Raw genomic sequence first — 72,089 nt, forward strand, 5'->3', positions numbered from 1 at the left:
GCTGCCAGAACAGGAGCAGAGTTCCCAGGGCCCGGGGCTACATCAGGGATGTCCAGGACCCACAATGAGCTCTGCCCATCTCCTCTCCCCTCTGTTCTGCAGGTCTGCGAACCAGCTACAAAGCAGCTGTCACAGTAACTTGGCTAATTAACTTAGAGCCCACTGAGTGCTTGACTGACCTGAAGCTCACTCCAGCAAGCAGGCCCACCTGGAAAGTGACAATGTTCGTGGCTGTTAGTTAACAATTAAATAAAATGGACGAAGACATAAGGGATAATAGGAAAACTCTGTCACTACAAAAAAAGTGTCTAAAGTACCTCTGGGAGATTTTTCCAATGTTGCAGGTTGAATTGTATAAGCCAAGGAGAAGAGCCTGGGACAGGTACTTCCCTCACAGCCCTTGGAAGGTTCCCGTCCTGCCAACACCTTGATTTTGGATTTCTAGCCTCCAGCCTGTGAGACAACACATTTGTTCAAGCCACCCAGGTTCTAGTGCTTTGTTTTGGTAGCCCCAGTGAACTAATACATTTGGACACCTATGAGAGGCAGAAAAACCCCAGAATTAAACAAACCTGGATAGGGGCCCTAACTTTATATTACCCACTGTGTGTCCTTGGGCAAAGCACTTAATCTCTCTGTGCCCTGATTCCTCATCTGTAAAATAGGGACAATATCCTCCTCTGAGGAGTGTTCTCAGGATTAAATGTGATAACATACAGCTTTGGTTTCTTCAGATCCAGGATGCGTATGGCCCTGCCGCAGCCAGGCATAGTCACCAATGTGAGTTCTGACCACCTACCAACAAACACTGATGATAATGAGTCATTTTGTAAAATAACTACAAAGTGATATCAGCCTGACATTACCAGAGCCTCCACGGGATTCTGTGAACATTATAATGAATACTTTCCTTCTCAGTTCTGCCCTTGACTTTCTCACACACGTGCTTGTTCTGTATCTCACTGAAGACTTCAGGTTTATGCTCAGAAGTCCCTCTTGTTTCTCCTGCCAGACTCAGGCCAGGCAAGGAAAATTCATTCAACAACCCCAGGCCTGCCTCTTACCAATTCACTTGCATGCTCCCTCCTGGAGACAGTCATATAGACACTGAGAAAATATTGCACCTTTGCGGTTTTTTGGTGCCTGGTTTAAAAAAAAAATGCTTGTTACTTAAACTCTCCCACCTCTGCCCCAAAATAATCATCATCACAATGAAATCAAATGGAAATCCACTCCCAATAATAAAAATAAGGTCATACAAAGACCTAATTGTCCAGAATTATTTAAAAATTGGCTGTTTTAGTTAACTGTCCGTTCTATTTGAAAGTTACCCTATCGAAGCTGAAGACTGACTTTCAAAGAATCAAAATGTAATTCAAATATGCTAAACTCCACATGCACTGGGATGGTTTGATCTTTACTGGTTCAGAAGCCTTGCAGAATTTGGCTGTATTTCAGGGACATTATCAGGGCTTCAGTTACTGCTAAACAATCCCGATAACAAGAACCGAAGGTAATTTTGGCCTTCAGGTGGTATAAATTCTGAACAAACAGGCTCTTATAGACCCACATAAATACAAACAGGCACATACACCCAAGGAAAACAGCTCTCCTGGGACCCGAAACCAGATCCTTCCCCTGTTAGAGGCCTCAGGGGTTTCTTACAAGGACACTCCAGCTCGTACCACAAAGGTGCCCCATTTTCTTTATTTGGGCCACATTGCCACACATTGTGTGGGGCTAACCTCAGATCAACCAATTATTTGTTACGCTTACTCTGTCCAGTTTCATACAAAGAAAAGCGTCATTAGAAACTACCCCTGCCCTCAGAGAGTCTCAGTTTGGTTGGAGAAATACCTACACAACCAGACTCTAAACTGTGTGCACTGAGTGTGAAGTGCTGAACACTGGAGTCACCATGCCTCTGAGTCAGGCCCTGTGCTGTGTGTTTTCCACAGATTATCTATTTCATCTTCTTAGCAGCTCCAGGAAGTCCACACAGTATCCCCATTTTACAAATGAAGATCCAGAGTCTGAGAGAGAATGAGTACCTTGTCCAAGGTCACAGAGCTAGGTAAATGTAGGCTTGCGTATGCAACCCAAGTTACTGTGGTTCCACAGCCCACACTGGCACTTCAGCCTCCAGCCCTGCCTCTTCGCCCTTCTGCTTGCCCAAGTCCAGCGAGACCAGACTAAGCAGAGGTGCCCAAACTTTGGTGTATCTGTGCCACACTGGAAGAGCCGTCTTGGCCCACATATTAAATACATTGCAACATGTGATCACAAAAAGTCTCAAAATGTTTTAAGTAAATTTACAATTTTGTGTTGGGCTGCATTCACAGCCATGCTGGGCTGCATGCAGCCCGTGGGCCGCAGGTGGGACACCCCTGGAAGGATCAGAATTAAATCCCTTTTATTCATTCTTCCCTTCTCTTTTCATCTCCATGTACTCACTCACATCGCCTACTACTCTTTCCCAAGATAAGACAGAACAAACAAACACAGAACTGAGACTAGGGGCTTCTTAGGAGTCCCTTTCTTCCCAGGCAAAATATACTTAAGTGCAAATCAAAAAAGGTGTTTTCTATCTTTGCTTCATGGAAGAATACTACTACTTTTTTAGTGATATGTGACCTTGTCTTTATGAAAAAGATTTGTCATATAGGCCTACTTCTCCTCTGACTGACCTACCCTTTCCTTTCTCACTGCTCTGCTGGCAGCAAGTCATGAAAGAAACAAAAACCATAAAGTTAAGGTCCTACTGAGTTATCGAAAACCCCAGGTGACATTTTCACAGGTTGAGAAAGTAAAACGTTAATCTCTCAGGCACTTGGGGTAAAGAGGAACAGAAAAATTATTAGAAACACTGCGGCATGCGTGTACTGCAGCACCGCCCAGCCAGGTGGAAGAGGTAGCCGCTCTTTTCCTAAGCCAACGAGAAACTGACACAGCGAGACAGCTGACTTCAGCTCTCTGTGAGTCTGCTAGCATTCCTACTTGGCTAAGAAACAGAATGTCCAGTACACTTTTTAATTGCCTTGATAATAATTGCTCAGAAAGTCAAAGAAGCAAAGAGGGGAACTTGTTATCCCAAAATATCAGTAGAGAACAACTGCAAGTTTTATGACAGGCCAAGGAGAACTGGTTTGGCCCAGGTATGGACCCTGGCTTTGAAAAAGCATATTTTGAAAAGCACAGAAAAATGCCAGAAATTATCTCACAGATAATACCCCACAGACTTTAAAAGAAAGCCATCAGGGAACACAACTTAGGTTGCTACCTGAATCTGTGTCTCCCGGGCCACAGCTTCTTTTTGCCCAAATAAATGACTTTAAAAAAAAAGACATCGTTCTATAAATGAAAGTGAAAGTAGAGGGGCAGTTCAAAACTGAAATTCTGGCCATATAATAAAATATGGTGATACAATAAAAAACAGGAGCGTAACTGCAAATGGAAACCAGCAACGAGTGCTACAGAACAACAACACAAAGAGGTCCTTCAGAAGCAAATACAAGACTGGCCTGGACATGAAACATCGTGTCAGGAAGAGCAAAGTCCATAACATGCTGACATTTGTGAAAAAGACTTTATGGAATTTGGGGGGGCAGGTCAGTAAAAGAAAAAGAAATGGAAAGAGTTAGGCCATCCTTGGAGCTGGCAATGCAATGTTAAAAAAGTGAGAAAGTCAGTTGAACTCACACTGTTTTGCTTCCACAGTCCACACCAAGGAGAACTATCTTCAACCTAAAAAGGAGGGAACAAACACAGCTGAGAGGAAAATGAAGCCTAAGAGAGGTGAAAAAAGAAAAAGAAGGCCTAGGTTGGAAAAGAGTTCTCAATTCTAAACGAAGATGAATAATATCTCCAGGACTTAAAAGAAACTGGAGATGTAATTACAAACCATGTTACACAGTCCTTGAGGTGAGCAGACATCCCAATTTTCAAACAGGGGTCAAAGACCTACTACTACTTCAGACCAGCACAATTAAAGTTAATTTTACTAGAGCAGATCACTAAATAAATGGCTGGTGATCAAGAAGTCCTAAACTTTTTAGGTTTAAGTACTAATAATGTAGATACAGATATTGCAAACTATTAAGACTATGAATTTAGGAACAGAGCTTAGTACTGAGATTAAATGAAATTTACAACAAAGTTAATCTGACATATTTAATGTTATGCATAATTTTATCATGCTGCATGGTAATCAAGCATAAATGGAGCCCTTCATGCAAATGAAAACAATTAATATTCTTTTAAAGCAGCACTTCAAAAGTCAGAATGTGGGAAATGTAAGCCAGCCAAGGGCTTCTCCACTCCTACCACTCCACCCAGACGGTCCTCAGGGAAGGGGCTGCCCTGCCTTAAACCAAGCCAGTCCAGACTCCAGCCAACAGCCAGTACTAGGACTCAATAATAGAGCCAAGTTACCATGTTTACTGGGATATTCCGTGAAAGGAACCCAGGAGAATCTGGTTCTAAGAGTCTTAGAACTGCATTTAGAACTTTCACTGCACTGAAGTGATCAACAAAAGGAAAGTCTCACCCTGACTGCTGTGGTTCAGTTGGTGGGGCATCACATCACAAAGCAAAAGGTCGCTGGTTCCATTCCTGGTCAGGGCACATGCCAGGGTTGCGGGTTTAGTCCCGTGCAGCAAGCAACCAATCAATGTTTCTCACATGCTGACATTGCTCTCCCTTCCTCCCTTCCCTTCCCTAAAAATAAATAAATAAAATCTTAAAAAAAAAGAAAAAAGGAAAGTCTTTTCTGGGCATCTTCTGAACACCCAGAAACTATGGGATTGGGTTAGTTGAAATAAATGGCAGGGGCTAAGGGAAGGAGACATGGTAGCGTGAGTAAGCTGTGAACTCAACTGTATTTTGGGTGTTTGTGTTGAATTTCCAGTATTCAGGGAGTGGGGGCGGAATGCTTACAGGGTGAGCCTGAGTGGAGAACTGAATTTGAGGAAATGGAGAGAGGGAGGCCAGCAGCAAGAGGACTCTCGCTGGCCAAGGAGTGGGGGAATGACAAGAGCTGAAAGAAAGATGAAAAAAGAGAAAGCTTCAAAACAAACTGACTTTTTAGTTTCTCAGAATGAGCCCTGAGATTGAAATGCTATGCTGTCTGCAATGGGCTTCAACATTCCCGTGTGTGTTTGCAGCAGCAAGGAGGGGAGGAGGAAGGTGCAGAGGAAACAGAATCGCCTGCAAAACTGATGACCATGTGTGGTAAGTGCCTAGGGGTTCACCATACTAATTTCTCTACTTCAACGTTTCCATTTTTTTTAGGTTTTTTTTTTTAAGCTACTACAGGTTTCCCATTGGACTCAGAATTAAAAATAGGGGGAAAAGGAAAACCTTTAGTAGCTTCAAAAAAAATCCTTTAAAAATTGTAAACAGGAAGGATTGGTGGAAGATAGTGGTGGAGTAGGACAAAGGATTCCACTTCCCTGCACGAACAGGAGACAAACCTGGCTGATCTGCAGAGAAGCACAGCAAATAGCCAACAGGGACCCAGCATATAGGAAAATAGGACTCCAGAAATTGGAGCGGACACTGAATGACCAGGCGGTGAGGAGAGGGCTGCAGGTCAATAAGGTCGGAGGGAACAGCACAGAGGCCAGGCAGTTTGAAAAATGCCAGGAGAGATGTTTGCTTAAAGTGTCAGAGAGAGGAACGGGCACAAGGAAGCACATGAGAGGGCTTTGATCACCTGTGGAGTCTGTCGTCACCGGCTTGGGAGAATTGAGAGTCACCCTTGTGCTCCACCATAGCACTAGGAAAAGTTCTCGCCCAAGCCGGTGGGACCAGAGAAGCCTGGCTGGGAGCAGGTGCCCGCACCCCATCCCAGAACCGTGAATCCTGGGGAAAGTCTGCTCACAGTGGGGCACTGGGGAGAGGCACTGGTCCAGACCTTGGGAGAGCACTTGTGAGACCGGCTGAGTTCACCGAGAAGGGAGAAAGGCCACACCAATCGCCCCTCAGACTGCTGCAGCTAGTGTGACCAGGAAAAACGGTTTGACCAGCTGGAAACCAACAAGAGGTTTTTTTGTTTGTTTTGTTTTGTTTTGTTTTGTTTTGTTTTGTTTAAAATAACCTTTTGTTTTTTAACTTTATTGTTGTTTTATCTTTCGATATTTTTACCCTCTCTCTTCTTCTTTCTTGTTTTATTCCTTCTTCCTTTCTTTCCAAACCTATGGCTTTTTCCTCCCTTCTGCTGCCTTTTTTTTTCCTTTCTTTTTGCCCCCTTCCCCCACCAAGTGAGACAAAAGACTTGGAAAGGCAAAAAGACCAGAATTGGACTCAAAGAGGGGGCAGCCCAACAGTAGAGACAGAGAGACAAAATTCACTTTGCTATAGCAGAGAAACTATAAGTTACTGCATAGTTGTATTATTTCTTCATTATTCTTACATCTTTTATTTTAATAGTATCTTTGTATTCCTCCTCTTTCTATATACTCTTTTTTACCTTGGCTGGATATTGTATCACTTGACAGGTTTCCCCTGTCCCCTCGATCATAGTGCATTGCTAACTTACTGTCCTTTACTTCCCCTTGCGTAGTTAGCACACTATTGAAGCTCCACTACTCCCTCATCTTGTATATCATAGATTCTGTCATAGGACTGTTGCTCTAACATTATTGTAAATAATAGCTGTTACCTACTATTATAAATATTACACTATACTGCCACCCCCAGATCTTAGCCCACTTTATTGCTGCCTGAACTCTAATACTGTAGTAGTTAACTCTATTCTCTCTCACACTACACCTATTTACCATCTTTTACTCTCACCTTGCCTCAGAATCTGACCTCCCTCAACCTCACTCCTTTCTAGATTCAAATCACAAACCTTCCCTCCCCAACAAGAGCCTTATCTTCTTTCCATCCTTTCTAAAGAGTGGCTAGCTGGGTTGAAGATTACGGTTATTGCTGTACAGAGCCAGGGGATCTCCTATCTCTTTTCTAACTGGCTGCTACTGTAAATAGCATAGAACACTCTCCTGCAGTCATAAACCAGTTTGCCTTCCCCTCCAACTGATCACACACACACACACACACACACACACACAAAGAGTAGGTGGAAGTGGTGAACACCAGGATACCCACTGGAAGAGGAAACCCAACAACAAAGGAACCACCAACAGATAACAACAGAAGAAGGTTAAGGAAGGAGCAGAAATCACACAAAACTCCACTCAAGACCTATCTGGAAATACAACTATACAGTGGAGAAACTACCCAGGGTAAACAACTGAACAAGAGCAAAAGAGAATCCTCAAAACCCTGTACATGCAGAAGAACTAGCTTCAACACAACTCGCCCTCACCAGCACAACAAATTAAAATGGGTAGTGGACAGAGGGACCATCAGTTCACCAGCTGTTGGGAAGGACCAACAAAAGAAAGACCCAAGAACAACAAAAACCCAAAGACAAACTCAGAGCCAATGTAAAGGACAGCCTAAGACCAGTGAGCTGGGGAGATCAAGGAGACTACATCACTGAATCTCACAGATATTATACCACAGAAGTTCACACCATTAATCCAGGAAGCCAGAACAAATCAATTTAAGAAGCTGAAATTAACAAGAAGAGTCTCACAAACAATGTGAAGACAAAGAAACAACCCACCAATGAAAGGAAAGGAGGAAGCCTCAAAAAGAATGTTCGATGAAAGAGAGGCAAGTCAGCTATCAGATATCGAATTCAAAGCACTGGTTATCGGGAAGTTCAAAGAGCTCACAATGAGCTACCAGAAACTACAGGGGAGCTACAATGAACTTGCTGCAAACTATATCAACATGAAAAAGGAAAGAGAAACTACCAGCAAGGGCCAAGAAGAAATGAGGAATACAATTTCAGAGCTGAAGAACACATTGGAAGAAATCAAAAGCAGGATCAATGAAGCAGAAGATCGGATCAGCGAGTTGAAGGACAAAGTAGAAAAAAAACTCCCAGAAAGAGCAAGAAAAGAAAAAGAGGCTCAGAAAGAATGAAGAGGGATTAAGAGAAATGCAAGACAATATAAAACATAATAATATCTGAATAATAGGGATACCAGAAGGAGAAGAAGAAGAGCATGGAATAAAAAATCTATTTGAAAAAGTAATGATGGAAAACTTCCCTAATTTGATGAGAGAAAAAGTCACACAAATCCAGGAATCACAGACAGTCCCAATCAAGAGGAACCCAAACAGCCCCACTTCAAGACACATCATCATTAAAATGGCAAAATTCCAAGACAGAGAGAATCTTAAAGGCAGAAAGGGAGAAAAAGGAAGCAACATACAAGGGAGCCCCAATAAGGTTAGCTACTGACTTCTCAATGGAAACGTTCCAAGCAAGAAGAGAATGGCAAGAAATATTCCAAGTAATGAGAAACAGAGGCCTACAACCAAGGCTACTGTACCCAGCGAGGCTCTCAATCAAGATAGAAGGCCAAATAAAGAGCTTCCAAGACAAAAGAAGTCTAAAAGAATACACCTCCACCAAACCAGCTCTGCAAGAAATACTAAACAGTCTACTTTAAGGAAAGGAAGGAAAAGAGAGAGACAATGAGAAACACAGGTATAAAAATGACAATGAATAAGTACTTATCAATAATAACCTTAGACATGAATGGATTAAATGCTTCAATCAAAAGACATAGAATAGCTGAATGGATAAGAAAGCATGACCCACACATATGCTTCCTACAAGAGACTCATCTCAGGACAAAAGACCTACACAGAGTAAAAGTGAGGGGCTTGAAACAAATTTTCCAAGCAAACGGCTAGGAAAAAAAAAAGCCAGGGTAGCAATACTCATATTAGACAAAATAGTCTTTTAAAAAAGGGCCATAAAAAGAGACCCAAAAAATTACTTCATAATACTCAAGGGAAGAATCCACCAAAAAGACATAAACATTGTAAATATATATGCAGTCAACGCAGGAGCACCCAAATATATAATGAAAATCTTAGAGGACTTCAAGAAAGACATTGACAGCAATACAATTATAGTAGGACTATACAATTATAGAGGACTTTAACACCCCACTGACAAAAATGCACAGATCTTCCAAACAAAATATCAACAAAGATATTGCGGCATTAAACAACACCCTAGATGAAATGGACTTGACTGATCTATATAGAGCCCTTCATCCCAAAGAAGCTAAATACACATTCTTTTCAAATGCACATGGAACATTTTCAAAGATAGACCACATGATAGGACACAAAACAAGCCTCAACAAATTCAAGAAAATTGAAATCATCCCGAGCATTTTCTCTCATCACAAGGGACTGAAACTGGAAACTGACCCCAAGAGAAAAGACCCAAAACATTCAAAATCATGGAGATTGAATAGCATGCTATTAAACAACAAATGGGTCAAGAAATTAGGGAAGAAATCAAAAACTTTCTGGAAACAAATGAAAATGAACTCACAACAACCCAAAACTTATGGCACACAGGGAAGTCCTGAGAGGGAAGTTCAGAGCAATACAGGCTCACCTAAAGAGGATAGAAACATTTCAAACAAATAACCTAACCCGACGCCTGCAAGAACTCAAGGAACAACAATAAAGACAGCTCAGAGCAAGTAGAAGGAAGGTAATAACCAAGATCAGAATAGAACTAAATGACCTAGAGACTAGTTTTTTGAAAAGATAAACAAAATCGACAAGCCTTGAAGTAGGCTCATCAAGAAAAAAAGAGAGAACCCAAATAAAGACAATGAGAAATAAAAGAGGAGAGAACTGACCCCACAGAAATACAAAGGATTGTAAGAAATTACTATGAAGAATTGTATGCCAAGACATTTGAAAACTTAGGTAAAATAGACAAATTTCTAGAAAAAATATAATCTTCCAAAACTCAATGAAGAAGAAGCAGAAAGCCTGAATAGACCAATAACAGCAAATGAAATTGAAGCAGTAATCAAAAATTTCCTGAAGCACAAAAGCCCTGGACCAGGTGGTTTCACAGGAGAATTCTACAAAGCATTTAAGGAAGAGCTAACCCCCATTCTTCACAGGCTATTCCAAAAAATCCAAAATGATGGAAGACTCCTAAACTCTTTTTATGAAGCCAGCACCATTCTAATCCCAAAACCGGATAAAGACACAACAAAGAAAGAAAAATTCAGGCCAATACCGCTGATGATGGGTGGGCTGGGATGGAAGTAAAAGACAGAAAACTGTACTTGAACAATAATTTTTTTAAAAAGTAACTAAAAAAAGTATGTGTCAGTAAACAGTTTAACATTAATCACTAGAATATAAATATTAGAATATATTTTAGAGGCTATTATTTAAGTTTTATAAATTTTCAGTAAATAGCTTCACTTGTAAGACAGAAATACTTGATATTGCTTTTCAATTTATATAAATTTTTATGGTGAGTATCCCATATGTAATACTCACATAATGATAATAAATATTAACATCTATAAATAGTAAAAATGTAAGTAGAAATTAGTAAAAATAACCTTTCTCTTAAAAAATTGTAAATATATAAAAGTAGAGAATAGTATAGTAAACCCATAGCTAGGGGTTTCCAACCTTTTGGCATCTCCGGGTCACACTGGAAGAAGAGTTGTCTTGAACCACCCATTAAATACACAAACACTAATGAAAACTGATGAACAAATAAAAGGTTTTAAGTAAATTTAAGGTTTTGTGTCAGGCCACACTCACAGCCGTCCTGGGCCCCATGCGGCCAGCAGACCCCAGGTTGGACACCTCTGCTAGATAGATACTCATCACTCATCTTCATCTATATAATGGACCTATACAATCTTGCCCCCTCCTCTCCTGTTACCTCTCTAGCCTCTTTTCTCCTACTCTCTGCTATTCCTTGAGTTCACCAGACACACTCCTCCCACCTTAGGGCTGCGCAAGGGCTGGAGTCTCAGCTCAGAGCTGCCAGTACCCAGATATCCACACAGCTTAGTCACCTCCTCATGGTGCGCTCTGACCATCCTATTTAGAATGGCAGCTCACTCCTCTTTCCCCCATTTCTAGAACTCCAGTAGAGTTCATATTTACCATTCTACATTTATTTTTTTCCCATAGCACTTAAAATCTTCAAGCATAGTACCTAATTTACTTATTTTATTAGTCTTTGTCACTAGAATTTAGATCACAGTAGGGAAAGGGAATTTTTGTCTGGGTGGAGGGGATTGGTTGTTCAGTGACCAGCGGCATGCCTGGCACCCAGTGAATGTAAGTGGAATGAATATAGGAAGTTGTAAAACTACTTAGAAGGCTGCCCTGGCTGGTGTGGCTAAGTTGGTTGGAGCGTCATCCCATAACCAAAAGGTTGTGGGTTCGATTCCCAGTCAGGACATGTACTTAGGTTGTGGGTTGATCCCTGGTCTGGGCCCTGTGATCCCAGGTCCAAACGCTACAATATCCAGTCTGGGTGCTAATCTCTGGTCTGGTTGTCTACCAGAGGCAACCTAGTGATGCTTTTCTCTAGCAACAATGTTTCTCTCTCACCCTTCCCCTCTCTATAGAAGCAATGAAAGAAAATGTCCTGGGGCCAGGATTAAAAAAAAAACAAAAAAACAGAAAAGCTACTTATGAGGCTGAGATAAGGGAGGCAGTAGGTGTCTCTGACCTTGAGAATAGTGTCTTCTGCAATAGTTGGAGGAGCTAAGGCCCACCTACTCCCACCCCACTCTACAAGAAATCTCTTGTATAGTGCTGTAGCTCACAGAATAAATGCTATTCACAATCTGGATGACTTTCTTGGGCTGACCAAGGCCAGAATAGAAGCCCAGGGTAAAGTGGACAAGCTCCTGGCTTCCATTTCCACAGACCAGGCACAGATGCCTGGAGATGCTCCCAGGCCTGAGGAAAGGGTGCCATCTGGAGGATCTCCATTGTAAAGAGAAACCCCTGTGCCAAATGACCATGAATAAGTCAGCAACAATTCCGGGTTCACACAGTAATACTGGGGGCCGTTATCAAGTCACCTTACAAAGTTGTTTGCAGTCTTGCCTTTTAACCAAAACTTCCCATTTTACTAAAATCTTGGTGAACCTTTCTTGAATTTCATTTCTCAGCCATTTGTTTAATTCGATTGTTACTTGGAAAGAAGTTTCTCCCAGTTGGCTCACGGATTCACTAAATGAGTCAGCCTCTTAAAGATCCCTTGCTCCCATAATCTATATGCTCTCCCTAAAGAAATAAGGTTCTATTCCCATGTCAACTCAAGGTCCCAATAAGAGCTGCCAGACCCAACTTCCACATGTTCAATTAGATGGTTCATCCCTAACCAGAATGAGCACCCTTGTAATCATCAATTACCAACTGCCTTGGCCAGAGGAGGGAATGGATGGCGTGGAATCCCGTCTGATGCCATGGGACTCACTCTGTTCATTAGAAGAGGTGGGCCCGAGGGACAGTCTACCAAACTCGGAGGAACTCTAATGCAGTTTTCTGTGCTACTGGGGGATGGAGGGAGGAGTCAATTATAAGAAATCCCACCCCAAAACTGTGTGTACCTGTCAAGCAACAGGAATAGCTTCTATGAACAAAACAAATCTGCTATTCTGTTTAATAGTTCTATGATGCATTTATTTCAGTCTGTCCTTAGTTCCCCATTCTCTCAATTGCTGAGAAAAAAAATACTACCTGAAATTGTGTGAATTTTCAAAAAGAGATTTTATTTACCCATGAAAATGGCCCATTCCTCTTAAGAAAGACATCTTTCTTGTTCTCAAAAAACTAAAGTTGCTTTAGGCAATTCTTTTTTGAGTTCTCACAGGACATGCTGAATACAGGCAAATAGCTTAACATTAACCACAGCTGAGCTCTGTTATAAAAAGAAAACCAGTCTTCCTCTTTCTTACTTGTTTTTTCAATGATTCCTAAATAGACAAAAGAAAAACTAGGCAACCAGAATGATAAGGGGCTGAGACACAGCTAAGAATGAAAGGGTGAAGGCAGAATACTTGCAGGGGAAAAACAGTTTGTTCTCTGCGTGCCAGGGATCAGGGGTTGAGGCCTAAGGAAGCATGCCCACTATATCCAAAACTTCCTCCAGGGGGCATCTTCTTCAAAAGCACATAAAGATCACACCCTTGACCTCTTTCGCAAGAGGAGATCGTATTTCAGTAGGAAGAGAGACAATGCAGAGCTCTGTAGAGATCCAGGATAACCTTAGCATAATATGTGGAGGCGACTTTTCCCGCACGTCCCCCCGTGTGCCACAGATGAAAGTAAACATGACAGAGACATGATGTGATCTGCTTGGTGAGGCCAGGTGGCCACTTTCCCAGAGGAAAAAGGCCGTGACCAGTGGTCAGCTTCTCAGGAGAAAAGGGCCTTAAGCTCCTTCCTCCAGGGGCTTTTATTGAGTTGTAATACACAGGAATACAGGGCGGCAAGGATCAAACAGTAGATAACATTTCAAAGAAATCTGAGGGCTTAGTCTGAGTCAGAGTCTGTCAGGAAGAGAGTTTTTAGGGTTTCTTGCTCGAACCTGTAACATGTGAATGAAAGCACTCTTAGCAGAGCAGATTTCACAGGTTTATCAGGAAGTCTTTGTGATGCCAGATTTTTCCCCAGGACATGCTCTAGCAAAGCAAGGAGCTGCACCCCTCCCCATCAGGTATTCAGGCTCAAGGGGATTAGAGCCAGGAAGCACTTCTCCCAGAGGACATGGGGACTCAGGCTTTGACAAAGCCAGGGGTGGAGAGTCCATTTGCTCTTTGTTGCAGTCCCCCGAGTCCTTCCATCATGATCTCCCAAGTGGTCGTGTCTGGCCTAGGTTGCCCCTCCTCTGTGAGGAGACTTACCCGTCAAGGACTTCTGACCATGCTTTGGAGCAGGGAGGAAACTGAGGCAGCATTTGCTACCAGAGACAAGCCTTGTCTCCTGCCACTGTATTCCAGAGATCACTCACTCATCCTTATCCCCTTATCCAGGGGGTAGAGTTACAATTCCTGAAACCAGGCAGACGGTCCACAACAATAATGTATACCTCCAATGGCTGCAGAGTTTTAACACAGTTGAGCTGATGGATTACCTATGTCCACCAAGTAAAGAATTAGGCTACGGAGTCCAGACTGTGTCTCATGGCACATGTGCACCAGAGGAACATTGGCAATTTAAAACCTTTGCCACTGGATAAAGTACAGAAACAGTAGAGCTAGAGAAAGCCAAAAACAAAAAACCCCCGATGTAGCAGTTAAGAAAGAGGAGAAAGATGTCGGTTGTGGATGTTCCCCCTAGAGGAAAGCCCCACACCAGGCTCCCTAGCCCAGGACGCTAATGCCAAGTCCCCGTAACTTCCGGCTATGAGAACCAGCTTCTGGAGTCCCAGGTTCCCTTAGAGAACATGGGCACAGACTTATTTGCTCGTGGACGCACTTGTCCTGAGCTCTGGCACTGGGGCAGCAGCATGAACAGCGCCAGGGATATACGGGAGCAAGGAAGAGGACAGAATCGACTAGCTTTAGGGCGAGGGCTGCAGGCGCAGGAGTCAGAGCAGCTCACTCCAGGAACAGAAGTGCTGGCAGCTGCCACTATTCCTTCATTGGGCACTTCTCCCAAACCAACTGGCAGGTGCAGGTAGGCACCAAATCTGAGTCTCAGCCTGGCTGGTGTGGCTCAGTGGATTGAACACCAGCCTGCAAACCAAAAAAGGCCGCCAATTCAATTTTCAGTCAGGGCACATGCCTGGGTTGCAGCCAGGTCTCCTGTTGAGGATGTGTCAGAGGCAACTGATAGATGTTTCTCTCACACATCAAGGTTTCCCACTCTTTCTCCCTCCCTTTCCCACTCTCTGAAAATAAATAGAATCTTCTTTAAAAAAAAAATCTGAGTCTCCATCAACCTGGCTAACACTATTCATTCTACTCTGGTGATTCCCTGAGACCTCCCTACGTCACCCAAGTCGAGCACCTGGCCCAAACTTATTCCAGCAGTTTCCACACAAATGGCCTGTCTCTGGTCATGATGCAGAATTGCCTAAAACCTCTCAAAGGTGCACAAACCCCAGACAAGCAGTGTGTGACCTCAAGAGGCTCTGTAACTCTGGCTTAGGTGGCCACAACCTCAGCAATAGTGGCACCTGGCCTAGGATTTCACCTTAGCCTCTCCCAGGTGCCTCCAAGCCCAACAGAGGTGGCAACCATGTGCGGACCACGTAGATCTTACCAGGTGGCTCTCAGCCACACACAGGCAGCAGCTCAACCTGGCCTGCACGATGGCTGATTCCAAAAGGCCCCAGAATCAACACACCCTGTGGCCAACTTAAGACTACACAAGAACACCACCCAAACACCCCCAGAAATGAAACATGCAAATGGCAAACTCAGCAAGCACCAGAGCCCAGCTGAAGGAAGTCCTCACCCCCCAAGGGTCTACCCCTGCACAACAACTTGTCTGTTATAGTCACCACATCCCTCATAGCCACTCAGCCCGAGGGTCAATTCCTCCCACTGATATGTCAACAGCAATCAAGGCTCAATACAACAGAAAGTCACATGCAGCCTACACAGGGACACTTCTGGAGTACCCCACTCAGGTGACAAGGGAGACAAAGCCACTGGGCCCCACACAGGACACCAACTAAGTAAGGCAAGTGTAGCAAGCCCAGCAGATGTAGCAGATCTACTTATACATAGAAACAAACACAAGGAGTCAGCCAAAATGAGGGAACAAAAAAACATGTCTCCAAATGAAAGAACAGGACAAAAACTTCAGAGCTAGATGAAATGAGACAAGCAATCTAACAGATATGAGATTCAAAACACTGGTTATAAAGGTGTTGAACAAACCTAGAATAGACTTGTGAAAACAAATCAGTGAAAACCTTAACAAAGATACGGGAAACATAAAAGTGAAAATAGAAAGTATAAAAAAGTACCTGTCAGAAATGAACATAGTAGTTGAAAGGAAGACTATACTAGACAGAATCAACAGATTAGGTAAAGCAGAGGACTGAATCAGTGATTTGGAAGACAAAGTAGCAAAAAACCCCAATCAAAAAAGCAAAAAGGAAAAAGAATTTTGAAAACGAGGCTAGTATAAACAACATCTGGGTTGGGACCACACAAGCATATGAACATGTGCAGAGTAAGAAAGGGATTGAAAACCTATTTGAAGAAATAAAGATGGTAAACTTCCCTAACCTGGAAAAAGAAATAGACATACAAGCCTATGAAGCACAGAAAGTCCCCCAAAAGATGAACCCAAAGAGTCCCACACCAAGACACGTCATAATTAAAATGCCAAAGGTTAACGACTGAGAAAGGGTCTTCAAAGCAGCAAGACGAAAGCAGTTAGTTACCTACAATGAAGTTCCCATAAAACATCCAGCTGACTTCTCACGAGAAACTCTGCAGCTGGCCAGAAGGAACTGGCACAAAATACTGAAGGTGATGTACAGCAAGATTACTCCACCCAGCAAGGCCACTGGATCAGATAGATTTCATTAGTATTTTCAGAGAATTTTATCCCAAAGCAGAATATACACTCTTATCAAGTGCACACAGGACATTCCCTAGGATAGCCCACATGTTAGAACACAAAAAAAGTCCTAATAAATTCAAAAGTTTGAAATCATGTCAAATATCTCCTGTAACAACAATAATACACAGATCAAGGAAGAAATCAAAAGATACCTTGAGACAAATGAAAATGAAACCACAGCAACCCCAAAACCAATGGGACACAGCAAAAGCAGTCCTAGAGGGAAATTCACAGCAATACAGCCATACCTCAAAGAGCAAGAAAAATCTCAAATAAACAACCTAAACTTACATACACACACAAAAACTAGCAAAAGAACAACAAACTAAGCTCAAAGTGAGCAAAAGGAAGGAAATAATAAAGATCAGAGTGAAAATAAATGAAAGAGTCTAAAAAATACAAAAGATTAATGAAAGCAAGAGTTGGTCTTTGGAAAGATAAACCAAACTGGTAACAAACTGAAAATCTGGAAGAAACAAATAAATTCCAATAAACATATGCTCTTCCAAGACTGAATCAAGAAGAAAATCTAAACAGACCAATTACTACTAACAAAATCAAAGCAAGTAATCAAAAAACTCCCCAAAATAAGTTCTGGACCAGGTAGCTTTACAGGTGAACTTTACCAAACATTCAAAAAAGAATTAACACCCATCCTTCTCAAATTATTCCCAAAAATTCAAGAAGAGGGAAGACTCCAAAGCTCATTTTATGAAGCTAATGTTACCCTGATTCCAAAATCAGACAGACATTACAAAAAATGAAAATCGTATGCCAATATTTGTGATAAATGGGTGCAAAAATCTTCAAAAAATTATCAGCAAACTGAATTCAGCAATACATTAAAAAGATTACACATCATGACCAAGGCAGATCTATTCCTGGAGTCCAGGTTGGTTCAATATCTGCAAATCAAACATAAACAAAATGAAGAACAAGAATGTGTATGATCATATCAATAGTTGCAGAAAAGCATCTGACAAAATCCAGCATCCATTTATAGCAAAAATCTCAGCAAAAAGGGAATAGAGAAAACATACTTCAACATAATAAAGGCCATATATGGCCAACCCACAGATAACTTCTTACTCAACAGGGATAGGCTAAAAGTGTTTTCCTTAAAGTCAGGAACAAGACAAGGATGTCCATTTTCACCACTTTTATTCAACATAGTATTGGACATCCCAACCACAGCAATCAGACAAGAAAGAGAAACTAAAAGGCATTCAAATTGGAAAGGAAGAAGTAATACTGTGATAATTTGCATAATATATTTTGTACAGAGAACCTGAAATACCCCACCAAAGAGAATTAGAACTGAAAAATGAATTCAATAAAGCAGGATACAAAATTAATATTCAAAAATTGATTGCATTTTATATACTGGTAATATTATCACAAACAAAAACTAACAATTCCATTTACAACTGCATCAAAATAATAATAAAAAATACCTCGGAATGAATTTAACCAAGGTGGTAAAAGATATGTACTTGGGAAACTTTAAGATATTGAAAAAGGAAAATGAAGAATATACAAATAAATAAAAAGGCACTATCATGCTCACAGAAGAATTAACACCATTAAAATGCCCATATGACCCAAGGATACACTAACTGAAATAAAGAACGATTTACAGGAAAACAGCAGTAGAGTGGATGAAGCCAAGAATCAGATCAATGATTTGGAACATAAGGAAGCAAAAAATAACCATGCAGAACAGCAAGAAGATAAAAGAATCCAAAAAAAATGAGGATAGTATAAACAGCCTCTGGGACAACTTCAACTGGTCCAACGCTGGCATCATAGAGGTACCAGAAGGAGAAGAAAAAGAACAAGAAATTGGAAATCCATCTGAAAAAATAATGAAAGAAAACTTCCTTCATATGGTGAAAGAAATAGACATGCAAGTTCAGGAAGTAATCCCAATCACGATGAATGCAAAGAGGCCCAGTCCAAGGCACATCATAATTACCAGGACAAAGGTTAAAGGTAAAGAAAGAGTCCCAAAAGCAGCAGGAAAAGAAGGTAGTTACCAGATAGATGCTGGGTGGGAGGGGTGTGGGAGAATGGGTGAAGAGTTGAGGAGGTTAAGAAGTGCACATAAGTAGTTACAGAATAGACATGGGGGTGTAAAGTACAGTATAGAAAATAGAGTAGCCAAAGAACTTATATGCATGACCCATGGACATGAACAATGGTGGTGAGATTGCCTGAGGGGGTAGGGGGCACTGGGTAGAAGGGAACTAAGTGGGAAAAACCAGGACAACTGTAATAGCATAATCAATAAAATTTTTTAAAAAGGAAAAAATACAAATGACTAAAAAGTTTGTGCATAGCAAAAGAAATCACTGAACTGGAAAAGATATTTGCCAATGATACATCCAATAAGAGATTAAAATCCAAAATATATAAGGAATCCATACAATTTAACACAAAAAATAAACACACACAATCCAATTAAAAAATTGACTGTAGCTCTGAATAGACATTTCTCCAAAGAGGACATACAGATGTCCAATAGACACATGAAAAGATGCTCAACACCCTTATCACCAGGGAAATACAAATTAAAGACACAATAAGATATCTCTTTATATCTGTCAGAATGGCTATGTTCAGTAAATCAGCAAATACATGTTGACCCAGATGAGGAGAAAAGGAAACCTTTCTGCACAGGTGGTAGGACTGTAAATTGGTGCAGCCACTATGAAACAGTACACAAATTCCTCAAAAAATGTAAAAACAGAATGACCATATAACCCAGAAATTCCTCTTCTGGGTATTTATCAAAAAAAGCCCCAAACACTAATTCACTTGAAAAGACATATGTACCCACTATGTTCACTGCATTATTATTTACAATAGCCAAGATATGGAGCCACGGTAAGTATCCACCCAGAGAACAATAAAGATGTGAGATATATATATCTCAACCCTAGAGGGAATTATGCTAATGATGTAATTCAGACAGAGAAAGACAAGTGTCATACAATATGTGTGGAATCTAAAACACACAATAAATGAACAAACAAAACAGAACAAAATCATAGGTACAGAGAACTTATTGAAGATTGCCAGATGACAGGGGGGTTGGGGAGATGGGTTAAAAAAGTAAATGGATTAAGAAGAAAGTGCCAGTCATAAAACTGGTCAAGGGGGTCCAAAGTACATCACATTGAATGTAGTCAATATTGTAATAACTATATATGGTATCAGATGGGCACTAAACTTATGGGGGGAGAGCATTTTGTAAGGTATATAAATGTCTAATCACTGTGTTGTACAACTAAAACTAATAATACTATATGTCAACTGTAATTATAAAATAAAAAATATTAAAAAAGTAGAATTTAGTTCAGATAGTGAAAATGTCAAAAACTTATACTAAAAGTCCTAGGAGTCCTAGGCATTCTAAGAAGTGACCAGACAGCGTTATGGAGAAGACAAAAGTCCGTGAGCCCTTTGTGAGGATCCTCCCTGTCAATACAAGAGCGGCATCCAATGTAAGAGAGATTGGTCTCTTCTGTCAGAGCTCCCGTGTTATTAAAGACAATCACCCTTCAAAGTATTATTTATTCGAAAGAAATTTTAAAGGAATTCTTATGAATTCCTACAAGGTAAAATATGGTTCCCCTACCTCCCAAAATATATTTCCCCTTCGCTCACAAATCTCCTGGATTCCCTGATTGAAGGCAAGGGCCTACATTTACAATACAATCCCCAGAGGGCCATGGAAGCAACATGAAACAGCGCCGCCCCACCATTTATCAGGGAGGGGAGCTGGACAGTCATCACGTTACGGTGCTTCAACTTCATGTCCCATCTTATCACCGAATTCTTTAACAAAGCTTCATACAGGCCACAAGGCAAGGCGTTCCTAGATGAAACGGAATTTCCACTATATAACGGTTCACCAAAACCAATGGACAATTTCAAGAAGCCTTTAAAGAAGTAATTATGCCACAAGAGGAATCTACATGGTCTAGACACGGCTTTCTTTGGAACACAGCTATTTGATCTTGGCAAGGGCAGCTGCTCTTCTTTCTGTATTCTGGAACAAGGCACGAATTAAAGCTTTTACTTCACTGGAAGAGAATGCAGCTGCCAAAGGTCCTTTTCCATCTGCCCACCTGCAAAATAAAAGATAAAATTCTATTTCGTATTATGTCTCTGAAGTATAAGCAAGATTTAAAAATAGTTTATTTAACCCCAAATGCTTGTCCAAGGAGTAATAAAACAAATCTTGGCATCCTTCCCCTTCTTTGTGGCTCTATCACCCAATCTCTTTGACCTCTTCTGTCTTGGCTCCATCCCGGTCAACGCAGCGACAGATGGAGAGAGCAAGTTAGAAAGATAAGACCTGACTGGATACTCACTAAGCCTTGTTTGAACTCGATAATTATGACCACATCTTCATATGTGACACAGAATATTGGGATCTGTAACTACTTCAAAAAGTGAACCACAGACAACAAATTTCAACTGACAAAGAATCGGTATAAAAAATACAAAGAGAACTCCCATAAATAAATAATGAAATCACAAACAACCCATTAGACTAAAGGGCAAAAAACAGGAACTGGCTTTTACAACAGAAGAAAAACGAATGACCAATAAAGGTTCAACATCATTAGAATTTAGGGAAATGTAAATTACAATGACAATGAGCAAAAGTCACACCAATTAGCAAAAATTTAAAGTCTGATAATACCAAGTACTGGTATAAATGTGAAGCAGCCGGGATAAACTATGAAATATCTGTTTATTAATAGAGTATGATACAGCAGTGAAAGTCAACTACAGCTACATACACCATTGTGAATGAATTTCAAAAACATAATACTGAACAAAAGAAGCAAGTTATAGGCGATTCCACTTATAGCAAACCGAAAAACAGGCAAGTCTAAACTATGTATGGTTTAGAAATATGTGCAAATGTGGTAAAACTACAAAGAAAGGCAAGGAAAAGACATGAAATTCAAGATAGTAGTTATCTCTGATCGGGAGAATTTTGGAAAGTACATGAGAGTCATCAAAGGTAGTGGTAATATTTTTCTTCAGTTGGATAACAGGTATATGAATATTTATTTTACTCTTTTTCTTTACACTGTGAGTGCATGTTATATATGCTATACTTTTTGATATGCACATTTTATAATTTTAAAATATTTAAAGTACAAAACTGGAGGTAGTTTCTTTGGTAAAAATATTTTCTCTACTAGTGATTATCCTTATATTTACTGATCTCTGGGGGAAAAAATCATCCTAGACAGAAAAGAAAAAGAAGCTAAGATATATCAATATTATAATTTTTCTCGTAATAAGAAATTAATGATCTATATTAGGCTGTAAGAGACCCCTTTAACAACAAAAGAAAAATTACCTGCTGCTCTCTGGTGTCTTACCTAAAGATGTCTCTTCTATACACTAAGAACTTATAAATAACACATAAATAAAACAAATTTTGTATTAAATATAAGTTAGAAGTATTTTGTTATGATTTTTTCAAGTAGAAATCTCATTTACATTATTTAGAAAAGACCATATTTGCTGAGAAAAATTCAGATCCAACTAGTTCTAATATAATTGAGGATCTGTTAATAAACCAAACTAAAGCAGATAAACAAGCAGCTATAGGGATGGAGATGGCCCTTAAAGCCTATTCAGGGAGCTTCCTATGCAAGGTATACATACTGGTTAATAATCTACCAAGACAGTAAAGGCATCCATGGGTGTGTAACTGACTCACATCTATACTGCTTTGTATAGTATAGATGACCTCCACACACTCAGTATGACATGGTACAGGCAGCATACAATGACCAGGGCAGCAATGTTAACTGACCATGGTGAGATAAAACATCTACTATGTGTATGGTGCTTAATCTCTAAACCTACTGTAAGCCCTGAAGAAAAACTGCTGTTCACTCAAACACTGCTGTTCACTTAAACAGTGGTTTGAGGTTATATAACACAAACAAAAGTCACTTCTCTGTTAACATGCCAAAGCCAATGTTAAATGCATTCACTGTTGGTTACAATGGGCAACAATTTCCATCTAGGTGTCAGAAGGTGTACTTCTTACAAATCCAAGATCCCAAAGCAACATGTTCAAGGCCACAATCATATGAAACAAGAAGTCTTATTTCATGATTGTCTATGCACACAATGCTAGACAACTTACAAAGGCCCCAACTACTGCTATTCAATATGAAACTCTTTCCTGGGGAACATTAAGAAATAGAGAAAATATTATAGTAACTAAACATGGTATCAGATGGGTAGTAGACTTAATCAGGAAGATCACTTTGTAAATTATACAAATGTCTAATCACTATGTGTACACCCAAAACTAATATAATACTGTATGTCAACTGTAATTAAAAAATAACAATCTTAAATAATCTTCCCAGGCAAATAAGGAAGGAAGGGAAAGGGGAAGGAGAAGGAAAGAAAAGGACGGGGGAGAAAGAGGGAGGGGGGAGAGAGAGGGGGGAGGGAGAGAGCAGGAAGAGAGGGGGAGAGGGAAAGAAAGGGAGCGAGGGGAAAAGAGGGAGAGGGAGGGAGGGAGAGGGAGTGTGGGAGGGGGGAGAGGGAAAAGATGGGAGGATGGGAGGAGGGAGAGAGAGAAAGAAAGGAGCAAAGCACTGCTATTAATGACACTAATACTCTTTGTATCTGTGAAAAGATATATGCCTCTACCCACCGGTCCCCAATTTCCTGCAGACTGGCCTGTAACATCATCATCAGTTCTTTGAATGGCATCCATTTTGGCACATAGACTGGAACTTCTTCTTGATACTTCCTGTTCTTGCTTTCTTCAGACAGAGGTGCAAATACTTGGGGTCCTTCATCCATCACTGTTTTGCATAAGGAATATAGTCTATCACCATCTTCAGTAGAGATGTCCTGGTTGTGCACAAATGGAACACGAGAGAACAGAACTGCGTCAGTTTAGTAGGAAGGAAAGGGCAGATGGTCGGCGCATGTTGTCCAGGCAGGCAACTACAGCAAGATGTTTTCCAAGCAATTTAGCACACCTTATTAGACACTAGATTTCACCAACTCTCTGATAATACTCCCGAAGTTAGAATGACACAAAATATTTTCAACAGACTGCTAGAATTTAGTCTGCCTACATGAAAGAGCCCATTTCTCCAGTAAAATGCAGCAAGGTTTGCTGCAAAGCAAGGGATGTTATTACAAATAAGGGTTTAGCCAATCTATCCTTTAGAGGCACAAGACGGATCACACACACAATCCCAACCACAGGAGTGTGTTAGAAAAATGGAGCCTGCACAAGGCTGCATTTCACTTTACTAAATTATTTAATTCACTTGCAAATTAAATAAAATTATGACTTCATATTTTACAATCCATCTCAGGACCACCCAAGTTTCCAACCTCCTCATTCATAATGCTAGTTGGAGAAGTAGTATAATCATACTTTCCTACATAGGTATACAAGATAGAGATTACCAAATCTCTACAGCAAAAGAGAACTAAGACAAAACTGAAAAACAAGGACAGTATAATGAGTTAGACACAAAACATGAACTTCTCTTACTTCAGTACCGAGTAAAACTGAGACTTCAACAACACTTTCTTAGTAAAGTGACAATCTGGAGCAAGAATTGTGTATCAAGTCTGGTGAGGTATCTAACGACTCTTACCTCTAGGGCAGTGATTCTGACAATAATCTCAGAAATTGCCGTATTGAGTAAAGTCCCCATTGCCTTGCAATATATATTCACTGGCAGGATATCCTGCCACACAAGTCCAAGTCTCTTCAGCTGATGCAGTACCTGTCAGAAGAACACAGCTATTTACACAGAAGAGAATTGTTGCAACTTCTTTCCAGATTTATATTCATCATTTGTGTGTTTATGAGAGATAAATGATTATATAAAGGTGACGTAAACAATATAGAAAATGTGCTTTTGAATATTAAACCTTAGTGACAGGCATACTACATGAAAAACTGCACTAAAAAAATAAATCATGTAGGAAAGAGAAGCATTAAGATGAAAGCTAGTATTTCAATTTTCCCTAACTTGGGTTAAATATTTGCTATGATAGCCTCAATGACCTGTCACATCAGTGAGGTGATGGACAGGTAGCTTCCTATGGACTTGGTGGAGCAACGGAAGGGAGAGATGGTTAAATATGACGCTAACAAGTATCCAGATTTTCCAGTGGGGGTTGTGTGAAATCAACTGAGTTACCTGGTACAGACTCTGTGCTGTTTGAAAAACAAGAGGGGAGTATCTAAAGATAAAGTAGAAATTCCAGAGCTAACGAAAGAATCCCACCTGACGGATTGCTTTACTTGCTGCAGAATAGTTCTCTTCATCATCCATGTTCGAAAAGTTCCTAGCACTGGATAATCTTTCCAGAAGTTCTCCTTTCTGTGCCCGCATTTGGGCCAAAAAACACTGTGTTCCTATGATGAAAAATGAGAATAAAGAGTTCTAAAAGTTGTTCAATTACACACTGCAAAACTAGGGTAGAAGAGGACAGACACATGTACCATGTATCTGTTCTGCTTAAAAACACTAGTTTGCTAGGTAACATCATAAAGCTACCCCAAGGTTACTAAAAGCAATCACTTCTAACACATCACCTAACTCCTCCAAACCCACCCTCAGGATAGCAAGTCTTTCCAAATAGTTTGTCTAGGCTCAGAAACAAAAAAATTACTTATACATAAAAAGCAGCTACTTATTTTTCTGAAAGATCTATATTACCTAAGAAAAATCAGGTGAAAAGCTAAGCGAGTTATATAGAGTATGCTTTTCTTAGGCTATCATTATAGTAAACATACTGATTTACTCTACATTTCATTTCTTCTGATTTTCAATCCCAATAAAGCTAAAGGAGGTAGAAGAAAATGGGACTGTCTTAAGGTTTTGCAAAATAACAAGCACTGACATTAGTGACCTCTTACCAACAATACAAACAGAACTGTAACAATACAAATCTTATCACTTGTCATTCTATTGACATAACTCTGATTTGGTGAATTCACTGAACACCAGCTATGCAGTTTGGAACTCTAATGTACCATGAAATCATGTCACAAAAAAGTAATGCTTCCACAAAGACTGCATTCACTGCATAAAATTAAAAAACTAGAACACATGCAAATTAAATGCCCTCCTCTTTTCCAATATAGCTCAGGACCACCATCTAATTTCTAAATGCCTCAAAAATTACAAAGATACCAGGCTGAGAAGCTGCATAATCAATACGCTTTACTAAATTTAAGGTATCAGTTACCAAGTCTCCTGAAGCCAGGTACAAGATCCACAAAAGTAGTAGTGCCATCACAGAGAATGGGGGCGAGGCGTAATCTGAACTGATGCCCGAGGGTCAGCAAGTGATGAGCAATATACATACAGTTGTTGTGATGAATGGCAGCCAACTGGGGTAGTTTTTGAAGGTTCTCCCTAGTACAGGAAAAGGGGTAGAAAGAAGAAAGCAATCACCGGTTACTGAGGTTACAGCTGATGAAGTTACTACTCTTGTAATTATTTCTAGGCTTTAATTTTTATCTACTATATAAATGCTGGACATAACAAGATATACTCTCAATCACTCCCACTCACGTTCAATCAGAGAGAAGTTGTTCTGCCTGAATGTGACCTTATCCTATAAAACCATCCCAGTGAGTGAAAAACAAGAAGGAGTAAGGGAATTAAAATGTTTACCTGTATCAACTCTTTGTATTGGAAAACCAGCATAGCTATACATAATAAACCCCTTGAAATTTATCTCTGATCAGTCTGCAGAAATACAGATTTACTTTCCCATTCTCCGAATTCCTATTTCATTTATATAATGAAGCATTTAACTATTTTCCAATCCACTAGTTTTCAAACCTGGGTACAGATTAGAATACACTGGAAATTTTTAAATAGATACATGTTTAGAGTTCCGGCCAGGATGGGGGCATAGGTAGAAACACTTTAGTTCCCCGTACAGCCAAAAGGATAACAACCAACTTAAAAACAATAAACAACCAGAACTGCCAGAAAATGAAACTGCATGGAACTCCAACAATCAAGGAGTCAAACATTCATCCAGGCTTGTAAGAGAGGTGGAGACGGGAGACGGGCAGCAGGATGCAGAGGACAAGGCACTGGACCATGCAGGCAAGGAGGTGGGTTAGCTGAACGAGAAACTAAAGACTCAAAACTAGCTATAAAATACTGCAGGGGTGTTGCAAGGCAGGAGAAACCCCTCGTCTCACTGGAGAGTTCATTGGAAAGTGGGGCTAGAGTGAAACGAGAGCAGCTCTGTTTACTCTGACCCCTTCCCCACAAACTGTGGCACAATGCAGGCAAGAATGTTGCCCCTCCCTGGTGAATGTCTAAGGTTTTGTCCCCTAACAAAATAACACGTATGAGGAGACAGAGAAATATGGCCCAAATGAAAGAACAGATCAAAACTCCAGAAAAAGAGCTAAGCAATGATGAGATAGGCAACCTATCTGATACAGAGTTCAAAACGCTGGTAATCAGGAAGTGGTTGAGTATAGTGGCAAAATGAAGGAAAAAATGATGGTTACTCAAAATGAAATAAAGCAAAATATATAGGGAACCAATAGCAAAAGGAAGGAAACTCGAACTCAAATCAATAGTTTGAAACAAAAGGAAGAAATAAATATCCAACCAGAATGGAATGAAGAAACAAGATTTCAAAAAAATGAGGAGAGGCTCAGGAACCTCTGGAACAATTTTAAGTGCTCCAACATCCAAATCATAGGGGTGCCAGAAGAAGAAAAGCAAGAAATTGAAAACTTATTTGAACAACTAATGAAGGAAAACTTTCCCAAACTAGAGAAGGAAATAAACTTCCAGGAAGTATTTGAAGTCATGAAAGGCAAGGATCTACATCCAAGATTACTCTATCCAGCAAAGCTTTCATTTACAATGAAAGGGCAGATCAAGTGCTTCCCAGATAAGGTCAAGTTAAAGGAGGTCACCATCATCGAGCTCTAATTATATGAAATGTTAAAGGGGCTTATCTAAGAAACAGAAGAAGATCAAAAACTATGAACAGTAAAATGACAACAAACTCACAACTATCAACAACTGAACCTAAAAAACAAAAACAAAAACTACAACAAGAACAGAACCAGAGAAATGGAGATCACATATGAAGGATTTTCAGTGGGGAGGGGGAAGGGAGAATGTTGGGGGAAGTATAGGAACTAAGAAGCATAGTCGGTAGGCATAAAATAGACAGGGGGAGGTTAAGAGTAGTATAGGAAACAGAGAAGTCAAAGAATTTACATGTATGGCCCATGAACTAAGGAGGGGAATGCTGGGGGGCGAGGGGTGCAAGGCGGAGGCGGGGTAGAGGGGAGGAAAAAAATGGGAAAACAGTGATAGCATAATCAATAAAACATACTTAAAGAAACAGATACATGTTTCACCCCACACAAATTAAATCACAACCTCTGAGTGAAGCCAGGGCATTTATATTTTAAATCTTCCCAGCTAATTTTATTTTCCATACAGTATCAAAAATCACTCCTCTAAATCTTCTACACATTTTCATCTCCCAAATCAACTAGGGAAGAGATCTTATGTTTCTGCTGTGTATCTAAGCAATCCTTCAACTACTACTTCCTAGTTTGCTGATTTAATTATTGTTAGGCTAAATATACAATGTCAGAAACTAACCATCTAAGACAGTCGTCCTCAGTTTGAGCTACACATCAGAATAATTTATGAGGCTTTAGAAAACCACAGAGGTGTGGGTTTTAAACCAAACCCTACAAATCAGAATTGCTAGAGGTAGGATCCAGGCAAACAGATATCTTCTTAGAGCTTCGCAAGTGATTCTAAAATAATGGCAGAGCTGAGAACTCCAGTCTAAACCAGTGGTTTTCACAGTGTAGTCCCCTGACAAGAAACATCAGCATCACCTGGAAATTTGTTTAAAATTCCAGGCTTCATTCCAGCCCTACTGTATTCAAGAAATCTTGGGCACGGGACCTAGCAATCTGTATTTTAACAATGCTTCCTGGTAATTATGAAGCACACTCAAGTCTGTAAACCCCTGATCCAGCACAAAGTTCCAAGATCATACAAAAGTAAATCTAAATTCATACCACTGTGAAAAATGTTTCTAATCATAGAACTTCTAAGCCAACATGTCTAAGAATATGGCTATTAGCTGACCCAAAGATGTTTTCCCTTTTCCTTTACTTAAGTAGAAAGTGAATTAAAATTTTTAAACCACAGCAAAGAAAACATAAATAAAAATAAGGTTCACAATAAATAAGCTTTCTTTTATTTATTTTACTTTTTAAAAAAATTTTTTTTTTTTATTTTTAGAGAAGGGAGGATGAGAAACATCCATGTGTGGTTGCCGCTCACACACCCCCTCCCGGGGACCTGGCCTGCAACCCAGGCACGTGCCCTGACTGGGAATGAAACCAGCAACCTTTTGGTTTGCAGTCGGCACTCAATCCACTGAGCCACACCAGCCAGGGCAAGCTTTCTTTTATTTAAAACAAACAAACAAACAAAAGCCTGATGTGCCTGCTTAAAAACATCTCAAATGTTGAAAATATAAAAATATCACAAATAATCAATTTGTTTCTTTAAAACCAAAATCCCCCACTAAGAATAGCTTTGCTGACGTAATATTTAAAACATTTATAAAAGGCACTGAAAACATTTAATGTATATAACAGAGAGAGTTTTTAGAGGCTTAAAGCTATGAGCAACTTTTGAGATTCATATTAAAAGAAACTTTTAAAAATCCAAGACATTAAGTATACACACCCTAAGATAGCCAGGAAGAGTGGCTGATCATATCTGACTGTTCAATGGCAATCCCTTGTGGCAGAAAGTCTTCAAAGCCAAGAAAAAATCCAATATGCTTACTAGATAGCTGTATGGAGTGATGGTCTTTTTGTTTTGTAGCCAAGTAAAGTGAGGCAGATCTGAAACCGTCTACCATAAAAAACAGGGTCCAGTTCTTTTGAGTTTTTACATTTCTATCACCCATTATATTGTAACATTACAGTACCCTTATTAACTTATTAGTAAATGACCTGTGTCCTTTAAACATGTATTTTAAATGGTTTACTGCATTTCATTGTAAAAATTTTACTAACCAAAATATCTTTGGTGGGAGTAGAAAGATTATTGGTTTTAACATGACTTACAAACATTTTAGAAACATAACATTCTACAGAAATAATGTACAGTGGCACTTACTTATGATATGTTGGTACGACATCATGGAACAAATGGAAGATATTTCTTACTGAGTAGAAAAGTTGAACAGCACTAAAAAGAAAAGAGTTTCAACAGAAATGCATAAGGATATACTGGAAATGAGAAAAAAATTCAACCTAAGTGCATCTTAAGTGAGAGTCATCGGCCAAAACTATAATTTGAGAGAATACCTGCCTTGATCACTGCTGAAAACACCATTAACGTAGATAGAAATACAGGGTCCGGCATAAATAACACCTCTTTTTTTATTACAAAATCTTTTATTACAAAATCATAAGCATGTAATTCTGTAACACAACAGTATCACCATAGTCATCAAATTCAAGCACACCACATGACATTTTAGGTGAAATGTTCAAATTAAAACTATAAATTATTACACCCATAATTAATACCTTACTAAGCACACTGGAGCAAGCGTTACTTCTGCCAGACCCTATATATTCTCAACCAGTATTTACTAACTAGACTGCAGTCCTAGAAACCTAGATCCCCTAACAATTTTAAGAACAGCAGCACTCACCCCAAAGCCTGTTTTCTGCCAGTACCCAGAGTACCCTTTCAGTCCAAACGGAGCTAAGCCGCAAGTAAATGTCACCTACTCACTGCCGCACTCTGCAAAGGGCAGGATATCAATAAAGGCATCCACTCCGTTCTTTTAGAGTCAGTCTGACTTTCAGCCTTCACCTTTTCTCCTTCTTACCTCAATGCAGGGAGAGGAGTCAACATTTCTAGAACAGAATTTAACCTCAACTTTTTTGCCCTTTATATCTGGCCTTAAAATACCTAAAGATTATTATTAAAATGCACTTAGAAAGAGCAAAGATAAGGTTTGTATACTTACTTCTACATAAGAGTATCTTAAACTATGTACGGGAATTTCACAAACATTTAGGAAAGTAACTTACGGTTACTATACTCCAACACACCATTACTGCTTGATTACTGCAATACCTGTTTTTTCACTGTATTTTTGCTGCATATGTTGTTCTTTGAGGTTTAATAACAGAGAAGTGGGTTACTGCAGTATAGTTGTGTTTTTGTTTGTCCTGTTAAAAACTATTTCTTTCCATGAAAGGAAGCCCACAGATATTCACTATACAAAAATATTGTTGGGTATTCTGTATTCTCAAATAATTTAGAAAATATTGTCTTGCTTCCCTAACTTCTTATCTGGTATATTTCAGGTGAATGCCATGTGAAGAACTAGTCAGAACTAAATATATATATATATATATATATATATATATATATATATATATATTTTTATATACTTNTATATATTTTTAAAGATTTTATTTATTCATCTCTAGAGGGGAAGGGAAGAAGAGAAGGAGAGAAGTATCAATGTATGGTTGCCTCTCGTGAGTCCCCTGCTGGGACTGGCCTGCAACCCAGGCATGTGCCCTGACTGGGAATCGAACCGCGATCACATGGTTCACAGGCCCGTGCTCAATCCACTGAGCTACGCCAGCCAGGGCCTCAGTCCTTTATATATTTTGCCAAAACAGTATATACCTCCTTTACATGTATTTTTCTTCCTACTTATATTAAAACTGGGTAAACTTGTGAATATAATGATTCTTTCAAGTCATAGAAGTATCTCGGTAAACATGTTCTTTCTAGAGCAGAATAAAGAGGTTGTTTACATGTTGAGGTAAAAACTGAAAGTCTGAAAGCCCATCTTAAGATGCAATTTGATTAAGCCCAGCCCTAGCTCAAAGTGTTTTGACTCTCACAATGAGAAGCAAAAAACTGCTACATACAGATATAAACTAAAGAGGCTTTTATAAATCTGTTCATCAATCAACTTGGGCTATAGCCTGCCATTTCCTCTTCAAGTTAGTGTAGGAGTAGGAAGGAGTTTACAAGAAGAGATTCTGTGGAATAGAGTTTGGGGTGATCTTTGGTACATTCCATTCTCTACTTTCTAACTTGGGCTGCCCAACAAACTATTACTACTTCAGAAAATAAACACTTAAAATGGAAGTTAATTAACGCCTTGGCTCCATAGTTCAGTTGCTTAGCGCACTGCCCCAATACACCAAAACTGCAGGTTCAATCCCCAGTCAGGACATTATAAGAATCAACCAGTGAATGCACAAGTAAGTAGAACAACAAATTGATGTTTTTTTTTCTCTCTCTCCCCCTTCCTCTCTCTCTAAAATCAATTTTTAAAAGCATAAATTAATTAGGGCCTAGATTTCAAAAGGTAAAAAAAAATGTTAAGCTAAAGGGCTACAGTAAGCTGGAGTAGATGATACAACTACGATCACCACTACCACCAACAATAAAAAAACATGTATTAATCATTTTCCAAATAGCATTCTAAGTTCCTTACACATGCTTTCTCATGTAATATCATTCAATACAAACAATAAACAAAAATTAAAGAGCTTTTTGTTAAAAAATAATTAACAATTTTTAACATCAAAGAAATCCCTTAGTCCATCCACATACATGCTTCTATTTCTTATACCTTGCTGTAAGATGTATATTACTGTCAAGAAAAGTTAATTACCAGTATATATGTGTGCTATGCTGTTGTTTTAGGAAAAAATATTAACCAAGGGGATAGGAAAACCCAAAAGATTCTAACTAATTTTCTTAATAAATAACAATTTAGATACCCATTTTGCCAAGTCACTGCCATTTTCATACTACACACAACTCTTACCATTGATCACTGCTGGTTGTGGCCTCTAGTAAAGTCTGATAGGCAAGTTCCATTAATTTCTTCACAGATTCACTGATACGGCATGTGGGCAAAGAAAAGGAATGTTGGTCCAATGTATTTTCAGGCTGTAAATTCACCACTTCATTGTACTGAGTTGTGGACATTTTCTGTACTTGTAGCTTGTCATCCTCACCAGGGGTGGGTAAGTCAGGCACACTAATCTTAGAATCAGGAGCAATCTAAGATTCAAACACAGAAATGTAGAAAACACGCTATCCTCAGAGTAACTCAAATGCAAGCATACAGTGAGGAGTAAGGTACTGGCTGCTTCCACAATGATAAAGCTGTGGCTCTACAGAGTATTGAAAAGATTTGAGTATATATGGCAGTATTTTAATGACTGCTCCATCTTGGGTTGGGAGCGTGTCACAAGAAAATAAGCAAGCCCCTTTACTATTTACTACCATTCTCCAATTCTGTGTGCTGCTAATCTTGTTGAAAACAGCAAAGCTGTGATACGGGCCCAAAATTTCAGGTAAATGAAAGAGCCTTCCAAAATCACCTTTCTCAGACTAAGCTATTAAATTATTGTAAACCAGTATGATTTTGCATTCTTAAAATTAAACAAATTATTTCCCACCAGAAACGTGTTAGTTCAAGGCAAAGAAATAACTCATTCAGGCTAGCATATCCTTCCCTGAAAAATCCCAAGTCAAAGCAAAACAAGCCTCACTAACATTTACACACAATGAAACTTTCCAGACTTAGTCAAGGCTAAAGGAATACTTGGATGTCTATCTGAAGACATCATTGATATTTTTTACCCTAACTTTTAGCAAAGTCATTTAGCCTCTCTGGACCTCAATTTTTTCAGGGAAGAGAAATTGTATTGCAATAATGGTTTTCAAACATTGCTCCTTAAAGATGCCTCAGGGGCCAAAAACAGGAGAGATTACACAGGTAGAAGCAGCAGTTCCCCCTGCAGGACGTGTGGCTCTGCTCTGCACGTACTAGACCTGTACAGAAAATTTATGATAGAAAAAGCTGTCTAACAGAAATGTTTAAGACTTGCCTTCCTCATCTGCAAAATGGCATACTATCTACCTCACAGAAATGTTATCAAGTTTAAATAGGAATATAAATGTCAGGGACCTAGCAGTCAAAATTATGGTTAAGATTAGAATGCAGAAGAAAGAATATAACTATAGAAATGATTAGGAAAGTGCTAGTGTTTGAAAACTAGTGGCCCCAGCACATACATGACTCAAAACGACTTCACAAGGGGGGGTGAGAGAAGTTCAAGATGCAAGAATGTAAGATCTAATATGATACCTGTCAAGTTAAAATGTAAAAACAAAACAAACAACAACAAAACACAACTTTAGATCTTTTGTGAAAATAGTGGATATACATAGGGAATCGTCTCAGAGAAAAATTAGATGAAGACTATAAAAGGTAAATTAAATTTAAATGATTTACGAAAAAAGGAGGATGAGCTTTTCAAAGTTGGAAGTTTCAAAGATCTAATTCCAGGGCACAAATGCCAAGGGAAAGAACCAGGTTAGAATTTAGAGCAAAGGTTCTCTACTGAGAACAAATTTTGCCCTCCAGGAAACACCTGGCAGTGTCTGGAGACATTTTTGGTTTTCACAACTGGGAGAGGTGCTGCTGGCGTCTGTGAGAAGAGGTTACAGGTGCTACTAAAATTCCTACAGACCAATCTCCCTACAGCAAAGAATTATCTGTCCCCAAATATCAACAGTGACACTGTTGAGAAACCCTGATCTAGAATAAGATAACTTTTAGAATCTGGGTACTCAGAAAAAAATGCAGTTGTATAGAATGTCAGAATTAGTTGAATAGAGAGCTCCAAAGTTGTCTAATTCAATTCTGTCATGTTACTGAAAAGGAAAATGAGGTCCAACAATGTTAAAATATTTAGCTCAGTCACAGAGCAATACAGTAACAACTCTCCTTATATCAAGGACTTATGACAGGCAAATGAGATACACATTAATTAATTTACCAAATACTGACTGAGCACTTAAGTACATACTAGTATGCCCCAGGGATTTTCTTGGTGCTAGAGATACACAGTAAAGAAAAGGCTCAAACTCTGCCCTTCTGGAGCTTATTTTCTAGAGAGGGAGAAATAATAAATAATTCCTAGAGAATGTTCATTGATAAGCTGTACAAAGAAAAATAAAGCAAGGAAGGAGTACGGGAAATAGGGAGAGGTCCCAATTTTAAAAAGACTGGTCAGGAAAGGGAGCGAATGTTGTACGGCTTGTGGTAAAAATGTTCCAAGTACAGGGAGTAACAGGTTCAAAGGCTCTGAACCAAGTGGTCCCAGAAAATTCAGGGAAGAGCAATGAGAAAAGAACATAGCAGAAGTTAGAGTTAGAGAGGCAACGAGGGGACCGGTCACATAAGGCCCTATAGGGTATTATAAGTCTACTGGGTCTCTCTGTGAGATGGGGAGCCACTGGGTTTTGTGCAGAAGGGTGACATAAGCAACTGATATTTGTTTTAAAAAAATGCACAGCACAATTACTGGTAATAAGTAGTTTTCAACTCCTTAATCCAAAATTACCTCAAAAGGTATTAATATATATGCCCTCAAATGACCAATTACACATTGTGCTGAAGTGGACACAGCACCAGGGTGCCCCAAGAAAAATGGGCGGAAGGCAGAGAAGGGATAGAGGGACAAAGAGCCTAATGACAGCAGTGACAGAGAGAAACAGCAGAGAAGTTTTCTAGTAAGAGGTTACCTTAGTCTATGTGTTGCTTTAATCTAATAACACCTTACCTTTACCAAAAATTTTACATATGTAGAGATGAAAAGAACAGAAGAAAATACACAGAATTATCTAAAGATTAAAGGAGTAAATTCCCCCCAATGCAAATTAATCAGCCCATTAACTTTGCAGATAATTTGTTTACACTCTAAACAGATCACATTTTTTATTTGTTTTATCATTTTAACTTCAAAACTAGTGTCTAAAAGATGAAATCAACATTTTCACAATAGTATATAATCTCTGGAAATAAAGAATACCTGATTATACCTGCTGAAAAATTGTGTACTAAAACTTCAAGTTAAAAAGCCGAGAAAAACCTATAGGTTGACATATTATCTAATTTCAACAATAGTAATCCATTACATTTACATAGACTTTTTCAATTTATACAATGTTTTCATGTGCATTATCTTATCTGGACCTCACAGTACCTCAGGAAAGAGGTAAATGTCAGGACCACTCTAACAGTGAGAAAACTAATATGCGGAAGATTAATAACTCCCTCAGTGAGCTCAGCAATTGTCATGCTCTCTTCCAGTCTACCATATTCATCTCAAAAATGAGCTGCCTCCTTAACATAATGTAACATACTATAACTCCGATACCTTCACAGTGTTGTGAATTTCAGAGGTCATGAGGTTTCTAGCTGTCACAATCACATCCTGACACTTCTTGTTAGCAAAATGAGAATTGATATTACGAGCATATTTCAGCAAATCAGTAGTATCTCCTTTTAAAAACCTCATCTCCTTTAAGGCGTTTTCAAATTCTTCAGTGGACTGTATAATCTGAGAAAAACAAGAAAAAAAAAGAATGATATACATATCAACCGTTTTAATATTAAAATGTCAAATCCAGTGCACAGAAAAGAACAAGGACCAACAGGTCATTTAAGTTTTAGAACAAACCAGCAACTACGAAGTACAAAACTATTATACATTTTTCCTGCCTTATATTCATTAGAGAGAGGATCTTCAACAGAAATCTCTGATTCTACTTGATAAAGGTACAAAGACCTTTAAAAATAAATGTACTTATTTTAGTGTTCAAGGAAACACTAAAAAGAAACAAAAGAAGTGTTACATAGTAACTATTATTACTGATACAAGTATAAATAAAAGGATAACTGTTTTTCAAAACTTTCTTACCAAAGAAAATATACTTAGTATAAATATGATACTTCCCAGTCAAATGGTTGGAAGCCAGAATGAAAAAAGTTATGGAGAATTTGCTTCTATTCCTTATTAATAATTTTCTTAATGTTACTAAAGAACAAAAGGTCTCAGAAAAAAACAAGATACCAATAAGAACCTACAGTCCCTTAAAACCTTCTGTGATATCTCTTCTCTTACCTCCTCATATTGCTGTAACTTGCTGCTGTTTGTTGGGATAGAATAAACCAAACAGTTTGTAATGAGGCACTCAGACAAGTCCTCCCAGATCATGTCACCAAGCATCTCAGCCAGTATGATCTTAGACGTTTTTTCATTTTCTAGATCAGTATCAAGAGGCGAATCTGAATTCAAAAGAAAAAGTTTTAAACAAGAAACTTTTCACAGTCTAAATTATTATCAAGTTCCCTAGTTTTCTAGAATTCTTTAATTGTAAGATGATGGGGAAGAAAACAGCATAGATAATTCTACAGCTACCTTAACTGACTGCGTGGAGAACAAAGCATGACATACAATTATGGTTTTACCTTCACTGCTCAAATGAATCGTCCATCTGCACTGCATTACTGCCTGTACTCTGTAACAATGAGGTATTAACCATCTACATTACAATCATTTATTGCTGCTCTACTGATCTGATTACATGACAAGTAATGTAATCAGTAATGTAACAGAACTCAGAAGTTCTGCAAATGAAGTTGAAACTACTTTAGAATAAAATCTCAGTTCTTTAATAATAAAGAAACATACTTTTTTCATCTCTGCATAGGAACTGAGTGTTTATCCTACATAAAATACCAATAAACACCTTACTTACAGCATATCTAGTCTAGCAAACAGAATACTTCAATACCTCTTCTATAGTATACTTTACATGGCAGTATTTTCCAACACATGTTGACAGAATTATATTAAGAATATTCTATTATATTAAGAAATGTAATACTTATCTTCAAGATTTTCTTGGAACAAAAGTAATGCTGACCAAATACTCGATGATCAGAAATGGTAATGTTTTCTGAGATCATACTGAACTTGAAGTTCCATGAAAAGAAAAAGCTTATTTGTAACCTCGCTACACAGATATAAGAACTGATATTGAACTTAAACCTTTTCATAATATAAATCAATATATCATTTTTCTAACAAAATTCAAAACACATAAGATTTTAATTGTAGATTGGCTGCTAAAAATACCCAAAGAATTTGAAGAAATAAGTTTTACTTGATTAAAAAATATATTTAAGGGTGTTTTGCTGATATGGATAAATTTAGGTCTTTAAAAACGTATGCGAAACCATTTTGAATTCCATATTTATAGTAGTGACTTGATACATAGGGGTTAGTGAATTTACTTAACTCAATCATAGTTTTGAAGCTGATATGCTTTTGCTTCCAAGTTAAATTAATTCATTTTAAAAAATAAGCCAACTTTGTTGATATAGGTGAGAATATTAAAGGAAAATAATTCTTTTGGTACTCAATACAGCTACTGGAAATTTTTCAGTATGTTTGAAACAAGTTGGATATAGAACCTACTTTTTCAACTGTAAATTTTATAACATCTAAATACAGATCAGTTATTTATAAGTATAAAATATCAAATTTGGAAAAGTTTATTAAAAATGTAAAAAGCTCAATAATTTTTATAGTGATTGTATATTAAAATTATATTATGGTTATATTGGGCTAAATAAAATATATTATTAAATTATAAGCTCCTGTTTCATTTAACATTTTTTAATGTGGTCACTAGAAATTTTAAATTCCATTATGTACCTTGCACTTTATTTCTATTAGACAATGATGATCTACACCACAGACCCTGAATGCAGCTACCGTCTTAGTCAAGTGGTACAAGCAGCTGGTACACTGCCTTGTTCTATAAAGATCTGTTGAGTGGATATATGCATACATACCAAAGAAACAGTTGTATAATACATACGTGTGAACACACTATATAAACCATTCTGTACCTTTTCCCCCTTGAGATCATATCATAAATATTTCATCAAACTATTAAAAAGTATTATATTCCTATTTTGCTCATTTTTTATTAGTAAAGAGCACCACATTCTGGCATAATTTTCCATAACTAATGGTGTAACAACACGCTAGCATAATGAACTGTTTGATAGCTTTCTTATGCTGAACCATTTTTGCATTCCTAAAATAAACCCTTAGTCTCAATGTGTCCTTTTTAAAGGTATTATTGAATTTACATTTTTTATGTTTGCATTTATAAGTCACAATTAAAATCATTCTGTAGTGTTCTATCTGTGAATAAGCTACCATTATCATATTTTGTGTGAAGTTTATGCTTGTTTTTAAAATTTTCATTAGGGTACTTCTCATCTTTTTCTACTGACCAAATGGCTTGATTAAAAAAGGGACTATCTGGAATTTGAAGAACACATAGAATTAGTTGATAAATCTTTGGTGCCTGATTACGGTAACCTTTTTAGTGCCAAGTCTTCAACAGCCTTTCAAATTTCTTCTACAATTATTTGTATGTTCAGAGTTTCTGCTTTTTTGATAAATTTTAGTAACTTATAAGAAAGTTATAAGTTACTTGAAAATCATGGGAAAAGCAACACACACTTGCTGTGACAAGACTAACCAACACCACTAAGGTTTATAAAGAAAAAACCCAAATTTACCCTCTTCTTCTCTACTTGCCCAAGTGACCAATTTTAAGTTTGGTTGTTATTTCTCCTCTCTCAGATTCATACCAAAAAATAAACAAATTTGCCAAGGGCATGTACACATGTACACACACACACACACACACACACACAGACATCTGATTCTTACTGAACTGTGTTCCACCCCCAATTCATATACTAAAGCCCTAACCCCCAATATGACTGCATTTGGAGACAGGGCCTAGCCTTTAGAGAATTAAGGTTAGATAAGATCATAGGGTGGGGCTCTAATCCAATATGACTAGTGTCCCCATAAGAAAAGGAAAAGACACCAGCAATATGCAGCAGAGGAAAGACCATGTGTGGACACAGTGAGACTTTCTGCAAGGCAAGGGTAGAGAGCTCAGGAGAAACAAAACTTGCAAACACTTTAATCTTGAACTTCCAGTTTCCAAAACTGTGAGAAAATAAATTTCTGTTGCTTAACCCACCTAGCCTGTGGTATTTTGTTATGGCGTCTCTACATTACTCATGAAAGGGGTTGTTTTCTTTTCAATAAAAACAGCCTCATGTCACAGATCTTATACTTAATTTTTATCACTTAAAAACAGACCATGGACCTCTGTGAGATTAATACCCTATATTCAGACCATAAGACACACCTAGGTTTTAGAAGAAAATAGGAAAAAAAATTTTGAAGCAAAAAATGTGGTAAAATATTTAATAACATATTATTTCACCAATGTAAATGTAAGCAGAACTCAACAGCAGCATTAACAACCATTATTCCTCCAAAATGGGGGGAGGGGTGCATTTTATAGTCCGAAAAATATGGTATGTCTAACTCTACTTCGTTTCTTTTTAATAGCTGCATAATATCCCACAGAATGGCTCAACCATACATTATACACCCATTCCTCAAACAATGCACATTCCAGTGTGCAAGTATATACACCTACTCATACAAATATATATACTATTGATATCACTTCTGTAACAAATGAAAAAGTGGGATGCCTGGGTAAAAGAAATGTATGTTTTAAATTTTATTATATAGCTTCGGACTGCTCTCTAACAAACTCACAAAAAGCAGACTACCTTTCTACAAACTTCTCATCACAAGTGTCTTACTTCTGATCAGAAGTTATATCTTTTAATTCTGTCAACACTAAGGGTGAAAAGTTCTACTTTGATAGTATGATTTCTATTGCCCTACTGACAAAGCTAAGCAACACATTTTTATTAACCAATTGTACCTTTTCTTCTATAAATTATCTATTTATATTTTTGCCCATTCTTCTATTATGGTTATTTTTTTAAAAATCTATATATTAACTCCTTGTCTGTCCAATGTATTGCAAATATTTTCTCCCAGTACACTACTATATTTAACTTTGTTTATGGTACTCTTTGCCATACAGAATTTAACATTTACATATAGGCAAATTTGTCAGTTCTTTCCTTCATGCATTCTGAGCTTCCTAAGACTATTAAGGCCTTCTGAATTTCCTTCTAATATTTTATTATTTTATTTTTTGCAAAGAGAGCTTTAATTCACCTGGAATTTATTTTTGTATGAAGTATGAAGCAGGAATCTACTTTGTTTTATTCCATATAGATAAACCAATCTTCTAGTACCATTATTAAAGAAAATATCTGTCCCCTAAACTGAAACATGACTTTGACCAAATGTTAAGTTCTCATTTATTCTTGGCTCTACTTTGGACTCTTTTTCATTCCACTGGCCTTCTTGTGCTAAAAACATACCATATTTTGGGGGCTATAAGATGCACTTTCCCCCGCCAATTTTGGGAGGAAAGGGGGGTGCATCTTATAGTCCTAATATAGCTTACCTGGCTCCTGGTGGGGTGGGGTGCGGTGGTGGAGAGGAATCACCACCGCACTGCTCCCCAAATATTAAATATTTATTGAATATTTAATAAAATATTAAATATTTTACATTTTTGCTTCAAAATTTTTTTTCCTATTTTTCTCCTCTAAAACCTAAGCATGTCTTATGGTCTGGTATGTCTGATGGTCCTAAAATTATGGTAGTTTCAATTATAAAATCCACCCACTAATGTTTTTCAAATATTAGTAATACAAATATATTTTTGATGTAAGCTCTAGAGTCATTTTTCCAGTTTGAAAAATATGCAACAGAATCTGACTGGAAATGTATTAAATTTATATGTTATTTTGGAATGAATTGACAATTTTATTAAACTGTTTTTTCTACTCCATGACAGCTTCCCTTTCATTCAGGTCTTACTTTATGACCTCAAGTAAGTTTTACAGTTTTCCTTTTGCATATACTCTTTGTTACTAACATTTAAGAATTTTATAGATTTTGTTGTCATTATAAATATCTTTATCCTTTATAGCTGATTACAACTAGTTTAGAGAAAGGTTACTAATTTGTATATATTTATATATTTAGACAACTTAGTACATTTCTTAATTATAAAAGTTTTAGAAGAGTCTTTTGATGTTAGGTGTTACACTAGCTATAACACCTAAAACAAAGTTAAAGCATATTTATGATAGTGTACATTACTGACATAACTGGTTTTAATAGAAATAGTTTTTAATCCTTTAAGACAATGCTTATTGCTGGCTTTTAAAAAGCAATTAGTTTTAAAAATCACCTTCACCTTTAAAAAAAGCAATAAATTGTAATATAACTATGCAAAGTGGCCTACTAATTAACTAATTTAATCATTTCCCTATTATTTAAGAGTTCATTAATTTACAGTATTTCAGTATTACAAGTCACATTGTAATGAACATCTTCATACATAATGGTTTTATGTATTTCAGACTTCTAGGGCCAGATCCTAGAAGTTGAAATCCTGGTTTAAAAGATACAAACTTTTTACAGCTTTTTATACATTTGCCAAATTCTTTCCACGAGATTTTTCATTCTCCTCTTTTAAAAGCTCTTTTATTGATGGTATAATGAAGTTTAATAATAAGGAAAATAGGAAAGAGAAAAAGTACATATTCAAATGTAAAAGGATGGGTAAAGCCTTCATGAAATTTCAGAACAGCTAAAATCCAAAGAAAGAGTATTCCAACAAGAACTAAGGAGTCTAAGTATCTTCAGGTTATAGTTAGAGCAAGAAGATGAAGGGAATGATGCTTGATGAGTGTCAAAGGGACCACAGAATTCCTAAACTCGAGGTGCCTGGCCATCCTCTTCTTTGCCAAAGGCAATGTTCTCCGAGCCAGAAGGGAAACTAAAGCCTAAAATGCATAAAGACACATTAGAAGAGTGCCTAGCAACACTGCTCTTCTGAATATCCTAGGTACTAAGAAAACTCACAAATAGAATGAGATTGAGTACTAATTAATTTAATGAACTGGTGTCAAACTGTAAAGAAGTTTCTACTGGAATTCCCCCAAACACCTGTCCCTTCTGGCCCCAACAGTATCATCACTGACTTAGACTGAACTCTAAGAAAACATGGCTATTGCCCTGGCTGGTGTGGCTCAGTGGATTGAGTGCCGGCCTGCAAACTGAAAGTTCACCAGTTCGATTCCTGATCAGGGCACATGCCTGGGTTGTGGGCCAGGTTCCCAGTTGGGGGCATGAGAGAGGCAACTACAAACTGATCTTTCTCTTTCTTTCTCCCCTTCCCTTCCCTTCCCTTCCCCTCTCTCTAAAAAGAAATAAAATCTTAAAAAAAAAAACATGGTTATCATTTATGCACTCAAATAACGAATAGTAAATACATTGCAAAATTGTATCAAGTAAAATTTAGCAAATACTAATGCTAACTCCAAAAACATCAAGCACAAGTGGGAGATGGAAAAGCAGCAATTGGCACTGTGTATGGCACAGGATTTAGACTACATTAAGCTCAATGTAGTTAAATACTCAAGGGCTGTGAAACAACGGCCTTTGGCTCTGCTGTAAGAACCACAGCACTGAGAATGAGAGCATCAATGCTCCCTCGGTATTACAATTTGGCTCAGACTAGACCTCGAATACTTGTCGGTTCGAACACCACACTTTAAGAAGAGGATCACAGAAAAACATGGAAAATATTCACAAAACATCAATGAAGATACAGAGAACTTAAAACTCTATCATTAAAAAAAAACTAAACATGTTTATATTGGTGATAAGATACATGGGAAATAACAGCTACTGTAAAGAATTTTAAAGTCTATCAAGTGTAATAGGAATTACACTTGTTCTATATAGCTCCATATAGAAGACATAGCTTCAGTAAAGCAGACATTACAGAATAATATATATCAATAAATTTCTTAAACAACTACCCTAAAGATTTAATTTTGTAAAATGGGGATTTTGGTAATAATATTTAATATAGACAGAAGACATGATTTAAAAACAAACCAACAAGAACTTCAAAGCACTCAGAGATGCCCAGAGGTAAGGTAAAACGTCTTCAGAGGACGTGACTCTCTCACTAAGCTACTCAGCTTGGTTATATGGCCAACCGATGGGAACGTGATGGAGGAGACTTAGATATGTGGATTAAATCACTTCTCTGGTTTTTTCCAATCTAGATATTTTGTTTACAACTGTGCTATATCTAATAAAAATAAGTGTATTATCTCCCTAAGTGAACCAACAAAAAAACCACCTTGGACTTTGGTAATTTATACAAGTCTTAAGATTTTTTTCTTCTCTGCTACTATCAAAGTTAGAAAGCATTCCTTGCACATGTATTCCCTAAATAAACTACATGACTGCCAGGAAAGCAAATGAACAATAGCAGAATTTCTTTTTTATTTTCTCCACACAAGAACACTTGATTTGACTATTAAATATACAACTAAAAAAAGCAAAAAGAAGGTAAGTTAAACAAACAAAAAACCCAACACTGAAATAAAACACTAGAAGAAACTTTATTTTTAATAGTATGACAATCAAAAAGTGATTTAAGCAACAAAGAAACTGGCTATTCAAGTGTGAATATATAAAGATCTAAACAATGGTCTGAGTTGGATGTAATTCCCTTCCTATGTTAAATCTAGTTTATGTCAAATTAAGGTACCTTCCCTCTGAAATATGTAAAATAGCACTTAGTTCATATCTGTTTCTCCTATAATAAAAGCAGGAGTCCCGAAATGAGATGTTTACTAGAAATTACATGAGCGAAGGGCATCCTAGAATTCAACTAAACATTACAAACACAGAATCTGGAGTATCACTGTTAACCCTACTTGTCAATATAGGGCAGAGAAGGAATACCAAGTAGACCAAGAAATAAGAAGGTAACTTTGTTCCAGTGACATAACCTACTCACCTTTGATCCTCTGTACATTCAGATCGTGAGCATTTTTATCTACTTTGAAGTAATATTTACTTTCAAAAACCATAATGACTTTTCCAAAATATAAAAGCACTGCTTTTGTATGTTGGAGATACACACCTAGAAGATGTTTCTGGAGCACCTCCAGAACCAGCTTGACCTTCGCAAAAACTTCAGATGGTGCCGGATGTTCCAAGTCAGTCATCACAGATTCAAAACGAACGATAATGATATTAGGCTGGCTCTCTACTACAGCGCAAAGGGAAGGGCAAGATGCCAGAGGCCTGAGGATATACTTCAGCAACATCTGACCTGAAAAATTACACCAACAATCATCAAAAATCACTAGAAGAAACTTTTATATAAAGCCTATCAAAAACAAAGATATTTAAATCTAACAAAAAATATGTATAAATATTTCTTATTTTTTATAAATATCTTATTTATAATATAAATAAAATGTCTTGGCCAGGTAGCTACGTTAGTTGGAGCATCATCCTGATACACTAAGATTTGCAGGTTCAACCCCTGGTCAGCGCACACTCAAGAATCAACAGTGGAACAACAACCTGATGTTTCTTTCTCTCCCTTCCTCTTTCTCTAAAATTAATTTTAAAAATACATATTATCATGACATTACACACTACACACTATGTACTGAAGGTTTTCCCACAGAAGTTTCCAAGATTATCTACCCATTTTTTAATTATTCAAAAAGTCAGATAAACAGCAGCAGCTAGTTTAAAAAGGAAAAAAAGGATCTAAGCCCATAGTAAAAAGACTAATATTTATGACAATTCCATTTGATGAATCATGAGGCCAAACCCTACGACCCATCGTCAATGTTATCCAGAGAATATTCTATACTTTTTTTACTGTCATTCCTTTAACACATGTAAATGAAACAAAGTAGTGTGCCTTACCAAATAATTTAAGTTTTGTATGTAGCTCTCCAAGAATAGAAAATGCCAAGAGGACAGAACTGGTTGGTGGCACAGGAGTCTTCTCTTCACTGTGAGATTGTCCAGTGCATAAATGAAGTTCTATTTGCAGGCAAGATTCCAAGTTGCTGGTATCTAAGAAAAAGAGAAAAAAATATCAGCTGTCTCAGCAAAATAAGATATTCCTACTTCCATTCCTCACAGTCCATTCTCTACTGATATTCCTAAATATATTACAATACACTTCCAATGCAATCAAATATTAAATATGTCCTTGACATCACTTTAAAACAAGAAATCACTTTTTTTAGCATGTTCAAACTAAGTGCAAAAGCAAGATGACATGCCTACAGTAAATGTTTATTAAATATGTATTGAAACACTGAATGAAGGCAAGAAATGAAACACCCTAGTTTCACTTAAGACATCCTCTTTCTCGTTCTTTCTTACCGAGTAAAGAGAACAGCCTGCCAAACAAGCTTAACTGGAAGGGTGCATTATAACAAAGAACATATCTGCCATTTTCTCATAATTTTACAGTCTACTTAGAAGTAGAATTTAAAATTTTCCATATTAGTTCCTTTCAAATACCTAAAATGCACATGTGTGCTTGTGTGTGTGTACACACATACATATGTAATGTATTAGGAGGCCAAAGTGGACACTGAAAAGGGAACAAGGAGAGACTGTGAGGTTCCCCCTGAAAAAGACTTAATTTCAAGATTCAGTGTTGGAAATTATATATACCAGGTTTAATTGCACGCCCTTTACATATATCCTCAGGAGTTTCATTCTGCGTAAACAAGACAACAAAGAGGGTGCAGGCATGGGTGGCAGGCAGACCGAGAGCTAAGTAGTATAAATAAATGCCAGGGCCAGAGTTACCCTATTTCTTCATCTTGCAAAGCACCCCCACCTCATAACTGCCACCATTTTACCCCAAGGACTGAGAAAAATTAAGCCAAACCCATCTTTTTGATCCCCGTCTTCTTTCCTCAGCAAGAGAGAGAATACCTAGATTCTTTAAGCTTTCTACCCAAGATAAACTGTTGCGATTAGGGCTCTTGGGAACAGATCATCCTACTATTCAATGGAAACTCTGTATGGTCTTCAACTGCTACCATCCCTTTGATCACACCCTTCACCACACGACCCCGCCCACTCAATCACCTTCAGTCTTCTCTGCTCCTTCCTACTGAAAGGAACAGAAAGACGGATGTAAGGGAGGTACAGTGAAGACACTTAAGAGACCCAGATAAATCAGTCCTAACAAGCATTTTGCCTAATATGAGAACTCAATAGAGACTTGCAAGGTTAATAAATGAAACCTGAAAACAAAATGTTTAGAATACATTCAGAGGTCAAACTGGTTCAGGCAGATTAAGCAAAGCAGTCCACCTGAGGTCAGCAGCACCTTTTGATGGTGGGAACTTCCACACAATCAGCTTCTGCCACTCTTCGCCAAGGTGATAAAGTATGTTCTGTTTCTGTATCGTGAGCTCCATGCTAAGAGATTTCAAGATTTTTAAATCAAAGCATTTTCTGGCTTTTAATAACTTCAAGTATTTCTGTGCCTGGTAGTGAAATAGAATCACTGTTAAACATTTCTTCTGGACTCAGGACAATTAAAATACATTTATATACTGATAATATATGGAAGATAAAATTTACTAAAAACAAGAATAGTACTAATTGTTCATGCTTTGGAGAAAGCATTTAATACCTCTTCTAGATGTTGAGCGGCAGTGACATACTTCTTCTCTGCTAATGCACAATTATATTCTTCAATAGCTGTAGAAAACTGAAACGATAAGCACAGTTACTAGGTATTTTATTTTATACATCCTATTATTTCAAGTCTGTCTGCTTATTTTTAAATTATGAGAAATATCACATGTAGTCAAGGGATACACATTTAATGAGACCAATAGGGGAAAAAAAGAACCTTTCTCACCACCAAAACACTAAAGCTTGAAGTTACTAACCTCTTGTAGCTGCTTAAGCAGACTTAGGACTACTGAGTCTCTTTCCAACTGTTGCTTCAAATCTGTAAATTCAGCAGTTGATACATGAAGATCTCGGCGGACCTAAGTCACACATCAAAGACAAGTATACTGTTAAGCTACACTACACGTAAGAAATAAAACATTTAGTCCTGGCTGGTGTGGCTCAGTGGATTAAGCACTGGCCTGCAAACCAGAGTTGCTGGTTCAATTCCCAGTCAGGGCATGTGCCTGGGTTATGGGCCAGGTCCCCAACAGGGTGTGTGTGAGAGACAACTACACAATGATGTTTCTCTCCCTCAATTTCTCCCTCCCTTTCTCTCTCTAAAAATTCATTAATTGAAAAAAATTTTACAAAGAAATAAAATATTCATAGCTAATCCATAAGCTTTATTAGATGAATGTAACTCATGTTGAAATGGAAATGCTGGTTAAGATTGGGATGTAGTAGGAAGGGACCTTAAATGGTCCACTTAGACCAAACCCTCATCCTATGCAGGAATGCTCATCCCTATCAGCATAATATCCTTGGGTCACCACCTAGTCTTAGTTTAAACCGTTATCAATCATCAGAGAGCCCATCCACCTACATTACTAGAAGGGTGTCCCTAGTGCCAACCCATTCCAGTCCGCACAGCTCTAGTAAGATTTTCTTATGATGAGTCAGAATCCACTTTCCATTCTGTCTCACCTTTTCAGGGATTTTGATACCGATTATTACATGGCTCCTCCCATCAGATTTAAGTATATTAAAATTTCCCCCATCTTCAAGAAAAAATTTCCTCTACCTCAGCAACCATCCTATTGCTTAGTAGCTACCTTATTTCATTCTTCCTTGTCACAAGCAAGTTTCTTGTAAGAGTGATCCATACTCACTGTTTCGATTTTCTCACCTCTCATTCACTCTATAACCCACAATGATCTGGTTTCTAGCCCTACTATTACACCAAAACTATTCTAAAACAGTTGGTGCCAGTCAACTCCTATTGCTAAATCCAAAGTATGTATCATCAATTTTACCTATTTATCAGTACACTGTTACCTTCTTTCCTTTAGTTCAAGGACACCATCCTCTACTGATTTTCCTCCTTTCCTTAAGCTATTCCTTCTCCCTTTTGCGAGCTTCATTTCCCCTCTGGCTACCTCATACACATTAATAGTCCTTTCTCCCTAGCCTTCTTATTTCGAACCAGTGGTTCTCAAAAAACAAACTGTTTTTTGCTCTCTCTCTATCCAAGGACATTTGGCAATGCCTGGAGACATTTTGGCTTGTCAAAACTGAAGGAGTTCTGGCATCTAGTGAGTAGAGATTAGGGATACCGCTAAATATCTTACAATGTACAGGATAGGTCCCACAACAAAGAATTACCCAGCCCCAAATATCAACAGTGCCTAGGTTGAGAAACCCTGCACCATACATTCTCTTTGAGCAACCTCACCCATTCCTATGGCTTCAATTTCTATTCTGAATAATAAGCTGTCCTTCATTGCACATCCAAGGAGTCCCATGGCTTCAAACAGCATCCACGAAACAGTGGCGGACCATCTCATGTCCACATCATTTCCCTAACTTCCAAATGTGTATGGATGGGGTGCTGTGCAAGCTGTTCACTCCCACTCTCCCACAGTTACAGCACATGGCGACCCAACTAGACTAAATGTTTTAGCATCCCTCACAATTGGCTGTGACCCTGTGTCTAAGAGGGAACCAGTGGAATATAAGCAGAAGTGATGTGCACCATTTCCAAGTCTGGATCTTAAGAAAATGTATGTGCCTCCTCTGTGTGTTCTCTTTGCCTTTAACCTCCAGCTATAATCTGCACATAGGGAAAAACCAATTTCAATCACGCAAACAACAAAACCCTAGAGTAGTGCTTCTCAAACTGTAAAGTATATACATAACACTTGGTGAATCATATTAAAGTGCAGATTCTGATTCACTACATCTGGGATGGGCCTAAGAGCCTCTGTTTCCAACAACCCACCAGAAGAAGCTCCCAATTCTGCTGCGCTACACTGTTGGGAGACAAGTCTTTAGGGATCTCTGACATTTCTACACTTGCAAGCGAAGGAATAACTGTCTTTAGGTCTAGACTATCTTTTCAAGGATGTTGGTGAAATAAACAACTTGGAAAAGAGGGATGGTGTTTCCCTCCAAAGCAAAAAGCAGGCATGCTTACTACCCATTATAGGATACTCAGGTTCCCTAAACTCAGTTCTCTTCTGTAATGTAATCCACTACACACTACCCTTCAGGAACTGGGGCTCAGGATCCTGCAAAAATGCTGATACTCTGGCTACTGCTGTGAATAATAAATTGCCCTTCACCTGACACCCAAGGAGTCTCATGGCTTCTAATAGTATCCATAAAACAGTGGCGGGCCAACCTGCTCACCTGGAAATAGGTGAAACCTCAGATCCCCTTCACAGTCCTTGACACACACTACTAGAATAGCTAGGCCCTAGGTTTTAGAACCAGCCTGCTAGCTTAGACTATTATAATTTTTTAAAAAATTTATCTGCCCTGACTGATGTTGCTCAGTGGTTCGAACACCCTACCAGGAACCGAAATCACGGGTTTGATTCCCAGTCAGGGCAGGTTTGATGCCTGGGTTGTGGGCCAGGTCTCTGGTGGGGGGCACGCAACAGATCGATGTTTCTCATATCAATGTTTCCCTCTCTTTTCCCCTCCCTTCCACTCTCTAAAAATAAAATCTTTAAAAAAATGATTTCTTGTTTGAGCCATTGCATTTCAAGTTTGTTTACTCCTGCTCCCTCACATTCTCTCTCTCTCTCCAACAGTCTACCCTCCATCTTAATACAACCCAACTGTGTAGCTGTATTTGCATATCCCTTAAGTAACTCATACTTTAAACTCATTTCCCCTACAAAAACCTACTCCTTCTCTAGATTCTCTATTTCACAGAATGGCACACCAATGACCAAGTTCCCCTTATCCTTGATTCCCGATCTTTCACTCCCCACATCAAAAGTCCCAAAGATCCTATTTCTTAAATGTCACTAGGATTCATCTGTAGAGAACCGGTTTGTTTTAAATCGGGCAAATGTGACTCAGCTCTGTATGGAAAACCTACAGGAGTGAAGTGGTGGGCAGGAGCCAGACCCTCAAACCGGATTTTCCCGAGGGAATCAGGCATACTGACTGTTATGGCTTGCTCCTGCTAAAACTCCCTCACCCTGGTCTGAAACAGCAGATGTGTATTGTCTATCTTGAAAGTTATTTCCAAAAGCTGTGTGAATTTTCTCAAGGACAGAGCTAACCAGCTCGCCATCTTTCCCTTCTACATTTATTATTTTAATTTCTTTGATTATACCTAAAATGTAGACAACAATATTCTATGTAATAAATAATAAATCCTTCTCTGATGTAAGACCTGACAAAAACAATAAAAGCCTGTCCAGGCAAGGGTTGGGGTGCTCTCCCCTTGAGAGAGTGGCCAAGGCACTCTCTCCTCGAGGGAAGTGGCTGCAGGGCTCTCATCTTAAGAGAGTACCATGCCCTCCCTTTTTCTCCACGGGATTGCTGTAGTCTGTGCATTTGTTTTCGTCTTCAGTCACAACACGCAGATTCTGCTGGCCAGAGTCTGCCACACTCGTCCACTCTTTTCCATTCCCATTGCCACTGACTTTAGAGCAGGTTACCATCTGGTCTTGCCTGATTATTTTAACTGTTTTCTCATTTCCCACTCTCATTTCCTTCACATCCTTTCTTTAAACTGCAAACAAAATGGGATTCTTAAAATTCAAATCTGATGTCACTCCTTGCTTAAAATCCTCCATTGCTTCCAGTCCCATCAAGACAACAACCACCCTACTCCAACGGACACACAAGGTCCCTGCTTACCTTTCTAATCTCATGTCATGTTCCTTCCCACAGAAGGAAGCAAGCATAGTCAGATGGAACACCTGCAGCTCTCAGAAGTGACAGCTCTCCACTACCTCCACGCCTCTGCGATGCTGTCCCCTCTGCCTAACTAAAACACTCCGCCTTCCTGTTTTGCCTAATTATCTATCACTTCAGGTTTTGGTTCAGACACTATTTCCTAGGAAAAAACCATCCTTGGCTATATCCCCTCTCTCTAACTGGATTATTCCTATTTAGTATGCATCACACTATTTTACTTATCTATAGTAGGCATAAGATTCACATTTTAAAATTAAAAAAAAAACTGTCTAGTTCTGCAACTATCACATTGGCACCTTGTAGATGTTAAATAAATACACCAAATACTGAATAAACCCCAATATCCACCTACTAAATCTAATTCTTCTCTAGCCACAAATTTGAATCCCTCTCCCATGAAAAGGGCCTCAAATCTCGAAAATGTTTCTAACTAAGGCTAAACACTCTTAGCTTCATCCACTCTTCTTCAGATGGTGCGGAGTTTAGGCCTGGATCTTCTCATCTAGACCAGCTGTTTTTCAAAATACAACAAACAGAACTGAGTAAATTTCACTAGCCATAATCTGGCCAGCGAAAGGTACAGAGCCCATTAATCTCTTGTTGCAGACACTTCACTTCTAAAAGAATAGTCTAAAACTGCACTACTGATTTATTGATCAAACAAACACATACTGAAAATATTACTTGAACTGTGCCAAAGTTGTAGAATAACAGATTTATTTTATTAAAACCTAGAATCAGAATGAGTAGTAAACTGGCTATTAAATAGATTTTTCTAGGTAAACTAGAGGTTTCCCCACTTGTGATTCAAATTGTATACAGAACTTTCGAAAACACATCTATTCACTTTCCTTCTTTGGTGACTATCAAAGAGAAAAGAGTTGGTGTCTTTTCTTAAGGACCTTTTAGGTTACCTCAGCATACTGATTTTGGAGGTCAATGGGCCGTAAGTGATAACTTAGAAATAGATGTAGAAGATACCTAAGATTGGACTGTTTAAACCTCTGGTACTGGTTTGATTTCTTTCAATCACCTGTTTTTCTTAAAAGGAAACTGCAGGAAAAAATCCTGGTGAGGTAATAGAAGTGAAAAATGTTTTTAAAATTATAAAGCAGACATTTGTTTCCAGACTGGCTTACTTCTTATTGTGATTTCAGAACTCTGGCAAACACAGTAAACATTCTTAAAACCTGCCAGACTTTTGAAAGAACTTTAGCAAGCACGAGTTCCAAAGTGACACACTTCAAAATGGGCAAGGATTCTCTGCATGTCCAGAAAAAGTGGCTTTATACAGGAAGCAGAGTGTCTGTCATTGGCAAACCAAGCCGATTTTCCAGAATAGGGCCAAAAGACAAAGAATGCGTGAAAGTGTGAATTTGTTAAAGCCAGTTGCAGATAGAAGAGAATGCTGGCCATTATCAGATTCAAATATTTTAAACTAAGAAGTGACAAAACAAGAGGCCAAATGATCCAGTCTAAGCTTCATGTTTTCATTTTATTATGAAGACAAAAAAATCTTAAGACTTTTTAAAATTTATAAAGTCCTAGTCAAATGCAAGACATTACTATTATAGCTAAAAATGAAATGTTACCATAAAAAGATTCCTAAAAATTATTACCATAATTTTTAATTATGTTTTTGAAAAAGATTCCTATTCTAAAGTTGAAAGTCACCCTAAAATCATCTAATTCAAATTTCACTTACCAATTAAAAAATGAGGCCTTGAAAAGTTGTACGGAAATGAGTTATCTTAGGAATCAGAAAGCTTTACTGTCTCCCTACAAACCTACTCAATATAACAAACTACTCTTACCTCACTCTCTATCCTGGATTTCAGCAGATCAATATCATCAGAGAGCTTATCCACTTGGGCAACCAGGTCCTGTGCACTTTGCATGCTAGGCAGGAATTCACTGTACTTCTTGCTGATCATACTGCACACTTCACCCTATAAGACAGAAAAATATCAAAGAGATGTGTTGGGAGCTCAGTTAAAAACACACGTCTTCCACATTGGAACCTTCTTGCCAGTCACCACACCCTTTCACTTTCCCTCCAAGGCAATGGGTTTTTTTGAAAAACACAGTTCTCCTTCTGATAAAGGTCCTATAACATGATTAGGGTGCAAAAAGTCAATGATCAACAAATGCCAAAAGTACCCAAGAGTCACACAAATGCTGAAAAAGAGAAAGGCAGAGCCAGATGTCTTCATGTTGAACTACTATCAGCTCAGATTATAGCCACCAAATTGAAGCATATAGCTAATAGGGAAAAAAATGGATAAACTAAATCCATAATCTGCATGCCTCATTCAATTTATGAATTTCTGTCTTCTTGCTTATAAAATTGAAAGCCTAATTTTATAACCCTAAATTGATGAGTTTCATCTCCTTTAATTCAAAATAATTTAATAAACAAGTTATGGAATACTTTTCACTGAATTAGTCAATGCTTTGGAAGATAAGAGAATAAATTATGCTTGCCCAGAAATAAGTTCCTTTTAGGTAGGAAAGATAGTATACACTTAAGTAACCAGAATACAGAAATGTAATAGAACAGAATTAATATCCTCCAGGAAAACTGAAAAAGACATCACTTCTGCCTGACAGAAAATGGGGAAATTTTTCATGCAGGAAACATTTAAGATGGAACCTGAAAAATGGGTAAAAATACTACAGGTAATATATGCTGAAATAGCAACATATGCAAAATCTGAGAACCAGGAAAAAGAAAGTGGACCTGCTTGCAGTACAGAAAGTATTTATCATCTGGCTGAAGATTCAAGTTAGGAAAAGAAACCCATGAGAACGGGTAAGTCAGGTCCCAAACATACGGGAAGCCACACTAAAGTAGATTAATAATCGGACCTCACCCCATTGCATAAAAGTGGTGAAAAATTCTACAGCCACGTTAAAGAAGACATGCCAATGACATGAATACTTAAAATTTCAGAAACTATTTTTGTAAAACAAAACCATTTCGTGCCATTACGGTACAATGTCAAACCTGCTTCCTTAAATCCAGACGTACGTGGTACACCTAATTTTAAATGAAAGGAACAAAGATGTGGGCAAATACTGGCAAGGTAATAACAGCAATACCAAGGAACTGTGTGTGGCTATGTGCCTTTTGTTTCTATATCGGCCTCAAAACAGGGTCCATGTAAGTGCCATTCGCATGTTTTCACCACTCAGCACTGCCTCTCAACGGCCTGGGAAATGCAGAAGAGAGTTTAATAAACATACTGATGGGTTTTAACAAGAGAAGTTTCGGGGAGGAGGATAGTGCAATCCTCCCAAAGCTACTAGACTCATCCGCAAATTGTACAAGAGGAGTGAGCGGAGGAAGCAAGCCCTCAACGGATGGGGAGGAGCCCCGTCCTCATTCCTGTCCCTCTAGGCTCCCTCCCCGGACACCTTCCAATTCCAGCTCCCAGCTCTCTGTGTCTCTTCAGTCTCTCTCCTCTTCCCCGACGCCAGGTCTCCCCACCATTCCCCTAGCCACCACCCCCTCCTTTCCACCGCCCCAGGCCTCCTCGGACCCCAACCCCAATCTGAGCTCCCCTCCGAGCTCCCTCCTCAACCAACAGACTTCCAGTCTTCCCGCTCTTATTCTTCCTCCCCAGCCCACATCTGACTCTGGTCGGACCCACTAGGTCAGCTCTTAGCGTCCTCTCCGCCCCTTCCCGCCACACAGGGATCCCTCATCCCATTTCAGTCAGCCAACGGCTGCCCCGCCTGCACCTTGATCTCCTCCACCCGCCGGGTCAGATGGCTGATCCGAGTCCCCAGATCCTCCTTCTCCAGACTCCCTGAGTGTGCCAGAATTTCCGTCACGAACGAAGCCATGGCTACAACAGGAACCGAGGAACACAGGTTTACTTTCCCGGAGCCAGCGCGGCAGCTCCAGTGCCCCCAGCAGCCTCTGAACGCGGCCTGCCGGGAAACGGAGTCTCTCGGGCTCCAGACCGCCACACGGAGAGCGACAGCGGCACTACAACTCCCAGCAGGCACCGCCACTCTTCGGGCGTGGCGTCTCCACGGCGTCTCGTAGTTGGCAAACTTGGCAAACGCATTTTCTTCAGTAGCTGTTGACAATATTTTTTTCCCACCAGTCCTAACTGAACTTTTCTAAATTTGAAAACTCGTATCTATGAAATGTATCTAGGCAAGAAGACCTGACACGCCTATCTTGAACTTTTTTCTTTAAATATTCTCTCTAATGGGCCGCATTGACCATGAAAGTATAAATGAATAGTGCCCACTAGAGTTGTGCAAAGAAGTGGTGTCACCTCCTTATAAGTGTGAGCTTATACTTGCTATTTATACTACATAGTTAAATTACATCTACGTGTGTATATACATGACCATATTCTTGTACATATAACTATACATATATCTACATAACACGTTGTATGTTTGTATTATCTAGGTACCAATAACAGCATTGTGTGGACTAGAACAAGATACTCAGCACTTTTGATCAGAATATAAATCAATTTTATAATAAGCTTTTAAAATTTGTTTTATTATTTAAATGTTACATACTGAAAGATGATCACAACATATGTACAGTATGATTCCTTTTTTAAAAAACAAATAAAAATACACATAGAAGTAAAAGATGTATACCAATTATTCTAATTTTTCCGTTTTTCTGCAAAAAAACTATGTACTGCTTTAGTTAAAATGTTATCTTTAATTTTTTTATTCATCTTTGAGGGTTGACCCCAAGGAGATGCTGATCCTAAGATCCTTGTCAATTTTAAGTGTCTGTGGGACAATGTGCTTATTCTAGTGAGGCAAGGGCAGCTTCCTGTGACATGAGCAAAGGAAATGAAATGGAGGTTGAGACAGGACAGGCATAACATCCTAGGAAGCTCCTCTCCATAGAAAACCAAATCAACTTCTATTTGGCAGACACAACAGTCTCACTTTGAATTATAAAGACTGCTAATAATAAATGCCCAGTTGAAACCAAGTTTGAAGCTCAGGCTGCCTGTCACTGCTCAATCAAAAAGCAGAGACAGGGATTGGATTATAATTGTGCTTTTATTAATATCAGAGGCCAACAATCTAAGAAGGTGACAGGTAAAAACTCTAACATCCACCTTCCCCTTGAATTTTCAGAAGCAAGTCTACATAGGGGGAAACATGGGAATCTGGAAGGGGAAATTCCTAGGGGAAGCAAAGATGTGCTCTTTCTCTAGGAATTAAGGGGAGGGGCAGCTAAAAAGGAGTCCTGCCGCTTCCTATTCCAAAGCTCCATGGATCACTTTGTTCTGGTGTTATTTCTCCATTTGCAGTAGCATTCCTCTCTTCCCTGGTGCCTGTAGTTTATGGCTTATGAAATTATGTATTCTCTGGTTAGGGAGGAGAGATGTAAACCTTTCAAGTGTCCTTGGTTAGGGGAGGTAAGGTCTTTCCATTCACCAGTTGGCTGTAAATTGCTTAAATTGTTTGGCCTTGTCTGATTTTCTTCTCTCAGTTTCCCTATTTCACTTGCCCAGGAATTTTCCTTGCTTCTTACTTTCCTTTCTCACAGTGAGAAAGAAGGACCGGAAGACAAAGTTCCTGAAAACATGTATTACATATTTGTTGAGCAACTACTATATAGCAGACACTGTGCTAGGCTGGGAATCCAAAATATGTAAATAAATAATCCCAGGAAAATATGATCATTACTATTTTGGAGGTAGATGAGAGATGGATCCATATTTTGTGGGACCTAAGTCTCATACAGTTGCTGGAAGGAGGAGAACTCTTTAAGGAAGATAATATTTAAAAAATACTCTACAAAATTAGGTGCAGGGCTTGGAAGGGCCCTGAACCAGGGCAACTAACATGCCTTGAAACTTAATCCATCACTGAGAAAGTACAAAGGGCAAAGAAGGAGCTCCAGTCTCTGATTAAATCATGCAGTTTTCACAGTAGGAAGGAATCAGACCTGAGAATGGAAGAAAGTGTCACTATGAGGTTGAGGTTCTGGGATCTTCCTCTAGGAAACAGATCCACTGGTAACTGCAAACACAACTACAGAAGCTCCTCCTCTCCCTGGGCCACTGGATAAACTAAGGACCATTCCTCAGGGTTCCAGGAGAAAGCAGGGAAGAGCCAGAGTTAGGCTAAGGCAAAGGAAGAAAGGGCGTGTGCAATGGAGTGAGATTGCTACACACAGTCAATGCATGCAGGTATGAATGGATATGTGAATAAATTTAAAAATTAATAGATGAATAGGTTCTGTTTTTCCTCACTAACCTGATCTCCTTCATAATTCATACTTATCATGGTTTATATGTCTCTCAACTCACGGATCTTCACAAATCATCAAGAAAGGGTTCTTAAAGGAAAGCCAAGGAAATAAGGACCAACATCTGAAAGGATTTCCCCTGACTTACTATGCTCCCACACATGAGGCATGGCTGTTTTCGGGAGAAAGTATCAAACACAAATCTGCATGGGTATATAGCCCCAGCTGACAGTGTTTCCAAGGGTGTGCACTTTGCCACTGTGTTAATTAGAACCTGTGGTTATTATAAGAGCAGCAGAAGGACCCAATGACTTGACAAACATCCCATTTGCTTCAAGAGTATGAAGGGACAGGAGTGGGTGCAAGTATAAATGGAACCAGATTGGTATGAGTGGAAAATTTCTGAAGTGGGTGATAGGACATGATATTTCTTCATTTCATCTGCTCTACTTTTGTATATATTTGAAAATTTCCTATAATAAAACATGAAAGAAAAATGAGCATTCCAGGTTCCAGGTAATTTTTCTAGCCTCCCTCCACGTTCCCACCACCGATAATCTCATCAGACTGCTTAGGTGTTGAGACATCATGCAAATAAATCAGAATTCTGCTTTCTCCTTGCTAAATGTCCCACTCCTCTGTTTTCACTTCCTAGTGTACCACAGGGTAATCAGTAAGTTAAATTTGACCAGGGGAATACACTGGTCAACACTTATATCTTTAATATAATAAATCGCCATTTTCTTCTGTTTGCCATAAAGATTAGCCTTCACCAGCATGCAGCGTCAGCAGCCTGCAGGTGCAGTGCAGGAGGAATCCCCGTTGCAGCCTGGAGACCACATGACATGCCACAGTCCCAGCCACCTGGCTCAGGAGTTGGGTCTGTTTCTTAGCTGTTGGGGAACCTTGTCAACTTACCTAACATGGATCTTACAATAATGGTGTGAAAATTAAATAAGGATAAAATATCCGGTCAAAGCCTGGCATTTAGCCACACACAGTAAATGCCAATTATTTCCTTTCCTGTCAGAACCTGCCTCTTGGCAGCAGCAACAAGCAGGGATGGAGGCTGGTGCGACAGCCACCTGTTTGCAGTGCTGTCCCAGCAGCAGCACGGGACTAGGGAGGGAGTACTTCCCTTCCGGTACCTTCTGGGTCTGGGTAGGTTCCTTGGATTGGGGAATTTAAAAATGTTTCTCCTTTTAAAAATGCTAAATAATAAATGTATAAAATAGACAAGCACAAATAAGGAAATAAAAACTATCCATAATTCTTTCACTAAAATAACCGGGGTTAACATTTTGTATTATATGATATATACAGATATAAATATAGGTATTCACATTTGTGGTATATGATATACAGAAATCTAGACATCCAGACAAATGTGCATATAAATGCACTTTTTATGAAAGTGAAATTGTATTCTGTATACTGTTTGGTCACCTGCTTTTTTCAGTTAACAACATATCAAAGACATTTTTCATGTCATTAAAATTGCTTTTATATCACTTTAAAATTGCTGCCCAGAATTAAACAAAATGTACAATTATTAACAATCTTTTGGTGGACATTTCATAAATATTTGTATATTTTCACAGTAAATTAGGGAGGTAGCATACGGGTCAAAGCAGGCATGTGTTCGACAGTATGAACCATGAAGTTATGTTGCCCTCCAGAGAGCACACATTAATGCATATTCCCAGAACTTCATACTTGTCATCTCAAAACTGGAGAGTAATTTTACCCAGAAGTTTACAAATTTTCTCATTAAATATGCATCGATATCTCACTCTCTGGCTTTTTTGCCTCTCTTGGGACCCTCCCCTAGGATCCACACCCGCACCTGACCTTGGGCACTGCCCCTGAACTCAAACACTGCAGAGCTCCTGGCACCTGCTTCAGCTGCTCCCTGGGGAACTGAAACAGAACCCCTCTCCAGATGGGAAAGACCTTCCATTCATCCCTTCCCAAAGTCCTTCCCGCCAACCAGTCGCTGAGACACCTGGCCTCCTTTTCTTTCTGCCTCTGCGGTGGGAGCAACCATGGCCTGGAGTGTCCTTGGGAAAGCCCAGCTTGGGGGACTGCTCCTCTCTCTACTGGGATGGGTCTGCTCCTGTGTCACCACTGCCCTGCCTCAGTGGAAGACTCTCAGCCTGGATCTGAACGAAATGGAGACCTGGATCATGGGCCTCTGGGAGGTCTGCGTGAATCGGGAGGAAGTTGCCACTGTGTGCCAGTCCTTTGAGTCCTTCTTATCTCTGCCCCAGGAACTCCAGGTATCCCGCATCCTCATGGTGGCCTCCCATGGGCTGGGATTACTGGGACTTCTGCTCTCTGGCTTTGGGTCAGAATGCTGCCAGTTTCACAAGATCAGATGGGTATTTAAGAGGCGGCTCTGCATCCTAGGAGGGACTTTGGAGGCATCAGCTTCAGCCACTACCCTCTTTCCAGTCTCCTGGGTGGCCTACGCCACGGTCCAAGACTTCTGGGATGACAGTATTCCTGAGATTGTACCTCGGTGGGACTTTGGAGATGCCCTCTACTTGGGATGGGCCGCTGGGATTTTCCTGGCTCTTGGTGGGTTACTCCTCATCTGCTCGACCTGCCTGGGGAAAGATGTGCCCTTTCCCCAGGTGGCTGGTCCTACGGCCCACCAGATCATGCTCCAGCAGAGGAGCCTGATGGCTCCTTCCATCTAACACCGAGATCTAGGAACCTGCTCATCTGGGACTAATGTCTGCCAAGGAATCTCTGGAGTAAAGGAATATCAGCAGAATTCTTTCCCTTCCTTACCCTCCATCACTGAGGATTTGCTTCCTCATTTTGGTCGTCGTGGTAACTGCCTTGTTTGTTAAGACCTTGGCTATCTTTGTAATACAATGTCCTTCATTTCAGAATGAAAAATCAAGTCATAATTTCTATCAAACTTGTTTCTCTGATTAGGAATTATTTATATAAAATGCTTTTAAATTCATAACATTAATCATATACTTGATTCTTTGTTACTAAGAAAAATATGATAAAATTGCACCCTTCATAGAAAAATCTAGTGTGAATAGTCATTGTATACATAACTAGAAAAGCGGAAGAGTGTGCCTTGGCAAATGAACATGAATTATTGGCCTAAAATAGCACATTAGGACAGGAGCCTTCCATTTTGTCCATTTTCAGCATTAGGAGAACAATTTAACAGGGAGTTTCACAATATACCTTTGGTGCTTTGTAGATACTTATCATCCCAAAGACAGCCTCTTATTTCTGCTCTGTTATTAAGACTATGAGTGGTCTGCTCTGCCTCCCCAGTGTGAAGGTAAGAAAGAGTGTGTGAGTGTGGTCGGGAGATCAGCCAGCCTGGTTTGCCCAGAACTGGGCACTTTTAAAAATATATATATTTTATTGATAATGCCATTACAGTTGTCCCGTTTCCCCCTTCACTCCCCTCCACCCTGCACACCCCTCCCCCACCATTCCCCCCCTTTCGTTTATGTCCATGTGTCTCAAGTTCTTTAGATTCTGTATTTCCCATACTATTCTTGCCCTCCCCTACCTATTTTCTACCTACCATCTATGCTACTTATTCTCTGTAGCTTCTCCCCCCTTCTCCTCCTCCCACTCCCCTGTTGCTAACCCTCCATGTGATCTCCATTTCTAGGGTTCCTCTCCCCATCTAGCTGTCCTCTTAGTTTGCTTTTGTTTTATGTGTGGTTGTTAATAACTGTGAGTTTGCTGTCCTTCCACTGTTCATATTTTTATCTTCTTTTTCTTAGATAAGTCCCTTTAACATTTCATGTAATGAGGGCTTGGTGATGATGAACTCCTTAAATTTGAACTGGGCACTTTTAGTGTGAAAACTGGGAAAGTCCTGGGTAAACCAAGACCAATTGGCTATATCCCACAGTGGCTGTGCCCCAAAACTGCCTTCATAAATGTCTTTTACCATAATAAAATAATGTTATAAATCCTTAACTTTCAACCCAAATGTAAGCAGACCTAATCAGCCAGTGGCTATAAATTAAGTTCCTTTCCCAGCAATGAGCCTAGTGCCTGCCTTTGCTTGTCACACCTGTGCCTGCACTGTCAGGCCTGGCGCCTTGACTACCCCACCCCAGGTTTCCCTCCTCATGCTTGCGCATGAACCTGCCTGTCAGCCGAGACCACCCTGCACACTCACTACTCTCTGTCCCTCACTCCCTCAATTGGATGGAAAAGAGTCGCCATCGACCCTGTCAGCAATCCCACAAACAAAGGGAGAGAAAAACTAAGGGTGATGGCTCCCTAATATCCCCTTCTCCCAGTTCGGATGCCTGCTGGTTGCTTGCAGAACTGACTCCTCCCTCCCTTCTTGGGTGCTGTCCCTTGCCAGCTCAGCACGGAGTCCCTGCTTGTGCTTAGACGCGTCTAGCTTCCCAATAAAACAGCTCTGACAGAGCCCTGGCTGGATAGCTGCTGCTCAAGCAAACACACACACACACACACACACACACTCACCCTAAAACAAGAATAAACAAGGTTGCCAGCATAGTCCAGGCCAAGTCCCTCCTTAGAAAATTAACCTTCCTTTTTTCTCTGAGAAAACAACGCTGCCAGATACAACTCCATCTTCAGCAACTTTTACCTTTTTGCCTGGAGTAGGAGTCACAGTTTTTCCAGAGAGCTCCTTTCCCTTCTAAGTTTGGTCTTTTGTGTATATCCATTGCCATACACAGATCCACATGACTCTTGGGTACATAAATTTCTGAGTGTAAAGGGTGGTTTGCATCAAAGTTGTATTCTGGGTTTCTCTGGTTCTACTGCTTATTTTATTATCTACCCCTTCTCAATAAAGTTTCAAAGCTCTTTGGGCCAAGTTTCAATCTGGGGTAAGGTTCATTTATCCAAGTTATTCTCAGATCCAAGAAGGACCAAGTTTACCATTCATTCATCTGACATTTAGTCACACATTTAACAAATATCTTTTTAGCACCTACCATGCCAGGCATTGTGTTAGAAAGCAGGGATAGAGGGTAAGACAAAATTTGTCTCTGCTCCTCGCGTAGGCAAATAGGGGAGACAAATAATAATGTGAAATCACTTAAATATTGTAAGTGATTGTAACTGTGACAAACTTTACAAATTTGGAAAGGAACATGGTTCTATAAGATCATACAATAGGAAAAATTTAACCTTGTCAGGGAGTCATGGATACTCTGACAATGGGAACCCTAAGGATGTGATAATTGGCTAAAAGCTAAGGGATGGATAACAATTTTAGAGAGAAAAAAATGTGTAAGGCAAAGCTGGTGAGTTGCAGAGGAACCTTACAGGGCCTGTAGGTCAGGGTGAGGAGGTCGTTTCTATGGCCAGAACCACAGGAAGCCAGCATGTGACCAGCAGCAGGAGGGGCTCAGCCCCCAGGTGGCTGCAGCAGTGACCTGCCCCCTTTCCTGACACCTGTGTGCGGTTTCCCTGTCACACAGTGGGTAGGGTTTAAGAGTTCACACAGACTTTTACATATTTTTATTTACATAGATTTCTTTAACACATTTTGAGCTTTTTTAAGGTTGAGAGAACAGATTTTTCTTCTAACAAAGAAATAGATATTCAGAGAATTTAGGCAACATGCCCATGGCAAGTCATTAGCCAGTCCAACCTGGAGCCCAGGGCTTTGAGGCCATGGCCGTCCTTCACCACCCCATCCTGCTGCGCCACGGGGATGCGTGGTCAAGACGATCCGCTAGCCCATGGTAACAACTAGCACCAAGCAAAAGGGAAAACGGAAGCTCTTCAAATAAAAATCTTGACCTTTTTTCCTTTGTTGAAGTTTAAACAGGGCCTTTGTTGCCAGGAGGTTCACCTGTGCCTGCTGGTGGCTTACAGCCCTCATCCTAATCCCAGGTTTGCAGGTGCTGATATTTTTCATCAGCATGTGATTATTCCTTCCTCTGGGGGAAAAAACAAACAAAAGATTTAAGAAAACAGACTATTTACCTAACTCTCCTTGTTAAAGACAAAAGGGCATTTTTAAAAATGGGGGGTGGAACAGGAACTGTTGATTGATTCCCAAGAGGCCAACAGTATGCCATTCTCCAGAGGGGAATGAAATTTGAATTCTGGCCATAAGCCACTTTTAGAGAGAATCTGAAGAAAAAAAATGCCTTTCATCTAAAATGGCCACTGTTTTTATCTACCAGCTTTGTAGGGGAAATAATGAGACATAAAAACAGAAATAATTAAATCTTACCTTCAACTCAGCCTTTTCTCATCTATTTGTGGCAAATTACTTTAACATTAAAAACATTTCTTTATTGTGGTTACACATGGAGAGGTCTATATGTATTAGAAACAGAGAAGAACATCAATCAAAATTTCAAGACAAAAGCTTTTCTTGTGTGCAAGGCACTGTAAGAAAATAACTCAGGGACTCATCAAATTTGATGCAGTTAGAATTTGGAATGTTCAGTGCTATCTTCTCTAACAGACTCCTATGAATCTGAAAACGTCACCATTGACAGATAAGACATTCCAGAAGGTTCTTAATAAAGTACTGATCTATCACCTTCCTGAGCCTCTGACGCAAGCTCTCAGGAAAAAGTCCCCAGTGTGAGCTAGACACATTCTGGGGTGGGAGCGAAGTCAGAGGTGGTTTAATGGGCTTGTGGATAGCAGATGTGTCTTGGCCGCCAGGGTGAGGACAATAGGAAACAAAGAGCCGGAGAATATTTGCAGTCACTGGCCTCTGACGTGGAACTGAAAGGAACTGAGTTCACTTTCCACTCTACTAGCTGGTGGATTATTTTTTAATAGTCATTCACATTTATAGAATGTGGAATGGACTATTCTACTGCCCAGAATTTCGAATACAGCCTGTAAGCCAAGTCTCATGGGTGATACATGCCCCATGATGCTGCTAAGAAGTAGCCAAGCTGGTCAGCCTTCACATCCAATAGCGTGCATGAGAGAAGCACAGAGATACGTTAGGGAGGATTCCTAAAAGGGAATTCATAACAGTTGGAACTACTGTGATGTTCCCTACCCTTCCCTATGAGGAATGGGGTGGATATGGACCTCAAGACAACCACTCAAAAATGGGAGTTTTTCTGAGAAGAGAAGACCACCATCTGAAACACACCCCCCCGCCCCTGCTGAGCTGCAGAAGCTCCTGGCCCAGTCCTGCTGCCACCAGGACCGTACCCAAGAAAGTTCTTGAAAAACATTAGAGGTGAGTGCCTGACCACCACTGGAGTAGCCTTCAGCAGTGCGAGGGCTGGAGTAGGGCCTGGTGGCAACCCCTGCACTTCTGCCTTTTCCTGGGCAAGGACGGTGAGCTTTCCATTGCCTAAATGGATGCTGAGGAAGGCAGTCGGGGCGACATCGCTCCAGGATGCTGCTCCAAGATGCGAATGACTAGGGCAGGAGCCGAGAAGGACTTTAGGAGGTCAGCCCAAAAGTCCAAATGCCATATCAGGGACACTGTAGAGATTTTCTACAGGGTTCTCTGAAGAACCCATAAAACGCCCTACACAAAAGCTAGCAGCTGGATTCTTGCCATAACAAAGGATATTTGAGAGCCGAGAAAGTATATAGTAAGTCGTTCCTTAAGTCGTCTACGGGACCTGTGGAGAAAAAATATATAATGAAACCAATTTTAGCATAGGTAAACTGATTTAAATGAGAGTTGAGTTCCTACAGCATCTCATCAACATGATAACAAAATGACTTTATTCAAGGGTTTGCTGTATTACAAACAAAACCGGTTCCTAAAAAAGTAAAGGAAGTCATTTGCCTTCTTCTCCCATAAACCCTCCTCCCCTGGGCTTCAGGGCAGCCAGAGGCGTGGTGATCAGGAGAGTGAGGCAGGCAGAGGGGGAGAATACCCAGCGGCTCCCTCCTGACACTGGGTTCTGAGCCTCAGGCTGAGGCCTGACCAAGGTGAGGGAGAAGCACCAAAACAAATGAGAATAAGTCTTTTTAGTTTGTTTGTGTGTGTGTTTATTTATTTATTCACTCATTCAATTACAGTTGACATTCAATATTATTTTAATTTCAGGTGTACAGCATAGTGGTTAGACATTTACTGAATATTTTATTTACCAAGTGATAAGTCTAGTCCTTACCTGGCACCATACATAGATATTACAACATTATTGACTGTATTCCCTATGCTGTACTTTACACCCCAATGACTATTTTGGGAACTTACAATTCACACTAATTCATCCCTTTACATTTTTCAGCCAGCCTCCCAACCCCCCTCCCGTATGACAACCATCAGTCTGTTCTCTGAATCCGTTGTATGTCTGCTTCTGTTCTGTCCGTTTATTTTGTTCTTTAGATTCCACATGTAAGTGAAATCATATGGTATTTTTCCTTTTCTGTCTGACTTATTTCACTTAGCATAATGCCCTCTAGGTCCATCCATACCATCACAAATGATAAGGTTTCATTCTATTTTATGTTTGAACAATATTTTCCATTGAATATATGTACCACTTCTTCTTTGTCTAATTGTCTATCAATTATATTGTTTCTGAATCTTGGCTGTTATAAATAATGCTGCAATGAACATAGGAGTGTCTTTATCTTTTCAAATTAGTGTTTTGAATTTCTTTGGATGAACACCTAGAGGCAGAATCTCTGAGTTATAAGGCAGTTTTAGTTTTAATTTTTTAAGGAATTTTCATACTGTTTTCCATAGTGGCTGCACCAATTCGCAGGGGAACCCTGCTCGCCCTCAGCAATGCATGAGGGACCCCTCCACATCCTTTTCTCCGCATCCATGCCAACACTTGTTTGCTGATTTATTGGTATTAGCCATTCTAATGGGTATGAAGTGATATCTCTTTAATTTGGTTTTAATTTGCATTTCTCTGACGATTAGTGACATTGGGCACCTTTTTATATGTCTACTGGCCATCTGTATGTCCCCTTTGGAGAAATATTTATTCAGGTCTTCTGCCCATTTTTAATTGGGTTGTTCATTTTGGGGGGATATTAAGTTGTAGGAGTTCTTAATAGATTTTGGCTATTTAATACTTATCAGATGTATCATTAGCAGTTGGTAGGTTGTCTTTTCATTTTGTTGATGGTTTTAGTTTGATGTTCAATTTGTTTATTCTTTCTTTTGTTTCCTTTGCTTAAGTAGACCTCTCAGAAAAAATATTACTAAGGGCAATGTCAGAGAGTTTATTTTTTTCCAGGAGTTTTATGGTTTTAGGTCTAACACTTAAGTCTTTAATCCATTTTGAGTTTATTCTTGCATATGGTATAAAAAGGTGGTAATCATTTTTTGCACGTATCTGTCCAGGTTGTCTAATACCATTTATTGAAGAGACTGTCTTTACTCCATTGTATATTTGGAGTAATCTACTCTTTTGTCATAGATTGACCATATAAGCATGAGTTTATTTCTAGGCTCTCTATTCATTTCCATCCATCTTTGTGTCTGTTTTCATGCCTGTGCCATGTCATTTTCATTACAATAGTGTTGTAGCATAGTTTGATATCAAGTAGCATTATATCTCCAACCCTGTTCTTCTTTCTCAAGATCGATATAGCTATTCAGGGTCTTTCGTGGTTCCATACAAATTTTAGAATTGTTCATCCCACTTCTGTGAAAAATGCCATTGGTATTTTGATAAACATTGCATTAAATCTAGAGGTTGCTTTGGGCAGTATGGACATTTTAATAATGTTAATTCCTACTCATGAACATGGTACCTGCTTCCATTTATTGTATATTCTTCAATTTCTTTCTTCGATGTCCTATAATTTTCTGTGTGCAAGGCTTTGTATTACTTCTTCAGTTAAATTTATTCCTAGGTATTTTATGTTTTTAATACACTTGTAAATGGAACTTTAAAAAAATTATCTTCCTAATAGTTCATTATTGGTACAAAAAATGCAACTGATTTCTGAATATTAATTTTGTATCCTGCTACTTTACTGAATTCATTTATCAGTTCAATAGTTTGTTGGTGGGGTTTTTACAATTCTCCCTATATACTATCATGTCATTTGCAAATAATAAGTTTTACTTCTTCCTTTCCAATTTAGATGTCTATTTCTCCTTACTGTCTGATTGATATGGCTAGGATTTCCAGTACTATGTTGAAAAAAATGGTGAAAATGGACATTCTTGTCTTGTTTCTTATCTTAAGGAAAAAGTTTTTAGCTTATCCCCACTGAGTATGATGTTAGGTGTGGGTTGGTCATGTATGGCCTTTATCATGTTGATGTGTGTTCCATCTATTCCCAGTTTGCTGGGAGTTTTTTAAAAAATGGATGCTGGGTTTTGTCAAGTGCCTTTCCGCATCTATGGATATGATCATATCATTTTTATTCTTCATTTCTATGTGGTGTATCGTGTTAATTGTTTTGTAGATATTGAAACAAACTTGCATCCCAGGGGTAAATTCCACTTTGTCATGGTGTGTGATCCCTTTAATGGATTGCCAAATTCAGTTTGATAATATTTTGTTGAGAATTTTTACATGTATGTTCATCAGGAATAGTGGCCTATAATTTTCTTTTGGTAATGTCTTTGTCTGGTTTTGAAATCAGGGTAATGCTAGCCTCATAAAATGAGCTTAGGATCCCTTCTTCCTCTTAAATTTTTGGAATAGTTTGAGAAGGATAGATGTTCATTCTTCTTTGAATGTTTACTAAAATTCACCTTTGAAGCCATCCAGTCTGGGACATTTGTTTGGGGGTAGTTTTTGTTAAATACTGCATTGATTTTATTGGTAGTAATCAGTTTATTCAGAATTTCTGTTTTTTTCTTGATTCCGTTTTGGAATATTGTACAATATGTTTCTAGGAATTCATTCATTTCTGCCAGACTGTCCAGTTTGTTGGTATATAACTGTTCATGGTACTTTCTTACTATCCTTTGTATTTCTGTGTGTCAGATGTCACTTCTATTTCACTTCGACTTTATTCTTTTGGGTCCTCTCTTTTTAAATTTATTTATTTATGGTGAGTCTGGTTAAAGGTGTACAGTAATGTTTATCTTTACTTATTGTTCTTTTGTAATATTTTAGACTCTATTTTATCAGAGTTGAGGAGTAACTAATATATGCTTCTGGTCTGAGCTCTCCAATCTGAACTTTATGATATCAACCACTTGCAGAAATAAATTTGATTTTATATACTAGCAGTAAACTGTCCAGTTTTAAATAATAACAACACTATTTGTAACAACACCAATATTAAACACTTAAGGACAAATCTAAGAAAAAAATAAAGTCTTGTACAGTAAAAGTGTACAAAACATTGCAAGAATATTAAAGTTAAATAGATATCCCAATTTGTGGTTCAAAATATCCAATGTGGTAAAGCTTTTCCCAAACTGAATGAAAAATTAACAGTAAGTTCTTCAGATAAAATAAACTTTCAATGAAGGATGAGTCAGACAATTTTAGCAAAGAAATGGAAACTCTAAGAAAAGACATACCATTTCTTACCAAACATGTATAATGCCCACCCACACTTTTGTGCCCATTATACACGGGATTATTGTACCATTATCATGCCCATGGTATGTAATCATTACACCCAAGTATTATGCACATCCTTGTTTCTCCCTCAAAAATTTGGGCAAAAGACATGCACATTAAGCATGGCAAAACACAGGAAATGAAACAATAATCTGGAATAATTCTCTCTACTTCTGTAAGACCTGCTGCACCTGGGGAAGGAGAGGTAAAGGGAGTGAATGTGAAGTTACAGGAACCACGTCAAGGTGAGGCAGGGACAGGGGGACAGGGTGTGGATGCAGAGGGCCTGGGCTGGGTGCCACTGGGTGCTGAGTCTGTACTGTCACCTGCAGTGTGCACCTGGGGTGACATGTTTGTCATCTTCACTCTACCCCAAACAGGACCATGTTATCTGCCACTTGCTGAGTGCAAATTATAACCCAGAGGCTCCAAACAGAGGGGGGTACATGTAATTTCAGGATTCCTGATTGTATCTCACTAGCAAGGGATTAATTTTAAGAAGTTATTTTACATGATTGGAGACACTGGCAAATCCCAAATCTGCAGTGTGGGCTCAAAGGTTAGAGACCCAGGAAGAAAGAAGGACATAATCTGACACATCAGCACTGGTGACAGGTTATCAAAACTCTGAACCCACTGAAACAACCATATCCCCTGAGAATGTTGGTTCTGTTTCTGATCTGCGTGTCACCTACAGCAGAAGCTACTGATCACAACTTGATGATGAAGCTGAGCATCACGGACCAGCACAACCCAAGGTCCCCATCCTCTTCCTGAGCACCAGGCCCAGGGGAAATGTGAGTTAACTTCCTGAGCTCCCACAATAGCGCTAACTATAGGTTGGATTTTTATATTATTATTATTATTATTATTATTATTATTATCTTCAGAGTATTGTATTATTTTATTAAGCAAGGACACGAGAAATGAGTTTGAGCTCATCTCCTTACAGTCTTCCACCTCCACTTCACACAGGGAGGGTCAGAGCTTTCTTCTTTGTCTGTATTCAGATATGGGGGCTCTCACACTCGGTGATGCCCTTGTTCTGAAATTCCTCCTTTGCTTGCCACAGTTCTCAACCTCTTTGGAAATCCCAAAACTTGTGCTATGATTCCTCAAATGACTTAAGCTGTGGACAGACGTGAGCAGGGAACCCCCAAAGCTCAGCTCTATTTTTCTATCTTTTACATTCCTATCCAAGCTCTGCCAACACATCCACCCACAATGTCAGAACGAGGTCATCTGTAGCAGAAGGAGCAGCACCATTGAAATGGTCAGTATAGCCGGGCAACAAAAGCATCCAGCAGCAGCCCTAGAATTGTAGACCTGGGAGGTCTGTCTCAGCCAACCAAGATGGAACCTCTGGTTCAGGTCTGGCAAGGAATGCTTCCCATGGATCTCTGAGACCCAGCCGCAAAAAGAAGCTGATCATTAGAACCAGACATAGTGTTACCGAACAAAGGGTCCGGGGTGGGGGGCAATACTTGGTCCACCGAGGGATGCCAAAAACTGCTACAGAAAACAGGGGCCCCTCCCAAGGACGATACACTAATATCTATAGGGCTCTTCTGTCCACCGCCAATTGGAAACACATCTCTCAATGCCAGAGATTTGTGAAAAGGAAACAAAATGTTTATTTAATGCTATTCAGGCCTAATGCCTTCCTTAAAACATTAAAGTCTTTAAGGGTATACACCTACACACACACACACAGCGCTCCCTTCTCCCACTGTCCCAACTCCGGGTACCGTAAATCAGGAAAAGAGCACACGTCCATTTTTCAGGTCACTGGCACTGTGAGCTGTGTCGGCTGTCTGTCCAGGCAGGATCTCCAAGTAATCCAAAGTCATGCAGCACCTTCCACTGGCAAGAGTTCTTTGTACCAAGTTCCAGTCAAAGTCTCTCCCGCTTTCCAGGCCACTCAGCCAAAGCGAGCACGCCAAAGCTGTGTGGGCCTCTTCTACCAAAGCCGCACTCCACCAAAAGCGCGTCTTTCTTCTTCACCTGGCTGCAGGGATCTCCATTCTGGCAAAGCTGCGTGGGCTTCCCTTTCACCTGGCCAAGAGGGGGTCTGCACTCTGCTGAAACTGCATGGCTCTCCCTCCTAATGGCTACAGGGGTCTACATCTTTCCAAAACAGCGTGGCTCTCCCCCTCACCTGGCCAAGAGGGGGTCTTCACTCTGCTAAAGCCACATGGCTCTCTCGCAGGCACTCTCTCTCAGAGAAGCAGCCCCAGTTCCAGCCTGGTTAGCCACCACTCACTTCTCCCTGGCCCAAAACTTGGCCACAGCCATTTAACATATCTATGAAACCAGTTAAAGGTTATAGATATGTTAAATACCATTCCAGAGGTTAGCTGCAAAACTGTTGCTATGCAAAACAGCTCTCAATGGCCCTGCTCCATTCTTCCCTTCCCCCAACTGACACCTTGGGTGGGGGGGGTGAGGACATCTTAATATTTCCTCCAATATTCCTGTACACTTTGAGTTCTGGACACCATTCCAAATCTTTTCTGCCCCCGTCCCCCTTGGCTGCACCCTGTATCAATAGGGTGACGTCAACAATGTATTTCAGATCTGTTAAGAATGAAGACACAACCCTCTCCCCCTTTCTCTGTGGTCCTACTACTCTGTGGTCATTTCCTACACCTAACTTCACATCGGGGATAACCCTCCTGTTAAATTTGTTACCACCCCCTGAGGATCTGAAGACTTTCCAAGGGACCATGGCTTTGAATATGGCTAGAATATTTCTAACCACATGCTCTTAGCCTGGTTACTTCTACATAAGCAGAGACTTTATCTTGAGGATACAGATTCATTCTGGATAATCAACGGAGAGGTTGGTGGGAGGTTGATGCCAATGTACTCAGCTCAGAAGTTAAGAACCTACTAGACTCTGACCAAGAGAGAACCATATAATCTGATCTCCGTTCTTTAAGAACCCAGAGCTACGAGTACATTCCCCTGTCTGCGCACAGGCCCTGCCTGCTGGCCTGTTGTAGACCACTCTGCCTGGTTTTAGGAATTGTATCTCGACCCCTTGTGGCTAAGGGTGAGGGACGACCTCTGCAATACGAGCCACAGTAGACAAAGCTTATCTCTGGTAGCAAATGCTGCCTCAGTTTCCTCTCCCTGCCCCCAAAGCTTGGTTGGAAGTCAATGATGGGTA

The 72,089-nt window shown here is 39.2% G+C and overlaps 2 protein-coding genes across 3 annotated transcripts; one reads left to right on the forward strand and one right to left on the reverse strand.

Annotated features, from left to right (window-relative positions):
- Window positions 1–20,016: 20,016 nt before the first annotated feature.
- Window positions 20,017–55,129, reverse strand: ZW10 (zw10 kinetochore protein). 2 transcript variants are annotated; one of them, XM_037065639.1, is made up of 16 exons: window positions 54,935–55,129; window positions 53,005–53,139; window positions 47,248–47,349; window positions 46,986–47,063; window positions 46,677–46,836; window positions 45,245–45,397; window positions 44,442–44,633; window positions 36,569–36,732; window positions 35,822–36,004; window positions 32,413–32,651; window positions 29,715–29,786; window positions 25,756–25,925; window positions 24,789–24,919; window positions 24,150–24,281; window positions 23,183–23,385; window positions 20,017–20,606 (listed from the first exon to the last, which is right to left on the reverse strand). In XM_037065639.1, exons 1-16 carry the CDS (start codon window positions 55,037–55,039, stop codon window positions 20,486–20,488), a joined length of 2,340 nt encoding a protein of 779 aa, XP_036921534.1. In that variant the 5' UTR covers window positions 55,040–55,129; the 3' UTR covers window positions 20,017–20,485. The 2 variants fall into 2 exon arrangements, with proteins under 2 accessions (XP_036921534.1, XP_036921533.1); XM_037065638.1 differs by having other exon boundaries at window positions 45,245–45,390; window positions 46,661–46,836.
- A 4,301-nt stretch (window positions 55,130–59,430) lies between these two features.
- On the forward strand, window positions 59,431–60,278 carry CLDN25 (claudin 25). Its single transcript, XM_037065687.1, has one exon. The coding sequence runs from the start codon at window positions 59,486–59,488 to the stop codon at window positions 60,140–60,142; it is 657 nt and encodes a 218-aa protein (XP_036921582.1). The 5' UTR covers window positions 59,431–59,485; the 3' UTR covers window positions 60,143–60,278.
- Window positions 60,279–72,089: the final 11,811 nt, after the last annotated feature.

The sequence above is a fragment of the Sturnira hondurensis genome, unplaced genomic scaffold, assembly GCF_014824575.4.
Source record: "Sturnira hondurensis isolate 20B ecotype Veracruz unplaced genomic scaffold, ASM1482457v3 Scaffold0015793, whole genome shotgun sequence".
NCBI lineage: Eukaryota > Metazoa > Chordata > Mammalia > Chiroptera > Phyllostomidae > Sturnira > Sturnira hondurensis.

What these genes read in the sequence shown, in the direction of transcription:
- ZW10 (XM_037065638.1), bottom strand. Translation starts at nt 55,039, where the DNA reads ATGGCTTCGTTCGTGACGGAAATTCTGGCACACTCAGGGAGTCTGGAG. An exon ending in GCTCCAGAAACATCTTCTAG is followed by an intron (nt 36,733 to 44,441) that starts GTGTGTATCTCC and finishes TTTTGAATTCAG; the next exon opens with ATTCGCCTCTTGATACTGAT. An exon ending in CTGCAGGAAATTGGGGACCG is followed by an intron (nt 20,607 to 23,182) that starts GTGGGTAGAGGC and finishes TTTATTTTGCAG; the next exon opens with GTGGGCAGATGGAAAAGGAC.
- CLDN25 (XM_037065687.1), top strand. Translation starts at nt 59,486, where the DNA reads ATGGCCTGGAGTGTCCTTGGGAAAGCCCAGCTTGGGGGACTGCTCCTC.